The following is a 72,089-nucleotide window of genomic DNA, read 5'->3' as shown; positions in this document are numbered from 1 at the left end:
AGATTTTAATGGATGAGGAAGATGCGAAAAAGACAGCATTCATCACGCCATGGGAAACATACTTCTACTGGGTCATGCCTTTTAGTTTGAAAAACACCGGGACAACTTATATGAGGGTAATGACAACCATATTCCATGACATGATACACAGAGATATTGAGGTTTACGTGGATAATGTGATCATAAAGTCCAGGAAGTAGTCTGACCACGTCAAAGATTTGAGAAAGTTCTTCCAAAGGATCTGCAGGTACAATCTTAAACTCAATCTTGCAAAGTGCGCATTTGGTATTCCATCGGGGAAATTGCTGGGATTCATAGTCAGTAGGCGGGGCATCAAATTGGATCCGTCAAAGATCAAAGATATCCAGTAATTGCCACCGCCAAGGAACAAGAGCGAGTGATGAGTCTATTAGGGAGACTGAACTACATTAGCAGGTTTATTGCTCAGCTCACGACAACTTGTGAGCCTATTTTTAAGCTGCTAAAGAAGGATATTGCGGTCAAGTAGACTGATGAGTGTCAGGAAGCATTTGATAAGATAAAGGGGTATTTGTCAAACCCACCTGTGTTAGTCCCGCCGGAACCGGGAAGACATTTGATTCTTTATCTGACAGTCTTCGATAACTCATTTGGTTGTGTGATGGGTTAGCATGACATCACTGGTAGGAAAGAGCAAGCCATCTACTATCTCAGCAAGAAATTCACATCTTACGAGGTTAAGTATACCCCCTGAAAGGACATGTTGCGCCCTAACTTAGGTAGCATAGAAGTTGAAACATTATTTGTCATCCTTCACTACTTACCTCATCTCTCGCCTGGATCCTTTGAAATATATCTTTCAGAAGCCCATACCAATAGGAAGGCTCGCAAAGTGGCAGATCTTGCTCACAGAGTTTGACATCGTATGTGTGACTCGGACGGCGATGAAAGCCCAAGCTTTCGCAGATCATTTGGCCGAGAACCCGGTGGACGAAAAATATGAACCTTTGAAGACTTATTTCCCAGATGAAGAGGTAATGCACATCGACGAGGTCGAGAAGGAGGAAAAGCCCGATTGGAAACTCTTCTTTGATGGGGATGCTAACATGAAAGGCATTGGGATAGGAGCTGTACTCATTTCTGAAGCAGGGCATCAATAACTATCATGTTATGGCTCAGCTTCATTTCTATTGCACCAACAACATGGCTGAGTATGAGGCATCCATTTTGGGTTTAAGGCTAGCTATAGATATGGGAATCCAGGAAGTCTTGGTCTTGGAAAACTCGGACCTTCTAGTGCACCAGATTCAAGGATAATGGGAGACATGGGATCTAAAACTTATACCGTATCAACAATGTATGCATGATCTTTGTCAATGGTTTTGATCAATAGAATTCAGTCACATTCCACGGATGCATAATGAGGTCGCCGATGCTTTGGCTACTTTGGTATCGATATTACACCATCCGAACAAAGCTTATGTTGACCCTCTACACATTCAAGTTCATGATCAGCATGCCACTGTAATATGGTTGAAGAAGAACTTGATGGTGAACCATGGTTTCATGACATTAGGGAGTATATCAGGATTGGGGTGTATCCAGTACAAGCCATAAGTGATCAAAAGAGAACAATTCGTCGTTTGACAAGTAGATTTTTCTTCAACAAAGGAGTTTTGTACAAAAGAACTCTTGATCTTGGATTGTTAAGATGCATAGATGCTAGACAGGCCACAACTGTCATGATCAAAGTGCATTCCGGAGTCTGCGGACCGCATATGAGTGGGTATGTTCTGGCAAAGAAAATTCTCCGAGTAGGTTATTATTGGCTCACCATGGAGAGAGATTGTATTAGTTTACTGCGCAAGTGTCATCAATGCCAAGTACACGGAGATTTGATTCATTATCCGCCATCTGGATTGCACACAATATCCGTACCATAGCCCTTTGATGCTTGGGTTATGGATGTCATCGGACCAATTAAGCCAATAACATTCAATGGGCACAGGTTCATTCTGGTGGCCATTGACTATTTCACTAAGTGTGTCGAAGCTAAAACTTTCAAGTTTGTGACCAAGAAGGCAGTGGTCGATATTGTTCATTCAAATATCATTCGTCGGTTCGGGATCCCAAAGGTAATCATCACAGATAACGAGGCAAATCTTAATAGTCATTTGATGAAAGAAGTGTGTCAATAGTTTAAGATTACTCATCGCAATTCCACCCCATATCGCCCCAAGGCGAATGGAGCAGTCGAGGCAGCTAACAAGAACATAAAGATGATACTTCGGAAAATGGTGCAAGGTTCCAGGCAATGGCATGAGAAGTTTCCCTTTGCATTGTTGGGTTATCGCACTACTGTTCACACTTCAGTAGGTGCAACTCCTTATTTGTTTGTGTATGGCACAGAAGCGATGATACCCGCGGAGGTTGAAATTCCATCCCTTCGGATTGTTGTGGAAGCCGAAATTGATGATGATGAATGGGTCAAAACCCGTCTGGAGCAATTAAGTTTGATTGATGAGAAAAGATTGGCAGCAGTATATCATGGCCAGTTGTATCAAAAGAGAATGGCAAGACCATACAACAAGAAGGTGCGTCCCCGGAAATTTGAAGTGGGTCAACAAGTATTGAATGCATCCTTCCACATCATGCTGAAGCAAAACACAAGTTCACCCGAAATTGGCAGGGGTCCTTCATCGTAACGAGAGTGTTGTCCAATGGTGCTTTGTATTTAATAGATATAGAAGGCAAATGTGTAGATATGGCTATCAATTCTGATGCAGTCAAAAGATATTATGTATGATTTCTTTGGTTTAAATTGTGTTTGCTTGTACTTGGCATATTTTGAAGGTTGGAATGACGAAGACATTTTATTCTGCTATCTAAACACTTTATCCTTTGTTACCCCTTTGAGCCTTATTTATTTCCTTTCATACCCCTCTTTTGGAATCAGTTGCAAAATTCAGAAACACGAATGCCAAGGTAAGTAAAATAAGAAACGAGAAAAGACAGAAGAAAGAGAAGGAAAGAATGGAAAAGAATGAAAAGAAAGAAAAGAGAGAAGAGAAAAAGACGGAAAAGAAAGGAAAAGAGTGAAAAAGAAAAAAAGGGGAAAAAAGAAAAAGAAAAGAAAAAAAAGGAAAAAAAAGAGAGAGAGGAAAGTACAAAAACAAAGAAAATCCTATGACATGAACTACGTTTGACCTGATTCCTTTTAAGGATACGTAGGCAGCCTCACGGTTCGGTCCCATCAAATAAAAATTCAAAAGTCACCAAGCAAAAAAACGGGGGCAGAAAGTTGCGGTTGTTGTAAGAAATTTGATTCCAAGAGTTGTAATTTTGAACCCATTCAAGCTATTTTGAGCCTTTGTAATACCTTTTCTTTCTAACCCTATCCAAAAACCCACATTACGGTCCAAAGAAAGACCTTCCGATCAATCTCCAAGAGATGCCAAGTTAAACAAGTAGGGGTGATTCATGTCAGGGGCAACACTCCGTTCTGAGCAAGAAAAATAAAAAAATGAGAGAGTCTTATTGGTGAAAACCCTCACGGGCACCGTAAGGCAATGAGAAGTTGAGAGAAATTAAAATGAGAGAGTCTTATTGGTGAAAACCCTCATGGGCACCGTAAGGCGAAGGGAGTTGAGAGATGAACAAATGAGAGAGGTTTGTTGATGAAAACCCTTTAGGGTACCGTAGGCCGAACAAGGTCAGTGATTTGGCGAAGAAATTGGATTTTGGAGATCTCGGGGCATAAAGTATGACAACTGAAAGGCGATTAGTTGAATAGGCTAGGCTGATTAATCCGAAATGCATGTCATGATCATTGGTGCCAGCTGTTCCACTCAGATAAGTCTTTTTTCCTTTTCCCCTCTCAAATAGTCATCTAGTTTTGGATTTTTTTTATTCCTAACTCTCAAAGTCATTGCATTTCATTCTTTTGGGTTTATTTTTCTAAGGTTTTTCCAATGTCAGCCTTGTTTAAGCAAGTAAGAAGGAATTTCAAAGCTTACTACCAACTTCCAAAATCGCACAAAGCAAAGTGCAGCCAAAGCATGCCAGAGATAGCATGATGTAAAGTGGGAAATAAGGTGTCGGTGAAAGTTCCATTGGTCGAATGATTTAGTAATCTTATGGGAGATACATAGGTTCAGGTTGAAGGGTCAGAAATGTAAAACAATGGTTTCGGTGTAGAGCACTCGGGTCATCCAAGGTCCTGCGGTTGAGAGTCAGTCAGAAAGTCAAACGGTTCTTGGCCAATTCAAGGCAACCAGTCAAAGCAAAGCACGACAGCGGAGAGGCCACCTTCAGCAAGAATACCACAAACTAACCACCACATTTTAAACTGACAAGATTTTTCTTTGATTTGAAATTGGGGTAGAAAATTCCGTTTGTTTCGGAGAAACCCTCCGTAAAGAAAGCAAGTACCAGACAGGTTCGACCGTAAATCCTCAGGACCCTCCTGGACAATGGGACCTAGTTTGGAATTCAAAACATTCATGAGTAACAAGATCTATCATAAGCTTTACCTTGAGGAAATATAAGTTGGATTTGAAGTTTTCATTCTTAAGATAGGATTCAATTCAAAATTTTCTGGACCTTCCTGAATAATGGGACTTAGCTTTAAGACTTCCATTAGATAACAATATTTAGCGTAAGCTCTGCCGTAGGGAAATATAATTTAGCCTTAAAGTTATCACTCTTAAGATGAGATTTGTTTTTAATTTTCAGGACGCTCATGGATAATGGGATTTAGTTTTAAGAACTTCATAGATAACAAGATTTAGCGAAAGTCATAACTTTAGAAAATATAACTTAGCTTTAAAACTGACATTTAACTAGGAGTTTTCAGGACCCTCCTGGATAATGGGATCTAGCTTTCGAATTCTTAGAAATAATGGGTAACATGATTCGATTAACACTCACAAATGTGCCCAACTAACAAACTGGGGCAGAAATTTTCTTTGTTTTGTCTATTCTGTTGTAACCAAGCGCCCACATGGAGAGCAAGGGAAGACAACACGAGTTTCAAGAATGGAAAGTAGTTCAGGCCCAAGCAATCAAGCACCCACCTGGAGAAACAAGGGAAGACATTTCAAAGGAAAAGTAGTCGCAAAAGGAAGTAGTTCAAGTTCAGCAATCAGGCGCCCACCTGGAGAACAAAGGGAAAACAAGTCAAGTTTCGGAGGAAATGAAGATAATTCAAGTGTTGGTAATCAGGAGCCCACCTGGAGAACAAAGGGAAAAGAAATTCAAGTGTTGATAATCAGGAGCCCACCTGGAGAACAAAGGGAGAAGCAATTCAAGTGTTGGTAATCAAGAGCCCACCTGGAGAACAAAGGGAAAGCAATTCAAATGTTGGTAATCAGGAGCCCACCTGGAGAACAAAGGGAGAAGCAATTCAAGTGTTGGTAATTAGGAGCCCACCTGAAGAACAAAGGGAGAAGCAATTCAAATATTGGTAATCAAGAGCCCACCTGGAGAATAAAGGGAGATGCAATTCAAGTGTTAGTAATCAGGAGCCCACCTGGATAACAAAGGGAGAGCAATTCAAGTTCAGCAATCAGGCACCCACCTGGAGAACAAAGGGAAAACAAGTCAAGTTTCGGAGGAAAGGAAGATAATTCAAATGCTGGTAATCAGGAGCCCACCTGGAGAACAAAGGGAGAGCAATTCAAGTTCAGTAATCAGGCGCCCACCTGGAGAACAAAGGGAAAACAAGCCAAGTTTTGGAGGAAAGGAAGGTAATTCAAATGCTGGTAATTAGGAGCCCACCTGGAGAACGAAGGGAAAACAGCAATGTTCAAAGGAAGATGGTTCAAGTTCAGCAATCAGGCACCCGCCTAGAGAACAAAAGGAAAGCACGTCAGAATACAATTCAAGTCAGCAACAAAGGAATTTCACCTGGAGAGTACAAGTCAACAGAGCAACAGAAATTGGAAGATCAAGTTTGAGGATATAGATAGGATTCTTGTAATTCATAGATCATATTATAGTCTAGCTCCTTTTATTTTGTCCTGGTGTAATAAGGGGTTCAGCAAGCAGTAGCAGCAACAGTAAAATTACAGCTTCCTGGTAGTCCCGGCTACCGAAATTTTCCGAACTACTCTTACCTGATTCCTTCATAGCCAAGGCTATGTAGGCAACCTCGGAAGCAGCGTGCGGTCAAATCTTTCCAAAATGCTTCCCACGGAGTATTCAAACGGGAAAAATCGCTCGTATCCGCTCACTTTATCTTTGCAGGAAAACTCTTCGTGTTTTCGAGCAAAGAGGGGCAGTTGTAAGCACGTGATTTTTGTCATATATGAATTGCTCCCATAAATTCAAGAAAATAAATTTTTCCCACTATTTGCTAGTTTATAGATTTTTTTTTGTAGAATTTTATTAATTGTTTGTATTTTGTGCATTTAATTTCCATTTAAAAAATAAAAAAAATACCAAAATTAATATGCATTGCATTTAGGTTTGGGTTTTACACTTTTAGGATTAATTAGTTAATTATTCATTTTATTAAATTTGAAAATCACAAAAATTGGTTCACTTTTACATTAGCCTTTTAAATTGTAGATTAGTAATTTTTCTCTTTCAATCTAGGATTGATTAATTTTTATAAATATTATAGTTAGACAATTAGTTTAATGTTACTATTTAGATTAATTTGAGAATTTAATTTAGGATTTTTAATTAATAAAAAGAAAAAAAGGAAAAGATATTAAGGAGGAAAAGGGAGCCTATTATTAAAAAAAGAAAATTGGGCCAATTTCATTTTTCTAAAGCCCAAATCTCTCAATGCCCCACCCCCTCTTCACTTAAACCCGCCCCTCTCCATTCCACAACCCACGACCCGTTACCCACTCATTCCACTTATAACACAAAAACAAAGATAACCCTAAATCCAAAGACCCAAACGGCGGAAAACACTATTCTTCTTCTCCAAAGCCGAATCCATTCCCAAAACTAGCCAAATTTCAGGCGAGCGAAACCCAAACTCACACCTCGCGCTTCCCCTTCTCTCCTCCTACCATATTACAACCGTTTCTGACAGATTCCCTTTCCCTCACATGCTTCTTCGATTTATCTCAGATTTTTTCACTCTTTAGATGAAAATAAGGAAAAATGGGGAGCGTTAGATTGGATTTGAGCTAATCTACTCCCTCCATTTATCCCTCTTTCATCAGAAACGGGGTAAAAAATCAGTTTGGGAGAGGATTTTTTGTTTTGGGAATTTTCTTGAAGAGGAAGGAAGAAGGTTCGAGAAGATACGAAAGTCTATATAAGGTGAAGACCTTTTCTTGTGTAGGGGGATTGTTTTTTTGGGGAAAGAATTGGTCAGAGAGAATTTTCGAGAGAAAGTTTGATAAATATTAAGGTTCTTCTTAATCTTCTTTCATATTCTTTTTCAGTCCAGAAAACGCTAAACAAAAAAATGATTCTATTTCATTTTTGATTAATTGCTAACGTGAGATTTTAGGTTGGTTTAAGTGACAATTACAAAAAATATCGTTTCTTCATTTTTTTCATTTCGGTTCTGGTGGTCAAAATCACGGGAGTTGCTTGAGGTGCTCAAGTTCGAGTTTCGTCGTCGAGTTCATCTTGATCGAAGCTGTGGTTTCTCTGTTATCTGTTGGTGTAACTGTTGAAATCTCCTTGTCATTAGGATTTGTTTGTTCAGGTTCATCCCTTCCATCTCCTATTTACTTGTTGTTTATGGTGAATAGAATCCTTGAAAAAAGCTATTTAAAGTGAGATTACTGTTACACTTAGTTGCTTAACCTGATGGGCCAGTCCATGAGATTTTTAAGATAATGGAAAATCAGTTTTAACTTATTCTTGTCATGGTGTGGTTCATTTTAATTTGTTACGCATTCGTAAATCTGAGGCTATAAGTTCATTTCAAATTGTTTAGCCTCTACTGATTTGGCTATGAGTTCTTTGTTGTTTGCTGGTAATCGTTTTTAGACTTTTATGCATATTAGAAGATTCAAATGATCCATTCTGCATTGGATTGTTTTCGTTGGCTATTAGGCTTGTATTGACGCAAATAATTTTGTTGGCAGTAGTTGATTTTTTCATTGGATATTAAGTTTGGATGATTTGTTTTTAGTGTAATGGGCAGTAAGGAGATTCACAACTCCATCTCCATATCTTCATGACTTTGTTTCACCTCTGAGAATAACTACACTACTATACTTCATAAAACAATTTGTCACGTTGCGTTATTTGTGTTTTTCAAGAGCACAAAGGGCGAGTAAGGGTATTAACTAATAAAGTGTATGAAAATACACGCGCAATAAAGAAAGAGGAAATTGATTGTCTTATGAAACCTGCACTTGAAGAGTTGAATAATAGTTAGGCTAGAGGATTAACAGTGGTGGTGTACCGTTTTGCCAATTATTTTGGACTCCTGTTTCCAAATTCTCTCTGTTTTCGATAATCCTGGTATGACATTCTGTCTATTTCTGCTAAAACTGTAATTTGCTCGAATAAAATGTATACAAAACATAAAATATGATATAGTTGAGTTATATTATACAACGTAAGTCTTGGTTTTGTCTTTCCACCAAATTCTTAGTTAGTTGCTTACGAAGTCTTGGGAATATCGATTGAAATCAAAAAATGTAAACGGGCTGCTGAGATTCTAGTGTATTGATCGCAATTTGTGTTTGGAATATTTTGGTTGGCATATAGTATAAGTTATGGATATTTCGCTTGTCCTGCACCTAATGGTCCCTGATCATACACCTTTTGTCCCTGCTCAATGCTTTGCCCCAAATTTTAAAAAAGAGGTCCATGAAAGACTTGTTCTTGTGGCGGTAGGTTTTGGAACTGAGTAGTGTCTTTATAGTGAATTTTGACTTAGTTTAAATACGAATACCCGTAGTTCGCTTAAAATTGAGTACAAATCCCTTGAAATAGATTGAGGTGTGCCACCTAATTAAATCGCTCATGGCCCTCATATTTTAACTAGCCATTTAAAATGAATCTTGCAGTTTGCTTTAGGCACGTAATTAAACTATCATAACTACGGGTACGGTTTCCGTGACGTGGTTGTGGTACTTGTTTTAAATTAAATAAATAGGAATATCCTTAGTTTGCTTTCAAAGGTATATGTATAAACCTTTTCTTTAAAATAATTTGAGGTGCGCCATACATAAATAAAATTCATGACACATGGCCCTCACAAAGTTAGTTTAGAAAAATGCTTTGAACTTTCGTAGTTGTCATAGGCGCGTTAATTAATTGGTTGTCATGGCTACGGGTACGGTTCCCGTAACGTGGTCGTGACACTTAATTTCTAAAATCTGGGGGTACATTTATGTGACCCGGCCACAATTTAATCTTGTTGATGAAATAAACATGTTGTAGATCGTGGGTACGGTTCCCGTGACATGATCCGCAATATGTAACACTAATTTATTAAAAGTGGTTTAAAAAGAATAAAATGCACGTAGGTTTAAAACATGTAATTAATTAAATAAATAGGCCAATAATAATAGTTGAGCGACCGTGTTAAAACCACGGAACCCGGAAATGCCTAAAACCTTCTCCCGGGTTAACAGAATTCCTTACCCGGATTTCTGTGTTCGCGAACTGAAAAACAGAGTCAATCTTTCCTCGATTCGGGATTTTAAACCGGTGACTTGGGACACCATAACTTATCCCAAGTGGCGACTCTGAATTTATAAATAAATAATCTTATTTCGATTGTCTTAAATTGGGAAAAACTCCCTTTATACCCTTTGCAGGGGTAGTGAAAAAGGAGGTGTGACACCTGATTGAGAAGGTAAGGACTTTTTAGGTTAAAAATGAGAGATTACGTGTAGTGACTAACGACTCAACCTCGCAGGTCCAAGAGAAGATAGACCTAATTGACTAGCTCTGGGACGAGATGAACGAGCTACACTTCAGCCGAGACGCTAATGAGCAGGATATACTGTCTTGGAAAAGGAGGCTATAAAAGCGGAGATGGTGTCGGCCAAGGACCAGCTCTAGATGGCAAAGGATACGGCCAACAAATGATCTCGACTAAATGACGAACTTCGGGCACAACTGGATTTAGTTTTCTCGAAACGAGATGACCTTAGTCGGGAATACATTGCACTGAAGTCCAAGTTAGAGGCAACCTCGATTGATTCCACTGAGGTCGAAGAAATACGGGCCCAATACAAAACTGATATGGAGATAGTCGAGACTCGTTTAATAACGAAGGCCGAGTATGTAAAGTGGTTTCCCTGGAGGGAGACCCTCGAGGAGATTCATGCTTGTGAATTTGATCTATCGGCCGAGATCGAAAAGGCCAAGAGGCTTGAGGCCGAAGAAAAAGAAATTTATGATCCCGAAGGTTCTGGTGCCGAGTTGAGTTTCGGTGAAGATTAGGCGGAGATACCATAGCTCCTTTTTTGTTTCACTTTGTATATTTTCTTTTTTGTTTATTTAGAGGTCATTTTATTGTGCTTTTGATAGTATTTTTTGGAATATATACAAAAAATTCCTTCGAAAACATCGTGTCTTTTTATTTTTTAGCATTTATTTGCAATTATTTTATTTGTGGATCGTCCTTAATGCCTTAGCATGGAATTATACATAACATGGAGCATCCGTTCTCTAAAATCCGGAATGAGGCCCGATTTCAATAGTAACTCTGAGTTGTTCGTGGCTTCAAAAATTTCAATATAAATGAAGGCTTTTAAGACACTTGAGTGTTTTAGTCATACACGACGGTGTTTAGCCGGTGGTAACCCTTTGACAGGTTTTAATCGTACGTAAGGGCCTTGCTTTCTGAGTACGGACTCGGACGTCTCCGAGCCATTTTAGGTTGGCTGTAGCCTTTCATGTTCAGGCCCTGCCTAATAGGCTCAGTGCCTATGAGATTCGATAGCTTGAGCCATCTTATTTTTTATCGGATGACAATCTTTGAGTACGTAGCCTGTGGGCTCTAAGATTCAGGATCCGTTGTCCATTCTAAGTAATTCAATAGATGCATCGGCGGTGCAAAATGTGTAATGATAAAGTATAAGAAAAGCAAAAATATCTTTAATTGCTTCTTATGTAGAGTACATAATCGGAGGCGCATAAGCCTTGTGCCATTGCAAGAGTGGGCTACATGGGTACAGTTTGTTTGACTATTTGACCCTTACTGCGAATCCTAACTACCAAGCCTTGGCTTTTAATATTAAGTAATACCACCTTCTAAAGATCCTAACCTGGGGGTAATGGCCCCCGATATTTGAGGCCGAACTTGTGAGGGCTCGAATACTGTTGGTTAGGTGCAAGTGATCAGCAACTTCGGCTTTAGGTCGACCTTCTAAACTAAAGTAGCATGTTTTATTGTTGTCTCGTTAAAAACCTTGCCGTAAAATCAACTTCGGAAAAAAATCGGTTCAAGGAAAAATAGTACAACACGTGCTTTTAGACCTAGTAGTCACATCTGCCATCGGTCGAGTGCCTACATAAGTTAGTCCATGATATAACGAATTTAAAAAGGAAATCGTGCTCATACCTTAGCAGTAGTACACGTTCCAATCGTTCAGTAGGTGTACACCGTTTCCCGACTCGAGTTTATATGAAACTTTCCCGGTTATTCCGGCAACTCTATACAGTCCTTCCAAATTTGGGACTAGTGTCCCGTCGTTTGGGTTCTTGGTGTGTAGCGTTACTTTCCTTAACACCAAGTCCCCGACTTAAATGTCGAAGGTTAGATCTTCGGTTGTAGTACCTTCCTACTTGCTACTTTTGTGCAGCCAACCAAAATAGGGCGACTTCCCGCCTTTCATCCAATAAGTCCATACTCGTGGTCATTGCCTCACCATTTGACATTTCGGTAGCATATTGGAACCTGAGGCTCGATTCCCCCACCTGGACCGGAATCAAGGCTTATGAGTCGTAGACTAGAGAGAACGGGGTTGCTCCGGTACTCGACTTCGAGGTCTTTCGATATGCCCACAAGCCTTCAGGCGATATTTCCGTCCACTTTTCTTTCTAATGGGTCAATCTCTTTTTCAAGTTTTGGAGTATAGTTTTGTTCATCAATTCTGCTTGTCCGTTCCCACTAGGGTGGTAAGGTGTTGATAATATCTTTTTAATTTTATGGTCTTCGAAAAACTTACTTACCTTGCTACCGACAAATTATTTTCTGTTGTCCCAAATGATCTCGACCGGTATCCCAAATCGACATATTATGTGATCCCAGATAAAATCGATGAGCTCTTTCTCCCTGACCTTCTTGAACGCATGAGCTTCATCACACTTAGAAACGTAATCGATAATGAGTAATATGTACTGGGATTTACCGAGTTTTCAAGGTAGGGGACCGACGATGTTCATCCCCCATTTCATAAACATCCATGGCAACAGGACTAGGTGAAATTCCTCTCTCGGTTGATAAATCATTGGGGCGTGTCTATGTCACTCACCGCATTTCCATACGAAGTCTTTTGAATCTTTCTCCATTTTATTCTAGTAGTAACCGCCTCTGATTAACTTCCGAACTAGGGATTATACCCCCGAGTGGTTCCCACAAGTGCCCTCTGGACATCTCTAATAGCGTATTTAGTCTCTCTTGGGCCCAAACACCTGGCTAGTGGGCCAAAAAAGGATTTTTTGAACAATTTCCCCTCAGCTAAGCTGAACATGATAGCTTTAGTGCGTAGGGCCTTTGATTCCTTAGGATCCGATGGAAATTTTCCTGTCTTCAGGTAGTCTATGTTTTTGTTTCTCCAATCCCAAGTCAAACTTGTCAAGTTTACCTCAGCGTGACCTTCTTCTACCATCGAGTTAATCAATTGTACAAGGGCCCCCGAGTCACATTCATTGGAGTCAACAAATGACCCCAAGTTGGCCAGTGCATTGGCCTCACTATTTTGATCCCGATACACGTGCTATAGAGCCCATTCCTTGAATTGGTGTAAGGTCACCTGCAATATGTCCAAGTACCCCGCATTCGTTCCTTAGTTACTGTTAGAAACTAAGCGTCCACCAGACTGTATAGAGAACCGGGTTCTCGATATGTTTCCACTGAAAATACTAATGAACCAAACTGTATAGCGATCTGGTCTTATATCAGTTCCCACAGTGCTAACTACTGAACAAGTATGTAAATGAGACACAGGATAAGTTCCTATTGTATAGAGAACTAGATTCTCTATAAGTTCCCACTGTAAGCAATAGACTATAAAACTAGCCAGTATAAGGAATCAGGTTCTCTAATTGTTCCCACAGTAGCTCAGCGGTAAATAAAGAACACAAAAGATTTTTACGTGGAAAAATCCCAACTCAAGGAAATAAAAACCACGACATACACTTGTAGGCTTTCAATTTCACTAACTTGTAAACACTTATTACAAGCCACTTTGTAATAACTCTATTACAAAGGATTTAACTCAACTAACTTGTGGTACTCTCACCACAAGCCACTTTGTGACTCTCTAGTTACAAAGACTTTGACTAACTTGTGATACTCTCACCACAAGCCACTTTGTCACTCTCTAGTGACAAAGACTTTAATCACTCTAACTTGTAATAACACTTTTACAAGCTACTTTGTAATAACTCTATTACAAAGGCTTCACAACTCGACTAACTCTACCCAAGACACAAACTTAGAGGGTTTGTGATTTTGGATTTCCTAAAACACGGCTTCTAAGAAAGAAATATAGGAGTTACAATGAAGAACAATTAACAAAGACTCAACAAACTTAAGGACTTAAGATATCTTCAATCTCGAATCCGGTCCTTGAGGTTGCAGCAGCTTTGTTCTTGAGAGAGGTTGTTGCTAGCACTTGAGAGAATATTTCCTTTTCTGATTTTGCAAGTGCTAGAAGAATGTCTTGTGCCTTGCACCAGGTTTATACTACAAAAGACATCACCTTAGTGATGTCAAATCTTGGTTAGTACATGCCTCTTCTCAATGGGAAGTGACTGTTGCACTGTTGCGTGTACAGTTGCAGGCAGTCACTTTCTGCAGTTGCATTCCAGCTGTACAGTTGACTTATACTTCTATCAGGGGAACACCAAGGGATCAGGTCCCTAATCTGGTTCTTCTGAGTCTAAAGGAACACTGCCCAGATTATCTTGAGTCGATTAACTTGAATGATTGTACCAGGCATGCTTCAGGTCCTTCATCTGGTTCTCTCATGAAGTAAGTTATTTTACCTTCCTTGATTGTATTTCTATGTGTGTGACATCACTTACAATGATGTAAGCAAGGTAGGTAAAAATCCTTCCACAGAAAGTTGACTGTTGCACTGTTCCTGTTTAATAGTGTGTGCAGGCAGCAACTTTTCTGCTGGAGAGTTGACTTCATACAGTCTTTTTGGTGACTAGTAGGGACCTGTTTCCTCAGCTATTCCTTCCACTCTGAAGAGTTTAATTACATCCCACGCTGGATCCTAACCTGGAACTTTGTGATCTCAAGGTCTTGTAAATGTGTAACAGGTTCTTTATCTGGTTCTGGATGGTAAGTTTGTTAGATCATCAAAACATAGAGTAAAGTACTTATTCCCAAGGTACTTGTAACCTATCAATTTCCCCCTTTTTGATGACAACAAACGTAGAATTGATATTCCCCCTAAGAACCAGATCTCCATATTGTTCCCCCTACGAATCAGCCATATTCCCCATGAGAACCGAACCTAAGAAGCTGATCACAACTGGTTCCTCAAGACTGTTTGGCAAATCATCAAAACTCAAAGTTCCATAACTTATCAATTTCCCTTTTTTAATGAATGACAAACCTAGAATTATTCCCCCTGAGAATCAGATTCCTTACACGCATTGATCACGTCTGATCCATACCTAGTTCGTTGAGAACGTTTGTCATCATCAAAACATGACATAGTGTAACTTAGAGCAATTTCCCCCTTTTTGATGATGAAAAACCCAAAATTAATATTCCTCTTGAGAACCAGATTCCTCACATGTTTCACTGCGGATCAGACCTGTAATCAACATATTATCAGCAACATTCCCCCTGCGAAGCAGAGTTATCTTTCATGCACAACACAACATATCAATTCGATTTTGTTCCTCCCCCATGTTGACACCTCTATAACTTTCCCCTTTTGGCATCATCAAAAAGAATAACAGAAGAGACACAGCCAAAAAGAAGTTCAGCAACAATAACTCATGGCACTTGGGCAACATAACATAAACAATAACAAGAACAACAAGTGAATGTCATTGCACAAAATAGAGTGATTTCCCATAGTAGAGTGATTATAGTAAAAGCACAGTATTTCAACAATACATAATATGACAATTTAAACAACTGAAGTACCAATGTCATCAAATATAGGGATCAAATGAGGATAAGAATTCAAGGGAATTTGGAAGGAGTGAAAGACATGGATCACTGGGCAGGAGGAAAAGTAAGGGGCTAAGGCCTTGATGAGCTTGTCCATTTGTTCATTTACTCTCCTTTGATCAATGATCATCGGCTCTCTCAGTTCCTCCACCTGTTCCGTCAATATTTTATTCTCACCCTTCAACTTAGAATTCTATTCTACCAAGAGTCCTCAAGGACCAGGTTCTCAACCTATCTGAGTAGGCTGAACCATCAATCAGATCACCAAGAATCTCCCCAAGCTTCGTCTCATCAAGAATAGACTTAGTCCCATGCACATATAGCATCATAGAATCACGTAAAACATAGAAGTTTTTACTTCTTCTTTAGAAACATCGGGACTTGGAGGAACAAAGAGGTGATTCTATTTTTGGAACTCAACAATGCCAAGAAGTTCCTCCATTTTTTAGCAATATCAGAGTCAACACTCTGCCTTACAGTACTTTTGAGACTTTAACGTCTTCTCCCTCCAAACCTAATGGCTCAATCTTTTGCTTTTGTATGGAACCAGGTTCCTCACTTACACTACCCTTTCTATCCCTGAGCTGCCATGTCTCCTTCTTTCTCTTCTCAATTTGTTCACCCTTATTATCTGTTGCATCTTTCTCAGCCAACTTTCTTTTATCCATTTTTTAATTTATTTATTTATTTTCACAAATAGAGATTTTTCCACTTTATCCTCTCTTCCACAATTACCACATCAACAGGTTACACCACTTCATCATCAATCAGCCTGATTTTCTCAATCTTTTTTGCTGGATCAGAGGTTCATGTAAGCATAGAACCCAAAAGAAAAAAATCATCATTAGAATTAATATCCTAAGAAGGATTTTAGGGACCGGGTCCCTCATTCAGTTCCCCTCCTTTTTCAGCACATTCACCAATTCCTCCATCCTTCAAGGCTTCTACAAACCCAACAACAATTTCAGCCTCACGCTCTAGAATATTAGATCTACCCTGTTCCCATTCAGTTAAACCCTCATCAAAATCTACCAAAGACTTCTTGGGGGTTTGATTTAGATAGAGTTAGGATTTTGGAAGGTGACAGAGTTAGGTTCACTTTTGACATATTTGGGGAGAAGGATTCTTTTTTAGACAAGGTTGATTTTAGTTTTGAAGAAAAGAATCGATTTTAGTTGGGCGTAAGATAAATAAGTTCCTTTTTGGGGCAACGGGTCAATTCAGAAAAGGTATAACATTTTGGACTTCAAAAGTTAGGATGAGAGGCAGGAGAAAGACAGAAATAAATTAATGACATGACAATTCAGCAGCTTAAAAAGACATATAAGTATTGGAGAGAATACTAACTTGAGTCACAGGAACCAGGTTCCTTGACGGTTTTTGAAAATTTTGAGCAAAGACTCATAGAAGTGGAATGTCACTCTTACTTATTTTTGTCATGAAACTTCCATATGTGTATACCTGTAACAGTATAGATTTGAGTTAGATATCGCCGAAAAACACTTTTTAGCATTGTACCTTTCCTTTTTAACATAGTCAATCATCGAGGGACCAGGTCCTTAGTTTAGTTTTATCAACCCCAACTCCAGACGATTTCTTTCAAAATGTTTCCTACTCAGCGCCTTGGTGAAGATGTCTGCTACCTGGTCCTCCGTCTTCCAGAACTTCATACAAATCATAACCTTTTCAACATTATCCCTCAAAAGGTGATGTGCACGTCAATGCACTTTATCCTCTTATGTTGTACTGGGTTCAAGCTATAAATGCATCAAAATCTTCAAGATATTGCTTGATCTATAATATTTAACCACAACAAGAAGCAGCAACCTCATACTCAGCTTCAGCAATAGAAAGAGTCACACAGTTTGTTTCTTTGTACCCCATGAGATCAAGCATGAACCCCGAAAATATGTTGTTTTAGATGTGCTTTTTCTATCCAGCAGATATTCAACATAATCAATATCAGCATATCCTATTAATTCAAGGTTATCTCCTAAGGGATAGTAGAGAACTAGGTCCTGCATCCCTTTGAGACATCCTAGAGTTCTCTTGGCGGCTTTCAGATGAGATTCCTTTAGATTGGATTGAAACTCAGCACAAAGACCCACACTAAAAACAGTTTTGGTCTGCTACAGAAGTGACCCTATGATACCTCTATACATGGTCTGATTTATAGGGGAAACATGTTCATCCATCTTGGACAAGTAGCTGTGGCGATGGGAGTGTTAATGATTTTTGATGTCTTTATGTCAAATCTCTTCAGCAGCTTCTTGATGTACTTCTGTTGTCTTATCATTAGAATACATGTTCAGGATGTACATGACGTTCAAAATCTGGAGGTAGCTTTGATATAGACTTCTTTCTTGAGAAACCTATTCAGGAAGGCACTCTTCACATCCATTTGGAATAGAGTGAATTCCATATGTGAAGCAAAGGCAATGAGGAACCTAGTAGCTTCCATAAGAGCTACTGGGGAAAAAGTCTCATCATAATCGATCCCTTCCTACTGATTGTATCCTTGGACAGCAAGCCTTGCTTTGTTCCTTGTAGTATTTCCATGTTCATTCAGCTTATTCCTGAATACCCACATGGTCCCTATGATGGTTCTATCTAAGGGTTTAGGTACTAGGTGTCATACCTTGTTTCTTTCAAATTGATGTAGTTCCTCTTGCATTGCAACGGATTTCCCTACACTCTTTGTTCTGTTACTTGTGGAGTGCCTTGCACTGCATCTCCAAATCCTTCTTCAGTGGTAGTAATTGAAGTACCAGGTTCCTCTTGAGAAGTGGAAGAGGATGTTGCATTGTCTTCATCTGACTCATAATATCAGCCTTGCCATTTGAAACATCATATATTTCCCTTAGCACATGCATCACACACTTTGTGCTTCTTGAAATTTGAATTTGGCAGATCACGAACCAGGTCCTTCTTAACTAATTTGTTCGGCAACGTGAAACTTGCATGACCCAGCCTTTTGTGCCATAGCTCAGCATTATTAGTACTTAGATAGCTAAGATCCCCTTGTCACAGAGTTGGGAAATACCCAGCAAGCTATACTTCAACCTCTTCACGAAGTACGTATTTTCAATAGAGTGGGAAAAAGACTTCCCAATCCTTCCAACTCCCAGAATATATTCCTTCTTTCCATTTTCAACGGATACACTCCCTCCTTGCAGGTCCTTCAGTGAAAGGAAATCATTCGTACTTCCAGTTATGAGCTTCGAGCAGTCGCTATCCATGTACCACTGTTGACTACTCCCTTTCATTGTTCCCTGCACACTAAATCAATGATTAGACTTAGGGACTCAAGCTCGGATCAAACTTCTTTTTGCCCATGCAGGCAACACATATTTTCTTTTCAGGAAACCAGGTTTCCTCGTCAGTACGCCTCTTTTCAACAAATTTGTAAAGACTGAATTTTAACTTTAAAAGAGTCCTTGTAATGACCAGTTTGACCACAGTGAGTGCACAACCTATTATCAGCCACAGTTACATACTTCCTATGGGGATTATAGGAGGTTTTAGCCTTTTAGAACCTGATGCCTTGCCTGTTTCCACCATTACTCATGTACATAGACGTTATTACATCAGAGGACCGGGTCCATTTGAGTGACTTATCAAGATTATTTTTAACCCTTTTTAAATCCTCCTGAAGTTGCCTATTCTTTTTAAGCTCATCAACAAGATTTGTTTTAACTTTCTTAAGCTCACTCTCAAGCTCAAGTTGAGCCTTACTAGCCACTTCCTCTCCCTCAGTGTTGTCCATCCATTTTTTTGTTTGTTTTTTCAGCAAGTTATGTTCTCTAGTTACTTCTTCCACTTGTTCCCTTAAATCTACAATGGAAACTACCATATCATCCCTTTCTTGCTCAATAGCTGCAATTTTCTCTACTAGAGTATTTTTTTCTTTGGTAAGGTTCTCTATGGTTTCCTTTAAGTCAACAACCACTACCATCAAATCATCTCTAGATTGTTCAGCATCTCCTAGCTTTATGATTTAGGCATCTTTATCATTAACAAAACTATAATGTGTATCAATTAAAACATTTGCAATTGCCATCAATTTCTTCGAAGAGTAGGACTTTAGATTTCTCTGAACATCCCTAAAATTTACCTCATCATTGTCATCCTCTTCATCCTCATCAGATTGAGCTATCAATGCAAACAATGAATCATATTACTTTGCTTCATTTTCCACTATCATCATGGAGCTCCTTCCTACATCTGGTTCCTCTTCTGATTCACTGGAGGAGTCTCTCCATGTAGCAAGAGCTTGCTTCACAACATGGTCAGCTGCACTTTTTCGGCTAAAATCGTTTGTCAGGAACCGGGTTCCTTTTTGCTACTTTGTCAGAGTTGTGTTTGTAATGCTCTTATTTCAGAAGTGGGAAGTCTTTGATGAAATGCCCTGGTTTTCCGTACTTGTGGCAATAGTCATTTCCTTTGAAATTCCTACTGGAACTTCCTTTCTTTGTGATCTCACCATTTTTACGACCCATCTTCTAAAATCTTTGTGGTCTATTGGTTGATTGACTTTCCTCGAAGTTTAGTGGAGCGGCCATGTAGATCCTTTCTAGGTGTTAGCCTAATAGGAGGAACCCGTTCTGATACTAATCGATAGTTTATATGAGTCCACCAAACTATAGAGTACCAGGTCCTCTATGAGTTTCCACTGAGAATACTAATAGAACAGTAAGTAAATAAAATAAGGAGTTTTACGTAGAAAAATCCCTACCTACTGAACAAGTATATAAATGAGACACAGGATAAGTTCCTATTGTATAGAAAACCAGATCTTTATAAGTTCCCACTATAAGCAACAGACTGTAAAACCAGCCAGTATAGGGAATCAGGTTCTCTAATTATTCCCATAGTAGCTCGGCAGTAAATAAAGAACACGGAAGATTTTACGTGGAAAAATCCCAACTCAATGGAACAAAAACCACGACCTACACTTGTAGGCTTTCAACTTCACTAACTTGTAAACACATATTACAAGCCACTTTGTCATTCTCTAGTGATAAAGACTTTAATCACTCTAACTTGTAATAATACTATTACAAGCCACTTTGTAATAACTCTATTACAAAGGCTTCACAACTCGACTAACTCTATCCAAGACACAATCTTAGAGGGTTTGTGATTTTGGGTTTCCTAAAACACAACTTCTAAGAAAGCAAGATAGGAGTTACAATGAAGAACAATTAACAAAGACTCAACAAACCTAAGGACTTAAGATATCTTCAATCTTGGATCCGGTCCTTGAGGTTGCAGCAGCTTTGTTCCTGAGAGAGGTTGTTGCTAGCACTTGAGAGAATATTTCCTTTTCTGATTTTGCAAGTGTTGGGAAGAATGTCTTGTGACTTGCACCAGTTTATACTACAAAAGACATCACCAAATCTTGGTTAGTACATGCCTCTTCTTAATGGGAAGTGTCTGCTGCACTATTACGTGTATAGTTGCAAACAATCACTTTCTGCAGTTGCTTTCTAGCTGTACAGTTGACTTATACTTATGTCAGGGGAACACCAAGGGACCAGGTCCCTAATCTAGTTCTTGTGGATCTAAAGGCACACTCCCTAGATTATCTTGAGTCGATTAACTTGAATGATTGTACCGGGCATGCTTCAGGTCCTTCATCTGGTTCTCTCATGAAGTAAGTTATTTTACCTTCCTTGATTGTATTTATACGTGTGTGACGTCACTTACAATGATGTAAGCAAGGTAGGTAAAAGGCCTTCCACAGAAAGTTGACTGCTGCATTGTTCCTGTACAATAGCATGTGCAGGCAGCAACTTTCCTGTTGGAGAGTTGACTTCATACAGTCTTCTCGGGAACTGGTAGGGACCTGTTCCCTCAGCTGTTCCTTCCACTCTGAAGAGTTGAATTATATCCCATGCTGGATCTCAACCTTGAACTTTGTGATCTCAAGGTCTTGTAAATGTGTAACAGGTTCCTTATCTAGTTCTGGATGGTAAGTTTGTTAGATCATCAAAACATAAAGTAAAGTATTTATGCCCAAGGTACTTGTAACCTATCAAGTTACTTTAAACGCTCTATTAACTTAATTTACGATAAGAAGGGAGTCAGATTTAATCACATCGTTCCCAGGCTCTTAGCTAGTTTTAGATCTGCAATCATCGCCTCACACTCAGCTTCATTGTTAGTCAATTTAACAGTCCTAATAGACTGCCTAATTATATTAGCTATAGGTCGTTTTAATACGATACGGAGTGCAGACCCCTTCGCATTGGAGGCATCGTCCGCGAATAGGGTCCAGATCCCTGAGGTAATACCCGAAGTTAGTAACAACTCCTTTTCAACCTAAGGTATCAGAGCCAACGTGAAGTCGGCCACAGAGTCCGCCAAAATCTGAGATTTTATGCAATCTATGGTTTATACTTGATATCATACCTGCTAATTTCTACAGCCCATTTGGCCAGTTGCCCCGAGAACTCGGTCTTATGCATGACTTTCCTCAGTGAGTAAGAGGTCACAACGTATATGGGGTGGCATTGAAAGTATGGTTTTTAACTTCCTAGAAGTGCTTAGTAGGGCGAGCGCTAATTTTTCGAGGTGAGGATACCTTATTTCGGTATCGCCTAGGGTTCTACTAACATAATAAATAGAAAATTATGTACCTTCTTCTTCCCGAACTAGGACACCTCTTATCGCCACCTCAGAAACTGCCAAGTAGAGGTACAGTTATTCATTTGCCTTTGAAGTGTGCAGCAAAGGGGGGCTCGATAGGTATTGCTTGAGTTCTTCCAAAGCTTGTTGGCATTCCAGAGTCCAAAAGAAGTTGTTCTTATTTTTCAATAGTGAGAAGAACCGGTGACTCTTATCTAACGATCTAGAGATGAACCGGCACAATGCAACTATCCGCTCGGTTAGTCTTTTCAATGCCTTGATGTTGTCCACTACGGTGATGTCCTCTATGGCCTTTATTTTGTCCGGATTGATCTCTATTCCCCGATTGGACACTATGAATTCGAGAAACTTGCCCGAGCTAACCCCAAATGCCCACTTCGCTGGGTTTATCTTCATGTTGTACTTTCTCAATATGTCGAAGGTTTCCTGCCCATTTTTATAAATAGGCATCTACTTGCAGGGACTTAACCAATATATCGTCAATATAAACTTATATTGATTTCCCTATTTGTTCTTTGAATATCCGGTTGACTAGGCATTGGTACGTGGCATTGGCTTTTTTTAATCTACATGGCATTACATTATAGAGTATGTGCCAAACTTGGTTCTGAAAGAAGTCTTTTCTTGATCACCCGAGTCCATCCGAATTTGGTTGTACCCGGAATAGGCATCGAGAAAACTAAGTATCTCGTGTCCGGCCTTACGTCGGTCATTCGATCGATGTTAGGCAAAGGGAAAGAATCATTTAGACACGCCTTGTTTAGATCCTTATATTCTACACAATTCTACGTTTATTTCCTTTTTAGGCATGACTACTACATTTGTTAAACAATTTGGGTATTTAACTTTTCAGATATAATCTATTTCAGAAGTTTAGATACCTCACCATTGATGAATGTGTGTTTGATATCGGATTGTGCCTTCTCTTCTGCTCAACCAGATGGAACTTCGGATCCAACCTCAAATTATGAGTGGTTACCTCCGATGGAATCCCTGTCATGTCTAGATGGTACAAGGCAAAACAATCGGCGTTAGTTTTAAAAAAATCAATTAGTTTTTTCCTAAGCTCGGGGGTTAACCTCGTGCCCAGGTATACCTTTCAATATGGTAAGTGTTCGATCAATATAACTTCCTTCAACTCCTCGATCGTTGATTTGGTGGCATCAGTGTCACCAAGAGCTATGAAAGTTCTTGAGACGATGCAATTATCCTCGTCATCTGCTATGTTCTCTTTCTATTTTTCGGGCTTGGTTGAGGCCAATATCATTAATTACTATTTACTTTCTTCTTTTTTGGTGAGTACCACGCTTTTCGATGTTAAAATCGCGAGCACCGAGATTATTTCATTGACATCAAACATTTCCTTTGTGGGTGAGTGTTCTCCATAGACCATTTTGACTCTTCCCGGAGTGGGAAATTTCAGCCTGGTGTAAGGTCGAAGGCACCGCGGGTGAGTGTTCTCCGCCAATACAATTTGATCATGTAACCCCAGTTGCTCTACGACCCTCGATCTGATGATATTGGTTGAGCTACCCGGCTCAGTCAACACACGTGTAACCCAAGATTTATTGATAATCATATATATTACTAGTGCATTGTTGTGAGGTTGTACGATGCCCTCGATGTCTTCGTCACTGAATGAGATGGCTCCTTCCGGGAAGTAATCTCGGGTGCATTTTTCTCCTGTGAAAGAAACTTTGGTGCATTTTATCATTGGCCCTTGGGGGACATCAGTTCCCACAATGATCATGTTGATTACGTGCTAAGGCTCCTCTTGTTCGGCCTATTTTTTGGCGTCCCTATTTCTGAAATGGTTTTTGGCTCGCTCGCTTAGCAATTCTTGAATGTACCCATTGTTGAATAATCGAGCAACTTCTTCCCTTAACTGTCGGCAATCTTCGGTCCTATGACCGTGAGTACCGTGGTACTTACACATCAAAATAGGATCTCTCTGGAAAGGGTCGGACTACAACAGTCGAGGCTACTTAGTCTCTTTGATATGCCCTATGGCTGACACTATGCTTACAGCTTCCACGTTGAAATTATACTCTAATAATCTTGGTGCCTCCTAACTCCCGAGTGACCTGGCAAACCTGCTCTTGCTCATCAGGCCCCAGCCACTAGGTCCTCGATCATTTCTCTTTCCGTTCCTTACTAGGTGGTGCCCGAGTCTGTTTCCCTTCCGATCTGTGTTGTAGGGCTGATATCGATCTTGGACCGGCCTCAACTCTTGATAAATGGTTCTTTTAGACCTGTAATTGGTTTTGAATGGGGTAAACAGATCTTGTATTGGTCCCGAGTTGGTCGTCTTTGACCTTAATCTTCGATTGATATCTGTTGTGGGTGTCTGCCCAGGTGACCGCTGGGTATTCCACCAAGTTTTACTTTAGTTGTTGAGAGGCCATAAATCTTCGGGGGTTGAACCCTTGAGTAAATTCCTGAACGGCCCAATCATTCGCAACTGGCGGCAGATCCATCCATTCCATCCAGAACCTCGACACTAACTCCATGAGCATCTCGTTGTCCCTTCGTTTGACCTTGAAAAGGTCACACTTCTTGGTCTCAACTTTGATGGCTTTGGCATGGGCCTTGATGAAAGAATCTGCAAGTATAGAAAACAAGTCGATAGAATTCGGAGGCAATTTGTGATACCATATCATTGCTCTCTTGGACAAGGTTTCCCCGAATATTTTCAGCAACACCGACTCGATTTTGTTGTCTTCCAAGTCATTCCCTTTGATCGCGCATGTATAGGATGTTACATGCTCATTTGGATCCATGGTCCCATTATACTTGGGAATATCGGGCATTCAAAACCTCTTTGGGATTGGCTGTGGTGCCGCGCTCGGGGGGAAAAGGCTTTTGAACAAACTTTTTGGAGTCCGGTCTCTTCAATATCTTAGACGCTCCTAGGATCTGATCGACCCTAGAGTTATACGTTTCCACCTTCTTGATGTTGGCCTCAATCATTTTCTCACCTAACTCCACCCATTTTGTCAATCACCTCGGAAGTTTCCTCGGGCCTGAATTCACCCGGTTTCGCGGCAACTTGTTCATCCCTCCAAGTACTTTCCCGGGACTGCTCAGGTTCAACCCTGTTAGGGGTGTGGCTTTGGTTCTGCAACTGCGCTATCGCTAATTGTTGAGCCTGCAACATTTCGAAAATCAAGCGCAGGCTCACCCCATCACCTTCACCTTCGGGCGCCTCTCGTAGTTAGCCGGAGTCCCCTACGAATGTTGTTTTGGGGATTAGTCGGTAGTTGATGTTGATGGCCACCTGCGAGTTAACATCGACCAGGTCGGTGGCTAGGACACCATCGGCATCGATAGGAGGTACATCATTTCTAGGCATCATCTTATTATTTTCACCATGGTGGCCTGAGTCAGTCCCTATCGATAGGAGGTACATCATTCCCTATTTTTTCCTTATATCAAATAGGGAAAACTATCCAAAGTGTCAGTCCATAAATAATTTCAACCAAAACTAGTCCAAAATAAAATATCTACGAGAAATAGCCCAAATGTCATTTTGTAACACAAGTCTATTTTGCTAAAACACAAACCAAACTTTTTGAGGCACTAAACTTGAGCAATATTGTAATATTTTAATTCCTTTAAGTTGAAGTTCAGAGAATCGAGCACTTTAATGAAATCACTATTAAATGTTAGTTTGTTTGATTGGGTCAAATGATTAAACTGAAAACTTCATGGACAACTATTGAAGCTCTCTAAAGCTTGAATTCAAAAATTTGGCTTTTAAAATTAGACTTATTTCAGGTGGGGTGCTATTGGAATAGATTTGGTACATCTTAAGTAGTGTAAATCTCAATTTCAGGACTATTTTGGTGGAGATTTTAGGTGGTTTGAATTGAACTTTAAGCCAAATACGAAGTACACAAGATGAACATGAAAGAAAATGATATGTATATCTCACTGTGTATCTCCCATGTATCTTTTGTGTCACTTGTGTATCAAATATATATCTCTTATATATCCATGTATATATGTGCATGAGATATATGTTTGATTCATATGCAGAGAAATTTCGTAGAGAAATTTTAAACTCGATTTCAACTACGAATTTTGACTTAAAACTAGTCCAAATCACCTATAATCTTTCTCAAATTTTGTATATTGACTCATCTATATGTTTTTAATGAATTTCAATTATGCCCATTAAAAAAAGTCCTTTTTTGCTTAGGCTTTTGGAAAGTCGTATTTTTTGTTCTTTGTGTTTCCTCACCTTGTTGCTACCTCATCTATACAATTTCCTTTCCGTCTTGCATCTAATGATGTTGGTCACGCTTAAAAATATGGAAAAAGATCTTTACGTGTGATTCTCGGCAGCAAAAAATCCTTATTTGTATGGGATTTTCAATTTTGTATGTGTTTTACTAGTTTTGCTAAGTCTGTGATTAATGATTAAAAGTTGATAAATTTGGGCTTATTTTGGATATTTCCGTAAGATTCTCTACTAAATAAGGAACTGTACTACAGTGTCATATTGAATAGTAATATTAATAAGCAAACTATTGTTGTAAAGTCCTGCATGTCACTTTGTTAATTAACATGATTAGAGAGCCATATGCACGCCTTCATCTTCGTTCAATCCTCTAACTAACTTCAAAAATCTCCTCCTAATTGATCCGAACATCTCTCACTGACTTTTCGTCCTCCTAATTTTGCTGCTTCACCTGAAAATTAATCACAATGATCACCAGAAACTGAAAACAACCTCAATTACTCATGTTAATTAATTAAAACTCCATAATAATTAATAATGACTTCTGCTTCCTCTCAACGTAGCCATCGCAAATCCATCACTTGGTTCTTCTTTTTTTTATTAATCATTTATCTTCTTTACTCTTCAAAGCTCATTCTTAATAAAGATGATTCTTCAGATTGTGTTAATACTTCCTCTTCCTCTAACATTTCAACCACTGAAGCTTTTTCCACGAACTCATCTTCACTCACTTTTCAAGAACGACAAGAAAGAACCAAAGAATATGTTCGAGCAAAGGAGCCAGAAACTGAGCTCAAACATATTGTATTTGGAATAGCTGCATCATCAAATTTATGGGATAAAAGGAAAGAGTATATAAAATTATGGTGGAGACCAGGTGAAACAAGAGGTGTTGTTTGGTTAGATAAAAATGTGAAAACTAACAGAAATGAAGCTCTTCCTGATATTAAGATTTCAGGTAGCATTTTTTTTTCTTTTGGAAATTGACATTACTTTTTTTTTTTACACCATTTTAAACGTGTTACAACAGTAAAGTTGTCTCTGTGTGATCTATACGTGTTCAAGCCGTAGAAGCTGCCACTAATACTTGCATTAGATAGGTTGTCTACATCACATGATCTTGCATGAACACAGAATGTCTTGTGCACTGGGCTGCCCATTTGAAATGTGTTACAAGAAATAAGGAAATACTAAGTGTAGAGGTAGAGGCGGATCTAGGGTTTGAATTTGATGAGTTTAATTGTTGTTGTTGAATAGAAGTATTGATCGTCAAGGTATGATTTTTTTTCTTTGTTTTCCGATTTCAGGTGACACATGAAAATTTCTATACACGAATCGACAAGGGAAAAGATCAGCATTGAGGATTTCCAGGGTAGTTTCAGAGACACTAAGGTTGGGTTTGAAAGATGTGAGATGGTTTGTAATGGGAGATGATGACACAGTTTTTATTGTAGAAAATGTGGTTAGAGTTTTATCAAAGTATGATCATAACCAATATTATTACATTGGTAGCTCTTCAGAAAGTCATGTCCAGAATATATTTTTCTCATATGCTATGGCTTATGGGGGTGGTGGATTTGCTATTAGTTATCCATTGGCAAAAGAGTTAGAAAAAATGCAAGATCGTTGTATTCAGAAATATCCTGGATTATATGGTAGTGATGATAGAATTCAAGCTTGTATGGCTGAACTTGGAGTACCCCTTACCAAAGAACGTGGATTTCATCAGGTAAACTTCAAACCAAACCTCTTTGCTTATGCTTTTACCATTGATCTTGATATATACCCCTAAGAGTACGGCCGTTCCTCGGACCCTACATGAATACGGGATGCTTTGTGCATCAGATTGCCCTTTTTTTACTCTTGTTTTAGTGGATATGTAAAAGTTCGGTTACTTTAAAATGACATAAGAGTTTTGTGACTTCACTGTTATAGTGGGTAAAATTCAGCGCCCATGCATGATTTTAACACTTGACCCCTCGATCGTAAACTCCCAATTAAAAGTTCTTATACCTTTTGATTGTATATTGAATTTTAACTTTTTATGTACACTAAACATTGGCTGAAATTGATATCTTTTTGTTTGTGCTAGTATAGTATGATGTGTATGGGAACTTACTAGGCCTATTGGGAGCACATCCAGTATCACCATTAGTATCACTTCACCATCTTGATGTGGTTGATCCAATATTCCCAGGAATGAGCAGAGTTTCCGGCCTCCAACGCCTATTTGAATCTGCAAAACTCGACTCAGCTAGCCTAATGCAACAGTCAATCTGCTACGACAAAGAAAGATATTGGTCAATCTCAGTATCATGGGGCTATGTGGTTCAGATCATTAGGGGTAATATTTCCCCTAGAGAACTTGAAATGCCCACAAGAACATTTCTCAATTGGTACAGAAGAGCTGATTATACTGCTTATGCATTCAACACTAGGCCTGTTGCAAAGCATCCTTGCCAGAAGCCTTTTGTGTATTACATGAACACAGCTAAATATGATCGAACGAGGAAGCAAATAGTTGGGATTTATTATCGACATAGAGAGCCTTCACCTTATTGCAGATGGAAAGTTGAGTCACCTGAGAATATCAACAACATTGTTCTGTTGAAAAGACCAGATAGCAACCGATGGCAGAAGGTACATTTTAGGCACTTCTACGTTAACCTTTTCTTTCTTAACGCTCTTTGCGCTGGTGTCTGGACCAGTTTGTCTGCACCTCGACTGTTCCACATTCTTTATAATACTCGTTATAGTGCCTTTGTCTGAGTGGATTTTCATTTTTCTGCTGCAGTCTCCAAGGAGGGAGTGTTGTGGTGTTCTACCATCAAACAACTCGAAAACAAATTTGTACATGTGGGTAGGCAGTTGCAGAGATGGTGAAATCAGTGAATTGTAGCTGTTGGAGAAAGAGGCTTTAGTTCTGTTGGCCAACTCCAATTTTCTAGTTTATCTTTAGTCTTATTTTTAGGCCATAAGCTCTGGACTGGAAAGGAAGAGACTATTCTGCATCAACAGAGAAGATTCAGAAATTTGCAGCTCAATGATACCAGAAAGTATGGACATAGAAGCTACAGAAACATTGGAAGTAAAATGAATTTGCAGTACCTGAATTTTTCAATTTTTTTCCTGTGTAAACGTGACACGAATTTGACCCTTGTAGCTTTTTTTACAAGTCAAATTTGTTACCAACCGCATGAGAAGTTATAAATAGGACTTTCAATCTCCGGGAATACTAATCTAAGTATGTTCAGCAAAATGGTGTTGAAATTCTTGAAACCTAAATCATTCAGACTAGAACATAAATTTCTTCGTCGTTTTTGTTGCCTTTTTTTTAAAGAGTTTGAGTCATATATATATTGTTGGTATACAAAAACTTACACTATCAGGTCACCCAAAGGATATCTATAGATAAGTCTCCTTAAAATATCTATTGTAATCTTAAAAATAAGATAGGCTAACTGATACAACAGGTAAAGGTGAAATGATGATGTAAAAATTTCTTACATTGATAGTGTATATAACTTAAACCCTTCTTTTAATTAGGTATCCGAGACCGACTAATCCAGTATATAATCATATATGTCCATTATTGACTGATAATAGTGCAGTGATTGGTAGATACTTAGGAAAGCCGATAACCCCAGTTTCAGCCAGCAACTGTTGCGTCTCAATCGAATGCATAGCAGGAACTCTTCCAATATTATCTTTCTTCATTTTTGTATTTTGTCCTTTTTTTTTCAGGGTAAGTCAACAGCATCAGAATCTAAAGAAATTCACACAGTTAAACAGCATCAATTTTCTTACTGAGGCAGAACACCATATGGCAACAAAGGGATCATTTGGAAGTCCAAAGATAACTTTTTTATTGCAACCGTTCTAATATACAAACTTATCGTTCCATGGTTATCGGAGGTACATATGGATAAATTACATTCCTAGAAATGATAGATAGTCTTCTAAGTGCACTTGAAGTGTCACAACTTCACCAAAGAATTAATCATAGATCAAGCTTACAATAAACAATGAAAATTTAATACACGTGAGTCTACTTAGCGAACTGGCAGGATGCTGTTCAGTACAGTAATGAGTACACTCTGTAATGTCTTCGAGGCAGTAAACAAGGAAGCCCACTGCTATGAAATGGAGGAGACATCGTCTGCATGGAGTTATCTGGTAGACATTGATAGTATGGATAAGAATATGGACGTTGAGAGATTCAATGTCAAGGTATACAAACCAACATGATCATAGGGCTAAAGAAACCAAAGAAAACATTCTTATTAATGTTAGATAAGTAGTTTGTCAACAGAGGGAATTCTTTCCCCAGAAAATTATGAGAAACATATCCAGATCAGAAACTAATATGTGAATCAAGGACATGATAAACCAATTCATTATTCCAGAAAAAAACACATACATGAAGTATATGTGTAAAATATAAACCGCAATGTGAGGTCAACAGGTCAAGTACAATTCAGCATGAAAACGTAATCTACAGTTATGAGTTCAAATATTTTCAAGTGACTTCGGAATGCTTACTGATAGCCAAAACTGTGTCCTAATCACGAAATGGAGTGAGATCAATTTTGAATTGCTGCTTCCCCTTGCTAACTCTCTGTAAGAAATGTGATATTAGGAAAAGAAAAGAAGAATTGTGAAGTTCTAAGGAGAAAAGGACACAGAAATATGCAAGGAATGACGCAAAGCATAAGCTAAATGGGAAACATATACCATTAAGTAACAGTCTTTCTTCGCATTTACTAACATCTATTTGTTGTTTAATGCAGTAACATGTTCTCTGTAGAATCTAGAAGTTGAAATAAAGGCAGTTTTTACTCAGGCTGTCATGTTACTTATCCAGCTTGGAACAGATCAAAGACAGAACGTAGCTCAATGCCAAAAGAAACACAAATGATATTACACTTCCACATCAAGACCAAGGGCAAATGTAATAGCTGAACAAAAGAACATTCATAATGATAATGATGTTTAAGACTTAATTCAGGCTCTTTATCTAGGGAGGAAGAAGTAAATAAACAGTAACTATTCAATCAAACAGCTGCAAATATATCTTCCCACGGTTGATCAGTTATATCTGACAATAAACTTTAGGAAACGAATAAAAATTTCAGTAACCTTTTAATGTAATTTTTTACCTAAAGCTGACACCTCAATTATCATGTTTTGCCCCACAATTAAGTTCATGTATCGGCTTTAAATTGTACGCAACAATAAAATTATGGATGAAAATCATGAAATATACATCTTATTTTTGTCAAATTTTATCCACATATTAGAAATAAATAAAATAGCTCAAATCAGATCCAAGATGACGGATCATGCTGGTTCACAGTAAAATTCCCATCAAGATCTAATCATACAGCAATAAAAAATGTAGAATAACTCTTTGTGAAAGCCAATGACAGATCTTTATGCACCCTACACTAATGTCACGTGTCTTGGATATACCAAAGAACCTTAATGATATCCTTCTATCTTCTATATGTGCTAATTGAAAAATTAGCTACATTCACTTATGCAACAAAAGGAGGTCTAATAAACAATTCATGCTAAAGAGAAATTAAGTAACTTACACCAATCGTGACAAGCTCTTCTAGTAGTTCCTCCAGATGGCGCAGAGGCTATGTCAATACGAAGATGAAAACGTTGATCAATTAACAGCTAAAATCAGAATTACACTGTAAATAAAGTTTCATTTTAGAGAACAGGACATCTCAAAAGTCTCAACAGTATATATTGTTTGTTTGCCTGTAACTCACCCACTGTGTTGGACCGTCAACTGGAGCATTCAGGGGATCATTGTGCACCTAACAAAAAAATTTCTCTGGTTCAGTTGAGCAGAAAACTAAAGCAAGTTTTGATAAACATCAAGAAGTTCAGGAATCACTAGAAAGGCTTAAAGTTTCCCTTTTAAAGGAATTCACAGCAAAAGTAATTCACTTCATTTTCATTCCAACTCTCAAATTCCTTTTACCCTTGTCCTCTTAAAAAAGGAGTACACATAGTTGTTTTAAACAAGGGGCATATACAGAAAGCAAATCACAAACTTTACGAATCACACAGATGCCCTTTATACCTCCATAAAAATTCCATCTACTCCCACAGCAACAGCTGTCCTGGCAATACAAGGAATTAATTCGCGAAGACCGCCACTGGCAACACCACCACCTTCCAGCTGTGCAAGAATCAGAACTTCAAGTCATTGACACAGAATAAAATTTTAACATTTGATCCTAAGGAATGGTATGATTATGCAATTTAACTCATGATCTTAGAACATTGATTTGGTTTCTTGATACCATTAAAGTAAATTATTAACAATTGATTCTGAAGCTTGAAAGGTTCAAGCAGCACAAAGTAAAGACAATGACATAAAAGAAAGAAGAGAAGAAAGGCAATCAAGGGGTCAAATCTGTACACAGAGGAGTCTAACATGATGTGGACGAAGGGGTTTCTGCTATTGAAACCTAAAGCTTCAAATTATATAAATGCAAAGGGTCATAGTAGTTGTCTCAGACTTAGACTTCGGTAGACCTAAATGTTTCCAAACTTGCAACCGAAGAGCCAGCAAACAATTCTCAGGTTTACTAGTAAAACTAAAAACACCCATCTGCGCTTGAACATTAGTGCAAGTCCCCATTTTGGAGTGGAGGAAGTATTTTAATTTTTTTTGGATAAAGGTGGAAGAACAGAAAAATATATCAAATATGCAAGGTATGCTACAAAATGACGAACCATGTAATATGCAATATGCAGTCAATCACCCTTTTTGGCTGTGAAACTGTTTTTCCCAAGAGTTTTTTAATGACGAAAAGAAAACAAGTGGGTATACCCTGAACAGAAGAACAGACACTGCAAAATTGATTCGACTATATCTCATTTGGCCCACAGATGCTATAGCATTGAATACAAGCTTGAAGCAAAAACAGGTTCACCTCAATTAACAGAATTAGTATGTAATGAATAGATTCCTCCACAAAATGTGTATATACAGAAGTAGAGAATCGTACACTACTACATAATTCTCTAAAAGAGCACTCAGGCGTTAATGCTAACTGAGACATCATATGTGCTACAAAATCACACATATTTTTAATTTCACTAAATTGTACAAGGGAGGTTTCTACTTCGTTAAACACTCTTCTATTCCATTCTTTCCATTTGTCGGCATGAGCATTAGAGGAGCTTTACATGCTCTTCTTTCCTGCCTCTTCCTTCTGAGTTTCAATATTTCATATGGTTACTAGATTTACCCATTTGACTCCAAAAATAGACTAACCAAACACCATAGCCTATGGTGTTTGGTTCAAACAATGTGTAACGCTCCTTATATTAATAAAAGTTTCGAGACATGCTAATTATATAATTAAATTATTATTTTTTTTTCTTGCCTATAGTGAAAATATATATATGTTGTGTATGCATGTATACACACACACTTAAATAATTGGATATACAATTAGAAAAATATTAATAATTTTAATATTATTATTTATTAAAAGTGGGTATCATTAATTATTAGTTAAGTTAAAAAAGACTTAAAATTGGGCTTAAAGCCCATAGAATAGGTTGGACGTAAGATAAGGAAAAAGGCTTAAAGCCTGGCACGAAAAGGGGGCAAAGGAAGTGGGTTTCAAAGAAATACAAAGCAACAATTCAATAATTAGAGTAAGGGCAGAGACGAAGCAATAAGTTCCAGCGACCATTCACGCAGACAATCCAATTTCTAGGGTTCTTTACAATTCATTAATTCTTGCACTCAGGTATATAAAATTTCTTATTGTCAATTACCCTACAGTAGTAATAGGTAAGAATTGAATAGTTAATTCCCTTCTTTCTCTGTATCAACAGTAAATCCCATCTTAAGGTGTGAAACTTTGAAATTAATTAAAATACACTGGTTGTTGTAGAATCAATTGTTTGACGGGTATAAATTGGACTGGGGTCTACGTATTGGCTCAAGGAGTATTGAGGTGAGTTGATATAACCCTTTACTAAAGTGGTTTAACTCACAAAAGCACGCACACAAGGTGTTTGATGAATTGCATAAAAGAGTTAATATATACTTAATGGGAGTAGTAAGTACCTATTAGCTTAGAATTATTTTCTAGCTAAAGTTTAGATGATTATTTGGATCTATGTGCATAAATTTCAGATTTTTATGTTATTCTTATATGCCATTTTCATGTTGAAAACTCATGAAGGATCAAGAACCTTTATAAATACTTTTGAATGTTTATTTCATTCTTATGGCATGCCTTACATTTAAGGATACCAGCAAATGATGGAATTAGATTGGATGAGACTGAAGAAGGAGATATAACTGCTTATGCCTTAGCGCAATCCTCCCTTATTGTGCATGTTAAGGCTAAGCAAGACGAAGATCCGTACTTATTGAAGTTAAAAGAAGGAGTCAGAAATAAAAAAAAAATCGCTGCCTTCACTCTAGGAAGTGACGGAGTTTTGAAGTTGAATGATCGGTTATGTGTGCCTGATGTAGATGGTCATAGGAAGGCCATAATGGAAGAAGCTCACAGTTCGAGATACTCTATCCATCCAGGTGCTACCAAAATGTATCTAGACTTGAAAGAGTTGTATTGGTGGAAAGGCATGAAGAAACAAGTAGCAGATCATGTGGCTAAATGTTTGAATTGCCAGCAAGTCAAAGCCGAGCATCAGAGGCCGGGTGGCCTAGCTCAAGATATAGAGATACCACAGTGGAAGTGGGAGATGATTAATATGGATTTCGTAGTAGGTCTACCTTGCACGTACCGTAAGCATGATTCAATTTGGGTTATTGTAGACCGACTAAGTCCGCGCATTTCCTACCAATAAAGACAACAGATTCCGCAGAGCAGTATGCACAGTTGTACAACAAAGAAATAGTCCGATTGCATGGTACTCCAGTTTCAATCATATCGGACAGAGGCCCTCAGTTTACGGCGCATTTTTGGCAGGCATTTCAGAAAAGATTAGGTACCAAGGTCAATTTAAGCATTGCTTTCCATCCATAGACCGATGGCCAGGCAGAAAGAACCATTCAGACTCTCGAAGATATGTTGCGTGCGTGTGTTATAGATTTTGGAGGTAATTGGGATGATCACTTGCCACTTATAGAATTTGCTTACAATAACAGCTATCAGGCCAACATTGGTATGGCTCCTTATGAAGCGTTGTATGGGCGGAGATGTAGGTCTCCAGTGGGTTGGTTTGAACCAGCAGAGGTGCCGTTGATTGGTCCAGAGTTTGTTTGTGAGGCCTTGGAGAAAGTTTAGCTAATTAGAGAAAGACTTAAAGCGGCTCAGAGTCGTCAAAAGTTTTATTCTGACAAGAGGCATCGTGAGTTAGAATTCATGGTTGGTGATAAGGTGTTTTTGAAAGTTTCACCAATGAAAGGAGTTATGAGGTTTGGTAAGAAAGGGAAACTTAGCCCTAGATTTATCAGACCTTATGAAATTCTAGAAAAGAAAGGAAACGTGGTTTATAAGCTAGCGCTAACCGTTGAGTTGTCCCCTGTTCATCCTGTCTTTCATGTGTCTATGCTTAGAAAGTACATTCATGATGAGTCGCATATAATACATGCCGATACCATAGAAATTAAAGAAGGTTTGACTTATGAAGAGGTACCTATAGAAATTCTCGATAGACAAGTAAGGAAGTTGAGGACAAAAGATATAGCATCGGTAAAAGTTTTGTGGAGTAATCATGATTCAAAAGAAGCTACGTGGGAGGTCGAGGAAGAGATGAGGAAGAAGTATCCTTATTTATTTGAGTAACAAGGTATGTGAACCTAGGTTTGGCTTGACATTTATATTACATTTATTAAATACAAGTTAGCAAGTGTTTATGTCCTTCCTAGATTATATTTAGTTGTTGTAGTGATTTAGTTTACGTTAGAGTATATTTAATTCATTAAAGTGATTTACTTTTGCTAAAGTGTTGTGCTTTAGATAATTGTTAGTTATTGTGGTACCTCCTTGCCGGAGTGTGAGTAATTAATTTATGAGTTGTGTATGGTGCCTATGAATGGCCTGTTACGGTATATTTGGTTGTTGTTGGTGTAGTTGTGGTATTTGTGATAGGGATATTTTTTTTGGATAGTCCAATTTACAAGGGAAACTCTGCCGAAATTTTTGAAAATTTTAGGGAGTTAGCCAAAATGTTGAGTCTCTTGGAAAAGTGAGTAGTGCTAAGAAAACTTAAGAGGTTCAAGGACCTAAGAAATGATTGTTAGCTTAAGAATAAGGCCCTAGTAACATTCGAGGACGAATGTTTTTAAGGAGGGAAGATTGTAACGCTCCTTATATTAATAAAAGTTTCGAGACACGCTAATTATATAATTAAATTATTATTATTTTTTTTCTTGCCTATAGTGAATGTATGTAATTTTCTTGCCTATAGTGAATATATATATATATATATATGTGTGTGTGTGTGTATGTATGTATACACACACTTAAATAATTGGATATACAATTAGAAAAATATTAATAATTTTAATATTATTACTTATTAAAAGTGGGTATCATTAATTATTAGTTAAGTTAAAAAAAGAAAGGTAAAAGACTTAAAATTGGTCTTAAAGCCCATAGAATAGGTTGGTCGTAAGATAAGGAAAAAGGCTTAAAGCCTGGCACGAAAAGGGGGCAAAGGAAGTGGGTTTCAAAGAAATACAAAGCAACAATTCAATAATTAGAGTAAGGGCAGAGACGAAGCAATAAGTTCCAGCGACCATTCACGCAGACAATCCAATTTCTAGGGTTCTTTACAATTCATTAATTCTTGCACTCAGGTATATAAAATTTCTTATTGTCAATTACCCTACAGTAGTAATAGGTAAAAATTGAATAGTTAATTCCCTTCTTTCTCTGTATCAACAGTACATCCCATGTTTAGGTGTGAAACTTTGAAATTAATTAAAATGCACTGGTTGTTGTAGAATCAATTGTTTGACGGGTATAAATTGGACTGGGGTCTACGTATTGGCTCAAGGAGTATTGAGGTGAGTTGATATAACCCTTTACTAAAGTGGTTTAACTCACAAAGCACGCACACAAGGTGTTTGATGAATTGCATAAAATAGTTAATATATACTTAATGGGAGTAGTAAGTACCTATTAGCTTAGAATTATTTTCTAGCTAAAGTTTAGATTATTATTTGGATCTATGTGCATAAATTTCAGATTTTTATGTTATTCTTATATGCCATTTTCATGTTGAAAACTCATGAAGGATCAAGAACCTTTATAAATACTTTTGAATGTTTATTTCATTTTTATGTCATGCCTTACATTTAAGGATACCAGTATGAGTATGTATAAAAGATTTAGACTTGAAAAGTTACAAGAAGATGTTTTAGAAAGAAAAGATTTTTGGGGAGTATCCTTTATTCTGAGAAGGGGTCATCGTCCAGGCCTAGGGTCCTGACCAAGGCGTTGACTTCCTGAAACTACTTGTGCCAAAGTAGGGAGCACACGAGCCGAGGATCTCGTTGCTGAAAATTTACTTAGTCATGCTAAGGTAAGAGACATGAGCGCTGAGAACCATGAAGCGAGTGGCACCTCGTGGATTGGGCCTATTCGATTAGGTTGGGATCGAACCCGTGCCGATCATACGGTGACTAAGACAAAATTAAGTCAGGATAGTTGGAACTCCCAAAGTATAAAGTGAAGTATATTTTTTATGAGTAAGAAAAAGAAAAGAATTTCTTTTAGAATATTCATGAACTGCTATTATGCAATTATTTTAGAATTATTCTTATAAGCTTTATGTTTTACATGCATTTAGAACCTTTGCTCATAATGTATATGTTATTAAAGTTTCGTCCCCTGTTGTTGAGACTCACTAAGTACAATGGATGATACTGACGTTCTCTTTTGGGAACCTACATTGGTCTGTGGTACAACGTAGGGACCGGATTTGCAGGCGAGCAAGCTACGAGTTAGGACTTCCTTCTCTTCTAGTGTTATTGGTGAGCTCCGTTTTTGTTCGTGGAGTATTCCTTAGAGTCATCTTTATTTAGTTATTTCTTTGTTACTTAGAGAACTGGCCAGGAAATCTCATGTCCTGAGTAGTGCGTCAGTTTATCAGTAGAGGCTTTATAGACATAGTCGTTGGGTTAAGATTCAGATATTTTTGATAATAACTTAGCAACATTTTATTGGTTACTACGAATAAAGTTTTGAAGTTGGCTTATTTTAGATATTTAAATCATTTAAAAGTATTTGGTTACAGTAGTGCCTTGTGGCATATAAAGTTTGAGATTATAATAGATTTGATAAGCAGAGATGGTCCGCTCGGTCATGTTTAGTGATCGAGTGCCGGTCCCGGCTTGTTCAAAAAATGGGTCGTGATAAACTTGGTATCAGAGCCTCAGGTTTATGGAGTCCTAGGGGTCTATGAAGCCGTGTTAGTAGAGTCTCGTTTATGTGTATGAAGCGCGCCATACTTATACACAAGAGGCTACAAGCATTTAGGAAAAGTCACTTTTTTTTCATACTTTAGATCGTGCAGTAGAGTCTACCTCTAAGGAATTATCTAATTTATTCGTTTCTCCAAAACTCGCAGAAATGGCTCGTACTCGCAACTCTGACACCGACACTCAGGATGCTGCTCAAGAAACTATCGCTACTATTGTGGCTCAAGGTAGAACTAAGAGGGCTTCGACTCAGAAAAGGAGGGGAAATCCACAAAGGGAGTCCAAGTACCCCGGGTTGAACGAGAAGAAGGGGTGGAGCATGATGATCCAGTACCTCAGGATCCAGTACCGCCCCCAACAGCAGCTCCGGCTCAGGCAACTATATCTCCCGAGGTGGGTCAGATGTTTATTGTCAACAGTGCTATGGAGATGTTTAAAGCCTTTATGGCCAACCAGAACGAGAGAAGAGATGAAATTTCACCTCAATCAAATAGACAGAGCAATTCTGAGTCCTCAAGAGTGAATGAATTTTTAAAGTTGAGTCCTCCAGTGTTCCATGGTTCTATAGTTGATGAAGATCCGATGTTGTGGCTGGAGGGTGTCAAGAAAGCCCTCCGAGTGATGAAAGCATTTGATGATGAAGCTATGGAGCTAGCTGCTTACCAGCTTAGAGATGTGGCCGGCGCTTGGTTTGAGATGTGGGAAAAGTAAAGAGATGAAGATGATGGTCCGCCTACTTGGGAAGAATTTGAAGAGGCCTTCATGGCTAACTTTATCCCAGAAGAGGATAGAGAAGCTAAGGCTACAGAGTTCGAACAGCTCAAGCAAGGGAATAAAAGTGTGCAAGAGTACTACATGGAATTCATAAGGTTAGCTAAGCATGCTCCTCACATGGTGAAGACTGAAAAAGCAAAGATTTGCAGGTTTGTTGGCGGTTTAGCTTACCACATTAAGGATACGACATCAGCTGCAGCAGTAGGGATGGAAGCCTTCTCCTCTGTTGTGGGATTTGCCAAGCACTTAGAGAAAGACAGACAACTAAGGAGAGAAGAAAAAGAGCATAACAAGAAAGCCCGGACAACGGGCAAGTTTAATGGTACATCCAGCGGAGGTGGAAGGGATTCCTCTAATAAGGAGTCATTAGCACCAGCTCAGTCCAGTCATCAGTCAGGTGGTGAGCCTTCCTTCAGACGTACTCAGAGTTATGGAAATCAGTCTCGCTAGAATCAGAATTTTAGGACATCATCCTCACATAGCCAGAGTCATGCTGAGCAACATTCACACCAGCAAAGTCTTTGTGGAACATGTAAGCGGCAACATTCAGATCAGTGCAAGCTCGAGTTTCATGGTTGCTACCATTGTGGAGACATTGGTCATATAAAGGCCAACTGCCCAAAGTTGCGACGTAATTTCAGTGGTGGATCAACTCGTCCTTCTAGTTCCTCAGCTACTGCAGTTGCACCCCCTCCGGCTCGTGGTTCTCATAATCAGACCGGGCATGGAGCAGGCAGAGGTGCAGACCGAATTACTCAAGGAGGGGGACAATCCCGTTTGTTTGCTACACTTGATCGTCAGAGTGCAGAAGCATCTGCAGAAGTTATTACAGGTATACTTTTAGTCTCCTCACATAATGCTTATGCCATAATGGATCCAGGTTCAACGTTTTCATATGTGACTCTATACTTTGCAATTAACCTCGGACTAGAACCTGAACAACTTAGTGAGCCGTTCCTAGTATCTACTCCAGTTGGCGAGTCAGTGAAAGTCACCAGAGTCTATAGAGGTTGTATAGTTTCGGTCCAAGGTCGCAACACCAAAGCCGATCTCATAGAGTTAGAAATGGTGGATTTTGATGTGATCATGGGCATGGACTGGTTGTCTTCCTGCTATGCGATGTTAGATTGTCATGCCAAGATAGTCAGGTTCCAATTTCCAAATGAAGAAGTCTTAGAGTGGAAGGGTAGTTCAGCATCGCTTGTAGGTAAGTTTATTTCTTATCTTAAGGCACAGCGAATGATCGGTAAGGGGTGTCTCGCCTATTTGGCTCACATCATTAATCCAGAATCAGAACCACCAACTCTTCAGTTTGTGCCAGTTGTTAGAGAATTTCCAGAAGTTTTCCCAGATGACCTTCCCGGACTTCCTCCCGAAAGAATCATAGACTTCGCCATTGATCTCATGCCAGGCACTCAGCCCATATCTATACCTCCTTATAAGATGGCTCCAGCAGAACTTAATGAGTTGAGAGAACAGTTGAAAGACCTTCTTGACAAGGGTTTCATCAGACCGAGTGTTTCACCGTGGGGTGCCTCGGTCCTGTTTGTCAAGAAGAAAGATGGGTCTCTCAGAATGTGTGTCGACTATCGGCAGTTGAATAAAGTTACCATTAAGAACAAGTACTCACTGCCAAGAATTGATGATTTATTTGATCAACTTCAGGGTGCAAAGTACTTTTCAAAAATAGACTTGAGGTCGGGGTACCACTAGTTGAGAATCAGAGAAGAAGATATATCTAAAACAGCCTTTAGGACTCGCTACGGGCACTATGAATTTTTAGTAATGTCCTTCGAGTTGACAAACGCTCCAGCTGCATTCATGGACCTCATGAACAGAGTTTTCAAGCCATTCCTGGATACCTTTATTATTGTGTTTATAGATGATATTTTGCTGTACTCTAAGAGCAAGGAAGATCATGCAAAACACCTCAGAATAGCCTTGCAGACCTTGAAGGAGAATGAGCTTTATGCCAAATTTTCAAAATGTGAGTTCTGGTTGCAGTCAGTGGCATTCTTAGGCCACGTGGTATCTAGTGAAGGAATAAAAGTAGACCCTCAGAAGACAGAAGCAGTCAAGAACTGGCCTAGGCCAACAACGCCAACCGAAATCAGGAGTTTTTTGGGGTTAGCTGGCTACTATAGACGGTTTGTGGAGGGGTTTTCCTCACTTGCAGCTCCGTTAACTAAGTTAACTCAGAAAGCAGTTAAGTTCCAATGGTCAGACGCTTGTGAGCAGAGTTTTCAAGAGTTAAAGAAGAGGTTGACCACTGCACCTGTGTTAACCTTGCCGACAGGTTCGGGTGGGTTCACAGTGTATTGTGATGCCTCCAGAGTGGGCCTTGATTGTGTTCTTATGCAAAATGTAAAAGTTATTGCTTATGCTTCCAGGCAGTTAAGAAGTCATGAAAAGAACTACCTCACACACGACTTGGAGCTTGCAGCAGTGGTGTTTACATTAAAAATATGGCGACGCTACCTTTATGGCGAGCATTCTGAAGTGTAAAATCACAAAAGCCTCCAGTACATTTTCATGCAAAAAGAACTAAATTTGAGACAGAGAAGGTGGCTCGAGCTATTGAAAAATTATGACATCAATATCCTTTATCACCCGGACAAAGCTAATGTGGTAGCAGATGCACTTAGTAGGAAGTCAATGGGTGTCTTAGCCCATCTTGCAGTACAAAGGCGATCTTTGGGTCAAGAAATTCAAAAACTAGCAAATGATGGAATTAGATTGGATGAGACCAAAGAAGGAGATATAACTGCTTATGCCTTGGCGCAATCCTCCCTTGTTGCGCATGTTAAGGCTAAGCAAGACGAAGATCTGTACTTATTAAAGTAAAAAGAAGGAGTCAAAAATAAAGAAATCACTGCCTTCACTCTAGGAAGTAACGGAGTTTTGAAGTTGAATGATCGGTTATGTGTGCCTGATGTAGATGGTCTTAGGAAGGCCATAATGGAAGAAGCTCACAGTTCGAGATACTCTATCCATCCAGGTGCTACCAAAATGTATCTAGACTTGAAAGAGTTGTATTGGTGGAAAGGCATGAAGAAACAAGTAGCAGATCATGTGGCTAAATGTTTGAATTGCCAGCAAGTCAAAGCCGAGCATCAGAGGCCGGGTGGCCTAGCTCAAGATATAGAGATACCACAGTGGAAGTGGGAGATGATTAATATGGATTTCGTAGTAGGTCTACCTCGCACGTACCGTAAACATGATTCAATTTGGGTTATTGTAGACCGACTGGCAAAGTCCGCGCATTTCCTACCAGTAAAGACGACAGATTTCGCAGAGCAGTATGCGCAGTTGTACATCAAAGAAATAGTCCGATTGCATGGTACTCCAGTTTCAATCATATCCGACAAAGGCGCTCAGTTTACGGCGCATTTTTGGCAGGCATTTCAGAAAAGATTAGGTACCAAGGTCAATTTACGCATTGCTTTCCATCCACAGACCGATGGCCAGGCAGAAAGAACCATTCAGACTCTCGAAGATATGTTGCGTGCGTGTGTTATAGATTTTGGAGGTAATTGGGATGATCACTTGCCACTTATAGAATTTGCTTACAATAACAGCTATCAGGCCAGCATTGGTATGGCTCCTTATGAAGCGTTGTATGGGCGGAGATGTAGGTCTCCAATGGGTTGGTTTGAACCAGCAGAGGTGTCGTTGATTGGTCCAGAGTTTGTTTGTGAGGCCTTGGAGAAAGTTCAGCTAATTAAAGAAAGACTTAAAGCGGCTCAGAGTCGTCAAAAGTCTTATTCTGACAAGAGGCATCGTGAGTTAGAGTTCATGGTTGGTGATAAGGTGTTTTTGAAAGTTTCACCAATGAAAGGAGTTATGAGGTTTGGTAAGAAAGGGAAACTTAGCCCTAGATTTATCGGACCTTGTGAAATTCTAGAAAAGAAAGGAAACGTGGCTTATAAGCTAACGCTACCCGTTGAGTTGTCCTCTGTTCATCCTGTCTTTCATGTGTCTATGCTTAGAAAGTACATTCATGATAAGTCGCATATAATACCTGCCGATACCATAGAAATTAAAGAAGGTTTGACTTATGAAGAGGTACCTATAGAAATTCTCGATAGACAAGTAAGTTGAGGACAAAAGATATAGTATCGGTAAAAGTTTTGTGGAGTAATCATGATTCAAAAGAAGCTACGTGGGAGGTCGAGGAAGAGATGAGGAAGAAGTATCCTTATTTATTTGAGTAACAAGGTATGTGAACCTAGGTTTGGCTTGACATTTATATTTCATTTATTAAATACAAGTTAGCAAGTGTTTATGTCCTTCCTAGATTATATTTAGTTGTTGTAGTGATTTAGTTTACGTCAGAGTATATTTAATTCATTAAAGTGATTTACTTTTGCTAAAGTGTTGAGCTTTAGATAATTGTTAGTTATTGTGGTACCTCCTTGCCGGAGTGTGAGTAATTAATTTATGGGTTGTGTATGGTGCCTATGAATGGCCTGTTATGGTATATTTGATGGTTGTTGGTGTAGTTGTGGTATTTGTGACAGGGATATTTTTTTTGGATAGTCCAATTTACAAGGGAAACTCTGCCGAAATTTTTGAAAATTTAGGGAGTTAGCCAAAATGTTGAGTCTCTTGGAAAAGTGAGTAGTTCTAAGAAAACTTAAGAGGTTCAAGGACCTAAGAATTGATTGTTAGCTTAAGAATAAGGCCCTAGCAACATTCGAGGGTGAATGTTTTTAAGGAGGGAAGATTGTAACACTCCTCAAATCTATAAAAGTTTCAAGACACGCTAAATATAGAATTTAATTTTGTTTTTCTTAAATTATACTTCTATTACGAATTTAAACCCTTGTGATTGACTTTTGAGTATGTATACACACACTTAAATAATTGGATATACAATTAGAAAAATATTAATAATTTTAATATTATTACTTATTAAAAGTGGGTATCATTAATTATTAGTTAAGTTAAAAAAAAAGTTAAAGACTTAAAATTGGGCTTAAAGCCCATAGAATAGGTTGGACGTAAGATGAGGAAAAAGGCTTAAAGCCTGGCACGAAAAGGGGGCAAAGGAAGTGGGTTTCAAAGAAATACAAAGCAACAATTCAATAATTAGACTAAGGGCAGAGACGAAGCAATAAGTTCCAGTGACCATTCACGCAGACAATCCAATTTCGAGGGTTCTTTACAATTCATTAATTCTTGCACTCAGGTATATAAAATTTCTTATTGTCAATTACCCTACAGTAGTAATAGGTAAGAATTGAATAGTTAATTCCCTTCTTTCTATATATCAATAGTAAATCCATGTTTAGGTGTGAAACTTTGAAATTAATTAAAATGCACTGGTTGTTGTAGAATCAATTATTTGACGGGTATAAATTGGACTGGGGTCTACATATTGGCTCAAGGAGTATTGAGGTGAGTTGATATAACCCTTTACTAAAGTGGTTTAACTCACAAAAGCATGCACACAAGGTGTTTGATGAATTGCATAAAAGAGTTAATATATACTTAATGGGAGTAGTAAGTACCTATTAGCTTAGAATTATTTTCTAGCTAAAGTTTAGATGATTATTTGGATCTATGTGCATAAATTTCAGATTTTTATGTTATTCTTATATGCTATTTTCATGTTGAAAACTCATGAAGGATCAAGAACCTTTATAAATACTTTTGTATGTTTATTTCATTCTTATGTCATGCCTTACATTTAAGGATACCAGTATGAGTATGTATAAAAGATTTAGACTTGAAAAGTCACAAGAAGTTTTAGAAAGAAAAGATTTTTGGGAAGTATCCTTTATTCTGAGAAGGGGTCATTGTCCAGGCCTAGGGTCCTGACCAAGGCGTTGACTTCCTGAAACTACTTGTGCCAAGTAGGGAGCACACGAGTCGAGGGTCTCGTTGTTGAGAATTTACTTAGGCATGCTAAGGTAAGAGACATGAGCACTGAGAACCATGAAGCGAGTGGCACCTCGTGGATTGGGCCTATTCGATCAGGTTGGGATCGAACCCGTGCCGATCACACGGTGACTAAGACAAAATTAAGTCAGGATAGTTGGAACTCCCAAAGTATAAAGTGAAGTATTTTTTTATGAGCAAGAAAAAGAAAAGAATTTCTTTTAGAATATTCATGAACTGCTATTATGCAATTATTTTAGAATTATTCTTATAAGCTTTATGTTTTACATGCATTTAGAACCTTTGCTCATAATGTATATGTTATTAAAGTTTCGCTCCCTGTTGTTGAGACTCACTGAGTACAATGGATGGTACTGACGTTCTCTTTTGGGAACCTACGTTGGTCTGCGGTACAACGTAGGGACCAGATTTGCAGGCTACGAGTTAGGACTTCCTTCTCTTCCAGTGCTATTGGTGAGCTCCGTTTTTGTTTGTGGAGTATTCCTTAGAGTCATCTTTATTTAGTTATTTCTTTGTTACTTAGAGAACTGGCCAGGAAATCTCATGTCCTGAGCAGTGCGTCAATTTATAAGTTGAGGCTTCATAGACATAGTCGTTGGGTTAAGATTCAGATATTTTTGATAATAACTTAGCAGCATTTTATTGGTTACTACGAATAAAGTTTTGATGTTGGCTTATTTTAGATATTTAAATCATTTAAAAGTATTTGGTTACAGTAGTGTCTTATGGCATATAAAATTTGAGATTATAATAGATTTGATAAGCAGAGATGGTCCGCTCGGTCATGTTTAGTGATCGAGTGCCGGTCCCGGCTTGTTCAAAAAATGGGTCGTGACACAATGGTTCTCATCCTCTCCTACTTTCATGCACATCAAACTCCAACTAATGCTGATTGTCCTTTTCAAACTCCCAACTATAAGGGTTGTCGTGTAGATAAAAATGACATATCTCTCAATGCTCATGGACTCATTGATCATGGAGAAAAGTTCCTATTCTCATTTTCTAGCAAAACCGCTAACATGGCATCCTCATGCACTTTCCAGTCTAGCAGATTTCTCTTCACACAATGGTGTACATCCTCTCCTACTTTCATGCACATCAAACACCAACTAATGCTGATTGTCCTTTTCAAATTCCCTATTATAAGGGTTGTCGTGTAGATAAAAATGACATATCTCTCACTGCTCATGGACTCATTGATCAGGGAGAAAAGTTCCTATTCTTATTTTCTAGCAAAACCACTAACATGGCATCCTCATACACTTTCCAGTCTAGCATATTTCTCTTAACGCTTAGGTTGCTGTGCTATAAGCTGACAAGAGTTTATTTAAAATGATCGGAAACAGCTTCATATTTGTGATGCTGACTATATATATGTAAAAATTGTAGGTACTCTCTAAGTGAAAGGGCAAAAGAACAATGAACCTTTTTGCCTGCAGGCTGTTGTAATGAATGAGTTATATCAGCCACCTGACAAACAAGAATTTATATGAGAAAAGTACATCAAAAAGCAAATATCAAGGCATAAAGTAGAGAGTCAATATAAGTGGATTTCGTCAGTTAAATTATCAGGGAAAATAATAACAAATACACTCATAAATAAGATTCTTACAACAGGGCAATTGGCCTCCCTCATCCACTCGAAGTTCCGGGGATCCACAATCAAGTCATCTGCAGAATAGATAATATATGCAAGATGTTAAGTACCTGCTGCAACTCATCTCCTTACCCGAGTTTGGAACAAAATATGTTTTGTGAAGGTCATAAGTGGAGTAATATACACTCCCTCGTTCCCACCCCAGGACCATTTTGCATCTGTCCTCGTACACACCCTTCATGAAACACATACTTCATCTCTCCTACAGTTTCCAGTTTATAACGGTATACAGTTTCCATTTCTAGCGTTGACCATTAAAAAAACAGCGCAGAAAATTAGTCATAATGTACTTGTATAGCTTCAACTGTTTTCAATCCAGCTTAGATAAAAAACACCGAAAATAACTGTTTGGAGACTTGCTTCCATCCAAATAGACAAAAAAACTAAACAAATTTTTTGCTTTTAATAAATAGGAACATACTAAAGAAAGCTTACTATAGCCAAACATTGTTCCTCTCTCACACACCATGACATTTTGATTTCCAGCCAATCTCACTTTTTCAGCAGAATTTTCCATCACCTGAGAACATTGTAGCATAAATTGAAAATGGATAGAATATACACATGATTGCGCTCAAGATCCTAGTTTATCACGGTTTTGACGGGAGCAAGTGAAAAGAGACCTAGGAAAAAAACAGAAAAGAGGAAGTTACTTACTGAAGGAGCACAAAACTGGCCCTTCTTAATGTTGATAATTTTTCCAGTCTTGGCAGCTGCGACAAGTAGGTCGGTCTGTCATTAAATGCCAAAAAGCAGATCAATATGGCTCAGCAATGTATTGAAATCTGGGACTGAAAAAGCCACAACTTCAGAAACTAAATCAGAGATATCTTTCTGAAAATGAAGATTATGTCTGGAGACCAACCTGCCGACATAAGAAAGCAGGAATCTGAATTATATCTGCAACCCGGCCAACTGCTTCACACTGGCAAAACAGTGTTAGATGCAGTTCATATTGGAAGGGAAACTACTTCTGGACCACCAATGTTCAATGATGAGGTGATATAAAAAATGGATAAATGAATTAAAAATGACATTGATCATAATACATGGATGACAGAACTTCTAATGTTTTTGCATCCTATGTGCTCTGACAAATAAAGAGTCGTTAGAACCAATAACACAGTATGTTTTATGAAATCTTCTCATCCATTTATTAAGAAGGGGAGAAAAACCTAGAGCTAATACCTGCCAACCATAGCACATGAGACATCGTAACATTTTTAGAAAATCTGGAAATGAGGAATATGATACAAGACAGTACTTTTGAGAAAGGGAAAAACCATAAGTTGGTCAATAAGTTCAAAGGAAGAAAAATGGATGAGAAGCAAGAATGATGTACTATATATTTACAGAAGTAAACAAATTTCCTAAGCCAATATTGAATTGCATCATCAATTTTCCAGATCAAAGAGTAAAGCTGACAGAAAGTCTAATTATAAATGGCTGAGTGCCTCTGAAAATAGGCAAACAAACTTTACCTGAATAGATTCATGAACATCAGTAACAATAGGTACATCATATGTTGCTTTAACCTTTTCAAGGATCTGCAAGAAAGGGGAAAATGATAGGTTATTTTTCAGAAGCGCTTCTGCAACAGCAAATGTCATACAAGATCTGGAATAGACATATTAATAATCCAATTTGTGATGTCCTTCTAGAAATTAGAGTGCTTAATTTTCGAGCAGAGTTATGGAATTTTATACCTTCAAGCCTTCGGCCAAGCCAGGACCGCGAAATGATTTAGAGGAAGTGCGATTAGCCTTGTCGAAGCTCGACTTGAACACAAACTTCAATCCAAGTCTATAATTAAAAAAATTGACAACTCATTCAATTACTATTTTATATAAAGGACCTCATATTGGAACATATAATTAAGCAACATGCCCTAGTGTTAAACTAGATAAATGCACAAAATTAAAAATCCACCGAGAAGAAGTTAATACACTCCAAAATTATACGTGACACTGAGAGACAAGAGAGAGTTACTTACTTAGAAGTGGTATCCTTCAAGTGCTTGGCCATGTAAAGAATGTGATCCTCTGATTCAATCACATTGGGACCTGCTAGTAAGAAAAATGGCTCTGCTGTCTGCATTTTTTTTTATTTTTTTTTTGGATTTCCGTTAGCAATTAACCAGTCAGTGTTAAGGAAGAAATCGGAAGGAACAACAAGTAATATGCAGAAAACGAACATTTTTTTAGGAAGATCGGGAAAATAAACGTTGAAATTTCAGACCTTGAGCTGGTTGAAGAGCAGGGTTGAGGAATCCATTTTTGCTGCAAATTTCGGAAAGTAAGCAGTTTGAAGCAAGAGTTCGCCGGAGTGATTTCCGAATGTGAAAGCAAGTAGTTAGTCAGAATTGCCAGATCCAGCTTGCTAGAAGGAATTTGGGCCCGTCAATTTGAAGTCCTAAATGCACAATTGGGCCCATAATTCTTTTTTTCTTTATTTTTTTAAACATTTTTTTTTGTCAAGAATTTTCATCAAGCAGTACAGTTTAGAGCCTAATTACTATACATAATTATGGTTTGCCTAATTATCATTCGTAGCTATTGTTCAATTGTTACCAATTTGTATCATTTGTATTGAGACGCGCAACGAATATGGCCTAACATGTATAAACTGTATTCGTTCGCGCAATAAAAAGAATACAACCAATGCGAAATACAGGCAAATAGAATGCTCTCATCGAGAGTCGAACTCAAAATCTTTGCTTATTAAGTGGGTGCTCTAATTGCTTTCTTCTTCCCGTTTAAAGCAATTAATCTCTTGTTTTAGTACGACAGGTAGATTTGCTATAGAATTTAAATATAGCTATGAATGGTAATTTTTTGAAAGTATAGCTACAAATAATAACTATAATGTATATGTTTGTTGTGTCGCGTATTTTTTCCATAATGAATCCACAACCTTTAATGGGACCAACAATTTTTGATACTTGTTTAGGGGTCAATCGAGTCATTAGTTATATAAAAATTGTAATTGTTAGGGCCTAGGGGCAATCTTCATTGCACCAGAGCCATAGATTGTGATAGTATCATATTATGATAATCTATTACCGCGCGTTATAGTTTGTGAGAGTATCATATGAGTATAATTAATAATTTTCTCTGTTTTATTTTATACGATATTATCGATTAGTCAGAAAGTTTAGAATATTAGTTTTACATACATTATAGGAGTACTACTGATGATTAAAAAAAGCTTAAATTTTAAAATAATACTGTAGTTGAAAAGTTAGTTGGAAAGAAAAAACAACACATCAAAGTCCAACAGTTGACTGTTTAATACTATATTTGAATTTTTGAAAATTATAAATGTTGCAAAGAGCTTGAACAATGTCAAAGTTCACCAGCTAGAATAAATTTGCTCAAGTATATAACACATAAAAACATAACTATAACTATGCTATTAAAGGAGAAGATGCAATAGTGAGATGTTGAAACAATAAACTTTCTCATTTCTGCATGTATTCATCATAACAGAGATCCATTTACTGACCCAAAAACTATGATTAAAAACAAAACAGTAATCCAGTTTCTCAGTATATTCTCTTCATCAAAATGTTAAGCTAGAACATTATATCCCATAAGTTCTCAAATCTCAAACCCAAAAAAATATGAAAAACAGAACAGATATGTCGAGCATTAATTTCTCAATAGGAAATGCTCTAGTTGAATTAGAACTCCTCCAACCATCAATAAAACCTCCACCTCCTTCAGGAAATAATAATGGCTTTGGCTTTGGCTTTGGCTTTGGCTTTGGCTTTGGTGGGATAGGTGCAACAGTTTCAGTAGGCACAGTATTGTTCTCTGGAGGAGAGAACACAGGATCAGCACCGTAAACGGAATATTCAAGAACTTTATTAACACCATGTACTGTAAAAGCAGAATTTACGTAAACATCTGGGTACGTGATTTGAGAGCCATCGACAGTAAAATTGGTTAAAGAATTGTTTGTAATGACGATGAATTTGGAAGGTAAGAGAGTTGGGAGGCGAGTGTTGGATTTGAACTGTTGGAGATCGGCGAAAGAGAGGCGTTGTGGGACTATATGATAGGCAATGAGAAATGGGTCTAAGTTGATATTTTGATCGCCAGGTGTTTGATGATTTGACATGGCGTCGTTGCCTGGGATGAAAAAAGTGGCGGAGAGTGGAAGAGATGATAAGTCTGTGGAGGAAAGCAAATTTGCCCACCCAGCAAAATCCCCTGCTCCTATTAATGCTTCCACTATGTTGTTTAGTTGCTGTTCTTGAATTTGGTGCTGTGTGAGCGGCGGTGGCGGTGGTGGTGGTGGAAATGTGGTGGTGGTGGGTTGTTGATATGGCGGCGGCGTTGTTGGTATCTCAGTTGCTTCATTGTTGACCTTTAAGCTCGATCTTTTCAGTGCTTCAGCTGGAGATTTGTACTCTGTTTTTTCTGGTAATGATTTCAGAATTGCAAGATCGAAATGGGTATCATTCAGATACAGAGGAATGCTGTTGGGTGCAATGGTTCTTCCATTTCTGATCATCATTCTCACTGTAAAAGCAGCATAAATTTATAAAGATAACAGCAAATCTTTTCAAGAATAATGAACAGAAAACACAAGTAAAAGAACCTACATATTTTTTCAGTATACAAATACATGTAGAAAACTACTAGCGTCTAAATCTCAAGAAAATAATAAAAGAAGAGCAAAAAACTGAAATTCTTAACCAGAATGAACAGTGAATAAAACACAAGATCATTTTGAGTACAAAAATGCCTATATTGCTACCACTATATCACAAAACAGAAACGCCACTAGTGTCAACTCAAGAAATCCAAAAAAAAGTAGAGCTAAAAAATGGAAAAAATTCAACCAGAATGAACAGAGAAGATCATGTAATGTGAGAAAACACAAGTGGATTCCAAAAAGAAGCAGTAACAAGTAAAGCCCCATTTGCTTGAAAATCAAAAAGATTCATAAAAGAAGAACCAGAAACTGAAATACGAGAAGGAGCATGCACATAGGAACAGAGAAGATATATTCAACTATAATGAACAGAGCAAACACGAAAAATTTTCAAAAAGAAGAAGCAGAAACTGAATTGGGTGAAAGAACGCACCAATATTGGAGATGAAGCAAAGGTAGAGGAAAAGAACCAAGACAAAGATGGGGATAAAATCAAACAGCCTTAGAGCTCTAACCCTTCTCTGCCTGTGAGGATTATGCATCTGAAAGTTGAAGAAATTGTCCACCATTTTCGTTATCTCTTTTTTTCTTCAGAAAGCCAAAGAGAGAAAGTTCTTGAATCTTGAGCTCTTGGTATCGCTGAAGGATAATGAAATGTTGGGGGGTTTTGTTATATATACAAGACGATGAATTCAGTTAGTTAACAAGTCGGTTCTGTTGGAAATGGCGGGAGACCTTGTTTGTGCCTTGCACGTGCCAAGTTTGTTAAAAGAAAAAATCATTACAACATTTGATATTTTCTACATTTCCATTATAATGGGATTATACAAACTCCTAAGTGATTCTAGTAACCCAAATTCGAGTTGAATTTGGAAGCCAGGTGATTCTTTACAAAATCCCATAAAATTTATGATTGTTTCACTTTGAGAATATTTTTGGAACACACACATAATTCCATGATTTTATTTGGGAAAGTTTAAAAAATATAAACGTTTAAATTTACGTGGAATATAGTAAAATGCTACATTGACTATAGAGAAATGAACTAATCCAGTGAAAATTACAAATACGTCTATGGAAATATTGGAAACTAGGTTTGTGAATCGACTTATTCCTCTTGAATTTGGATAATCAACTTTATATGTGCTTAATTTAAACTTACTTCTGATTAATTAATATATACTCGAGTCAATTATTCATATGGTCACTCAACTTTGTCAAATTATCTCCTAAAGTCACTTTTCTTTCGTTTGTAACAATAAAGTCATTGAACTATGCCTATTGCACTCAGAAGATCACTCAACTAGATTTTTCAAATTTTGGATTGCCAAATACCTATTTTACCGTCTAAATTATAAATATTTATCTTCTTTTATTTTTTTAACTTTTCAATATTATGATTTTTTCTTTTTAATTTATATTATGGACTTACCTATAGAATAAATAAATATTATTTATAAATTAAAAAATAAAAAGTATTCAAGCATCTATAATCTATAATGTTGGAATAACAAAATAATGAGCATAGTAAAATTAATTAGAATAATTTGTTCGTAATAATAATTTTAGTATTAACAACAAAAATTTAAAAATTTATTTACACAATTCAGAACGAAAGAAAATAAAGGTTGTAAAATATATATTCCATGCATGTAATATAAAAATAATTATTTAAATAAAAGTATTTTTATAATATACATATATATTCTTGAAAATTATGCTCAATTATATTATATATATTCCATGCACGATTTAACATAGTATATTTTACCCTATGCAGATAGTCCCCCTACTTTCCGGTGACATAACTTTATGTCATCGGAAAGTTGATAGAAACATAATAATATAATTGAGCATAATTTTCAAGAATATATAATGTATATTATAAAAATATCTTTATTTAAATAATTATTTTGGTATTACGTGCATGGAATATATATTTTACAACCTTTATTTTCTTTCATTCTGAATTGTGTAAATAAATTTTTGAAGTTTTGTTGTTAATACTAAAATTATTATTATTAACAAATTATTCTAATTAACTTTTTTTTTACTAAGCTCGTTATTTTGTTATTCCAGCATTATACATGCTTAAGTACTTTTTGTTTTTAAAATTTATAAATAATATTTATTTATTCTATAGATAAGTCCATAATATAAATTAAAAAGAGAAAATCATAATATTAAAAAGTTTAAAAAAATAAAAAGAAGATAAATGTTTATAATTTAAAGGGTAAAATAAGTATTTGGCATCCAAAATTTGAAAAATCTAGTTGAGTGATCTTCTGAGTGCAATAGACATAGTTTAGTGACTTTGTTGTTACAAACGAAAGTAAAGTGACTTTAGGAGATAATATGGGATAGTTGAGTGACCATTTGAGTAATGGACTTTATATACTCTCACCTCAATTTGTCACTTGAATGTAGCAAACTGATAATATGTTAAATCCTGTCTCTAATTTGGATAATTAACTTCTTTTAAATTTGGTTAATCAACTTTACATGCATGCCCTATGATACTTAGTTATGGTTAATTAATAGTACATACTATCAAGTATCACCATAACACCAAGTTTGAGGAAGTTCTTCCCAAGTAAACACACCCTAAATCTTTTACTAGCATATTATACCAAAATAAAATTGACTCTTGTCACGATCCGATTTAGGATCGTGACGGGCGCTTAGGAGCAAGTGCTCCCAAGTAAGTCTCATTTATATTTTACAGAAAATCGGACAGAGTTTTTCCTGTTTTTGGATTATCTCAAAAATTTCCTGTCTCAAATCAACAACCAAACATCCTAATATTATACCAAACAATTGACAACTTATCAATTTACGAAAACAAGTCTCTACCATTACTAACCAACCTACTAACAACCAGAAATACTAATTATGTCCAACTTTGATACTAAAGAACGATACTCAACATAAAACTATAATAACAAAATAATACTCATGTCACTAAAATATTGACTATGGAGCAACTCTAAGAGTTCAAAGAAATACCATAACAATAAATAAAATCTCCGTCCACGCGAACAAGTGCGAGGTTCACTAAGAACTGTCAGCATGTGCGCTCTAATTAACGAAATCCTCGCCCGCTCAACTGATGTCTCTATAAAAAAAATTAGCGGGGAATGAGCTCTGTGAGTAATAACACTTAATCACAATCATTTTTATTGGGGACAAGTCAGAAACATGCTAGTATCTCAAACAGAAAATAACATAAAAATGCCCTTTCAGAAACAATAAATAATTTTCAGTCTCATCACGTTTTTCTTGTAGTATAATATAATTAACAATTCAGTAATAAGCTCGGTAACCACTGTATAATATCAGTATTCACATTTTAGCTCTGTGGACTTTTTTGCAAGAAGTCATATATAATGGTAGTCCCTACTCGAGGAAAATCGGTAACGGTATGTTAGTTCTACCTTCCCACTAGCGAGGGCTATAACTGTACTTTGTAATCAGTAAATACAAGGTGCACCAGGTCTAACGAACCCGCCGTTAGCTACGGGATCCTTCAATGTCTACTCCCATTTATACTTGTCTCTGTAATCCGTATATACTCGTAGAAACTATTTTAAAACAATATAGGGCATTTCGGTTCTTATCAAATCATATAATTTCCTTTCGATAACAGTAAATTCAAGTAACGGTAAAACATACCAAGTGATAACGAAAATATTTAAAACCACGGTATTCATCTTAAATAACTATTTCGGTGTCATATCGAGTAAAAGACTTGTCACACATGCAACTCAAAATAATCGGTAACATATTCATATTAAAAATCATGTGTAAATCATGCAAGTTATGAAAACACAAATCGCGGTAAGATTACTACTCACAGTACTCGTGTCGAGATACCAAATGCTTCACCTCGAGCAATTCGTACAAATTCCTCCAATCAATCTATAATTACATAATATCGATCTCATGTTAATTTTCTTGTTTATGCTAATTCATAACTAATTTAGAATACCCAATCATCGGGGTTCATGTTTGAGTCTAAATTTGTGGATTTATATTTACTCATAAAACTAGTCCAAAATCTATAAATTTCAAACTATTTAATATACTTTATTTCACCAAAATTAGACCTATCAGTACTTAAACCAAACCTTTATAGCCTTACTGTCCATAGTAATTTGTTATTTATTTATAAAAAACTGATATGGAATTTTTTTTTACTACATGAAATCGCGTAGGTGTAGTGAAATAATTAAACTGAGAAAAAGAAGGTTAACCTCTTCTGCCGAAGGATTCAATTCCAACCCTCAGTTCTTCTTAAAGCCTTTGTCCAAAGCTTTCTTCTTCTTCCTCTCTTTTCTTCTTTTCTCTTTCTTTCCTTCTCTGCTTTTTTTTTTTGTTTCGTTTCTGAAGCTCCTGTTTCGTCCCCTTCCCCTAACCCTTTTAAAAGTTGGGCAGAGGTTGTTTGTTATAGGCTTCGGCCCTTTTGTTTAAATTCCTTATCCTCTTTTTTATTTGTTTTATTTTTATTAGTTAGTTTCTTATTATAATAATTATTATTTTGTTAATGATCAATACACCCTTATTAAAAAAATATAGGGCATTACATCCTACCCATCTTGTGAAATTTGGTCCCCGAATATTACTCAAGTACGTACCTGTAGACTGAAATAAATGGGGGTACTTGACTCTCATAACATCTTCTATTTCCCAAGTAGCTTCTTCAACTATATGATTTCGCCATAAGGCTTTTACGAACTCAATTTTCTTTTACCGTAGCTTTCTTACTTGCCTATCAACAATTGTCATCGGCTCCTCCTCATAAGACATCCTCTCATCAAACGGTATAGTTGGTGCTTCAAGCACCTGAGATGAGTCTGATATACATTTTCTTAGCATTGAGACATGAAACATTGGATGAATAAAGAACAACTCAGGAGGAAGTGCCAAACAATAAGCCACAGCTCCCACTTGGTCTAGTATATCATACGGTCCTATAAACCTGGGGCTCAGCTTGCCTCTTTTCCCAAACCGCATCACACCTTTCATAGGAGAGACTCGTAGGAACACTTTGTCCCCAATTGTGAACACTAAATCTCTTCTTCTCTTATCGGCATAAGACTTTTGTCTACTTTGAGCTGCAAGCAATCTCTGTCTGATCAACTGGACCTTGTCCATAGCTTCTTGTACTAGGTCGGGTCCCAATAAGTTAATCTCACCAGCTTCAAACCATCCGATAGGAGAACGACATCTTCTACCATACATTACTTTGTATGGTGCCATTTGAATACTAGACTGGAAGCTATTATTGTAAGCAAATTCAGCTAACGGTAGATAAGAGTCCCAACTACCTCCAAACTCAAGAATGCAAGCTCTCAACATATTCTCCAAGATCTGTATAGTACGTTCAGACTGCCCGTCTGCATGTCGATGAAATGCAGTGCTAAGATCTACTCGTGTACCCAATGCTTCTCGAAAAGATTTCCAAAAGCGTGAAGTGAACTGTGATCCTCTATCAGAGATGATGGATACTAGAACTCCGTGAAGTCGGAGAATTTCGTTCATAAATATCTTTGCATACCTCACTCCACCATATGTAGTCTTCACTGGCAAAAAGTGTGCTGATTTCGTCAGTCGATACACAATCACCCATACTGAGTCATAAACTCTAAGGGTTCGTGGTAGCCCGGTGATGAAGTACATAGTAATTCTTTCCCATTTCCACTCTGGAATCTCAATTTGTTGTAGTAGTCCTGCGGGTCGCTGATGCTCAGCCTTGACCTCCTGACAAGTCAAACAACTAGAAACAAAGTTAGCAACATCTTTCTTCATACCTTCCCACCAATAAAATTGCTTCAGGTCATGATACATTTTTGTGGATCCAGGATGTATAATGTATTTAGTGTTGTGAGCTTCTTTAAGAATGGCATGTCTCAACCCATATACGTTTGCTACACATAGCCTGTCACCCATTTGAAGGACTCCATCACTTTCAACAATTATATCCTTGCTTTTACCAGCTAAGGCCTCATCTCTGTATTTGCATAATCGTTCATCCTCATATTGGGTGGCCTTAATGCGCTCAACTAATGAAGACTTGGCCTGAGCACAAGCCAACAATGCCTCTGAATCTCTGATATTAAATCTGATACCTGTATCTTCTAGTCTCTGAATATCTTTGGCCAAAAGTCTCTTTGCGGGAGCTATGTGTGCCAAACTCCCCATAGATTTTATGCTCAATGCCACCACATTAGCTTTTCCAAGATGATACAAAATAGAACAATCATAGTCTTTAAGTAGTTCCATCCAACGACGCTACCGAAGATTTAGATCTCTCTGCTGAAAGGTATACTTCAGACTTTTATGGTCAGTATAAATCTCATAAGTTCTGCCATATAGGTAATGCCTCCAAATTTTTAGAGCAAATACCACTGCAGCCATCTCCAGATCATGTGTTGGATAGTTTTGCTCGTGCTTTTTCAATTGTCTCAAAGCATAAGCTACAACAAGACCATTTTGCATGAGAACACATCTTAATCCCACCCTCAAGGCGTCACAGAATACTGTAAATCCTCCAGAACCTGATGGTAAGGCTAATATTGGTGCAGTTGTCAAACATGTTTTGAGTTTTTGAAAGATCTGCTCACATTCCTCCGTCCACTGAAACTTTGCATTTTTTTGTGTTAGCTTGGTTAGCGGCGTTGCTATTCTGGAGAAATCTTGCACAAAACGCCTGTAATAGCCTGCTAAGCCTAAAAAGCTACGAATCTCTGTAGGAGAAGTAGGTCTAGGCCATTTCTGCACAGCTTCGGTCTTCTTAGGATCTACCATAATTCCATCTTTGGATACAACATGCCTAAAAAATGCTACCGAGTCTAGCCAGAATTCACACTTTGAGAACTTAGCATAAAGTCGATGTTCTCGCAATGTCTGTAACACAGTCCTGAGATGATTCTTATGTTCTCCTTGACTACAAGAATATATCAGGATATCATCAATAAATACTATTACAAATCTATCTAGAAACGACTTGAACACCCTATTCATTAAATCCATGAATGCAGCTAGAGCATTTGTTAGTCCAAAAGGCATCACAAGAAACTCGTAGTGCCCGTATTGAGTTCTGAAAGCAGTCTTAGAAATATCTTTATCTTTGATTCTAAGTTGATGATAACCAGAACAGAGGTCAATCTTTGAAAAGTGGGCAGCTCCTTGTAACTGATCAAACATTGTCATCTATACGAGGCAAAGGATATTTATTGTGTATTGTTATCTTGTTCAACTATCTGTAGTCAATGCACATTCTCAGGGATCCGTCTTTATTCTTTACGAACAGTACTGGTGCACCCCATGGCGATACACTAGGTCTAATAAAACCCTTATCTAACAAATCTTGTAATTGTTGCTTTAGATCCCTCAACTTTGTTGGTGCCATTCGATATGGGTTGTGTGTCAGGTAGCAAATCAATACCAAAGTCTATTTCTCGTACTGGAGGCAATCCTGGTAAATCCTCAGGAAATACATCAGAAAACTCTCTCACTATGGTACATTTTCTATGCTAACTGTTTCCTTTCTTGTGTCATTTACAATAGCTAAGAGACCCAAGCAACCTTTTTTCAAAAGTCGTTGAGCCTTCATAAAAGATACTCCCTCTGTTTCATATTAGATGAGGTACTTTCCTTTTTAGTCTGTTCCAAAACAAATGACACATTTCTAAATTTAGAAATATAATTCAACTTTAAACTCTTCATTTTACTCATTTACCCTTAATGAGAAACTTTTATAGCCACACAAAATGTCATGGCCCCACAAACCTTTTACCCTTTAAGCTTTTAAGACAACAAGTTTCAAAATTCTTCTTCTTTTTTTCTTAAACTCCATGCCGAGTCAAACTACCTCATCTAATATGAAACGGAGGGAGTGTAATTTTGCAAGTCTCTGGAACCTGACTCCCTCTTAGAATAAAACTGGGTTCATTTTGTATCTCAAACTTAACTATCTTTGCATGACAATCGACTATAGCATAGCAAGAAGATAACCAATCCATTCCCATCAGCATGTCAAAGTTAATCATATCCAGTACAATAAGGTCATCTAGAGTATCTCTACCCTCAACCCGAATCAGACAAGCATGATACACATATTCAGCTAATAGAGACTCTCCAACAGGAGTAGAAACTAGAAAAAGGATCATTCAATAGCTTAGGCTGTCTACTAAACCTCAAAGCAAAGTACGTGGACACATAGGAGTGAGTAGATCCCGGATCAATCAATGCAAGCGCATCAAATGAACAGACAGAAAGAATACTTGTAACCACAACATTCGAGGCCTCAGCATCCTGTCTAGTAAATGAAAAAACTCTCGCCTGACCTCTACCAACATTCCCTTGTCCTTGATTCACAGTAGCACGGTCTCCAACACCTCGACCTTTATTTCTTGTACCTGTAGCACCTGAAGTATTACGAGTAGTCTGAGTCGGTGCAGCTGACTAAATAGAAACCTGGTTGAAATTTCTCGGAAGCTGATGGCAATCCCTCAAGTGATGTCCCAACTGGCCATACTGAAAGCACTCTCTAGTTAAAACACGACATTTGCCCAAACGTGATCTACCACAGGTCTGGCAGACTGTAGTAGTGACATATATCTGCCCAGAATTACGATGTCCAGAAGATGATGGTCCCTATTACCTTGTCTGTAATGTGGCCTGTATGTGGACTATGAAGACATGTGTGTCCCTATATAAGAACCTTGTTGTTGTTGTTGTTGTTGTTGTTGTTGTTGTCCTTGATTTCCTTCTCTTCTATTTTCACTAAAACCGCCACTGAAAGCCCCTCATGTCTTGGCTTTCTTACGTAAATCACTAGTTGCACGCTCATCACGTCCCTTGTTTTCAATCTTTCTAGCAAGGTCGACTACATTACAGTAGGATAAAGTCTTCATTTGTGGTGCTACTACAGTGTATAGACGACCAACCAACCCATCAACAAACCTCTGAACTCGAGCTTCTTTGGTAGGCACTAAGTAAGGAGTATATATAGCCAGCTTACAAAACATAGTGTTATATTTTGACACATCCATATCTGGAGTCTGAACCAATCTCTCAAAGTCTCTAGAATATTTTTGCATCAGTCTGTCTGGAAGAAAATGACTCTTGAACAACTTAGTGAACTCGTCCCATGTCAGTGGTGCTGCTCCTGTTGGCCTTCCTAGCAATACAGTTGCATACCATGTGTTGGCCATATCCTCTAGTTTGTATATTGCGAGCTCCACGTCTCTCTCACTAGAACATCCAAGAGCACATAATGCCTTGAGTGTCCCATCCAAGAAACTTTGAGAATCTACTGAATTATCGGAACCTGTGAATTTTGGTGATTTTAATTTCAGAACTCTTGTAGGGATACTTCCTTATTCACGAAAGTCCGAGTCTGTGCAGGTGCTTGTGTGTATAAAGTAGCCTGATGAGCTAAACTTCCACCCTGAGCAGGCACCAATGTCTCTAAAACATTCAATAACCTTGCATCTGCGTCTACAGGTAAGGCAACAGTAGGTACAACAGTTGGCACTGGTGGTGGAGCGTCCTGAACTCTCTGCCCTTGCACTTGATCTGGCATAACAGCTTGGGGTTGAGGAGCAACCTGTCTTCTAGTTTGATGGACCCCAACTTGACCGCCACCCCGGGTAGTACCACGTCCAGCAGATGAGGGTATGTGTGTCCTAGCCATCTGCGAAAGAAATACTCCAAAGTCAATCTCAAGTTATCTCAACGCACGATCAAAGAATGAAAGAAGAGAAAACATTCCTAGATGTTCAGTAGCCTCAAGATCATAAGTATGTGCGCCTATATACCCATGAACAAGACTCTACTAAACATTGCTCCATGACTCGGGATTTAAAGCTTAAGCTTTGATACCAACTTTGTCACGATCCAATTTAGGATCGTGACCAGCGCTTAGGAGCAAGTGCTCCCAAGTAAGACTCATCGGTATTTTACAGAAAATCGGATAGAGTTTCCCCTGTTTTTGGACTATCCCAAAACTTTCTTGTCTCAAATCAACAACCAAACATCCTAATATCATACCAAACAATTGACAACTTATCAATTTACCAAAATAAGTCTCCACCATTACTAATCAACCCACTAATAACCAGAAATACTAATTATCTCCAACTTTGATACTAATAAACGATACTCAACATAAAACTATAATAACAAAATAATACTCATGCCACTAAAATATTAACTATGGAGCAACTCTAAGAGTTCAAAGAAAGACCATAACAATAAATAAAATCTCCGTCCACACGAACAAGTGCGAGGCTCACTAAGAACTATCAGCCTGTGCGCTCTAATTAACGAAATCCTCGCCCGCATCAACTGCTGTCTCTATAAAAAAAATTAGCGGGGAATGAGTCGTTAGCTCAGTGAGTAATAACACTAAATCACAATCGTTTTTATTGGGGACAAGTCAGAAACATGCTAGTATCTCAAACAGAAATTAACATAAAAATGCCCTTTTAGAAACAATAAATTTTCAGTCTCATCACATTTTTCTTGTAGTATAATATAATTAACAATTCAGTAATAAGCTCGGTAACCACTGTATAATATCAGTATTCACATTTTGGGAGGTTTCAATGAACGGATCATGTAATCGGTATAACTGTGGACTTCTTTGCAAAAAGTCATATATAACGGTAGTCCCTACTCGAGGAAAATCGGTAACGGTATGGTAGTTCTACCTTCCCACTAGCGAGAGCTATAATGGTAATCAATAATTACAAGGTGCACCAGGTCTAACGAATCCGCCATTAGCTACGGAATCCTTCAATGTCTACTCCCATTTATACTTGTCTCTGTAATCCGTATATACTCGTAGAAATTATTTTAAAACAATATAAGGCATTTCAGTTCTTATCAAATAATATAATTTCTTTTAGATAACAATAAATTCAAGTAACGGTAAAACAGATCTAGTGACAACGAAAATATTTAAAACCACGATATTCATCTTAAATAACTATTTCGATATCATATCGAATAAAAGACTTGTCCAACATGCAACTCAAAATAATCGTTAACACATTCATATTAAAAATTATGTGTAAATCATGCAAGTTATGAAAACACAAATCGCGGTAAGATTACTACTCACAGTACTCAATGCCGAGATACCAAATGTTTCACCTCGAGCAATTCGTACAAATTCCTCCAATCAATCTATAATTACATAATATCGATCTCATATTAATTTCCTTGTTTAGGCTAATTTATAATTAATTTAGAATACTCAATCATCGGGGTTCATGTTTGAGTCTTAATTTGTGGATTTATATTTACTCATAAAACTAGTCCAAAATTCATAAATTTCAAACTATTTAGTATACTTTATTTCTCCAAAATTAGACCTATCAGTACTTAAACCAAATCTTTATAGCCTTACTGTCCATAATAATTAATTATTTATTTATAAAAAACTGATATGGAAATTCTTTTGTACTACATAAAATCGCGTAGGTATAGTGAAATAATTCAACTGATAAGAAGAAGGTTAACCTTTTGAGCCGAAGGATTCAATTCCAACCCCTAGTTCTTCTTAAAGCCTTTGTCCAAAGCTTTCTTCTTCTTTCTCTCTTTTCTTCTTTTTCTCTTTCTTTCCTTCTCTGTTTTTCTTTTTAATTTCGTTTTTAAAGCTCCTGCTTTGTCCCCTTCCCCTAACCCTTTTAAAAGTTGGGCAGAAGTTGTTTGTTATGGGCTTCGGCCCTTTTGTTTTAAATTCCTTATCCTTTTTTTATTTTATTAGTTAGTTTCTTATTATAATTATTCTATTATTTGGCTAATGATCAATACACCCTTATTAAAAAAAAGTATAAGGTATTATAACACTTTAGTTATTTTATCTTTTTGGGGCGAGTTTGCATATTGTACCGTATGTCAATAATGAATATTGGTAAAAATTGACTGTAACTCTGCATGCGAATCTTTCTTATTGCTGTTAAACATAGACTAAACTTTACTTGAAATTTAAAAACTAAAGATGGAGACTAACAAAGAAAACAAAAAGACAAATTAACAGATGATCTTGACTACCATTAGACAGCAATATTAAAGTGACCTTGAATTCTCATTTCAATTAGAGCAATAGCAAAGACTCTGTTTTCATTCACTTGTATCAATTGTTCTAGTACAAACAATGAGGCTCAGAGTACAAATCCACAAATTTGATTTCTCAATTTGATAGTCTTCAATCAACCCCTAAACTCATTATTTAGTTAAAATTCATATCGAAATACCTAATAGTAAAACTTTTCTAACCACTACAGCATATAACACTGAAAACAAAGTACTTATAACACTTCCAATCAATTTTCCTCAATTAATTTCACCATTAATTTTCCTGAAAAAGCAGCTAGCTTCAGTACTGTAAACTTTAGACCTTGGTGGTGGATTTCTCTGAGGATATCCACAGATAGTAATATTGTTGGTCAGCTGCGTCACAGGTTGTGGTAGTGGAGGCGAGACTGCGGCCAATGTAAAGAAATTAAACTCAGACAAATTATTGCCCCTGCGAAAAGGCGGTGGTGTTGCTGGATTTGATGCTAAAGAGACAAGGTGAAGTTCATCAGTTTGATTCAGATACTCAATCGGATGCATTTTTCTTGCAAGTCTTCCTCCATTATTAGGCAGTGGCTTCACATGAGTTCTCACTGTTTAACCACAATAGTAGTAAGTTAATATAAACAAACTCCTTTTCACAAAGAAATGAACAGAAAAGAAAAACACAGAGTATAAAGGAACGTCTAATCATCATTTTTTCTGCAGTAATTATTTAAGAATTGAAAGATCAGAATAATGCAAACCCCATAATTATTTCAGAGACTAAAGATTGTAGATTTTTTCAACAAGAATGAACAGAGATGATTATGGTGATGCAAGTAAAAACAAAACCCTCTTTAGATCTTAAGAAGAATGAAAGCAAAAACAGGATGCATAATAATCTTAACCCAAAAGAAGAAGAATATATACCAGTAGTGAAGAACCGCCAGAAAAGGAGGATCCAGGAGATGATCCCAACGAAAATAAGAATCCAGTTGATTATCCTTATAACTCTCCCCGGCATTCTGCGCTGGAGACGGTTAATTAGCAATCTGATCAATATGAACACGGCGATTGATATGAACATGATGATCTCTTCTGCAGAAACCCTAGCTATGAGAGGAGTTTCTTCACTTCTTCTTTTTTTCTGTAAATTTTGGGATCTGCTGAGACTGACTGTTATGTGAGGACTAACATCCATCTTATATAGCTAAATTAGTTAAAAGTCGGTTAATTTGCTGAAATTGGCGCCAATTCGTTTTATCTTTCTATTAGACTCGGTTAAGTCTTTGAAAAGTTGGAATGAGAATCAATTTGCAAAATATGTTCTATCATAGAACTCGATAAATACTTGGAGTAATACACATTTTGAGTAAATTTGTGAATAAAACTTTCTCATAATTCCACGTAATAATTCTTGTGAACAAGTTGTAGAAATGGATACTACGTTTATAACGAGAGTTTTACCCAAGTTTTTACCAAAAAAATAATTAATAATTTATGAAACTTTTTTTGAGTACATTTTAATAAATAAATAAAAACAGAAATAATATGCTAATCGACAACATATACACGCATACCATTTCACTTTTTTCTTCCTTTCCTATATGAAATTTGCATATAGTGTTATATGCATTCACTTATGCGGAACTTTGCCAATCTAGAAACCTTTCGGAAGTTGTTCTCCTTCACCCACTATGCGACAAATTTTTTCTCTATTTTTCCTACATTTGACATCGTTATTTGAAAGATATAATGGTCGGATAAAAACCTTAATACTGATTCAAGAAGTTACTCGAATCGAAAAGTAGCTCAACAAGTTTGAGTAATATTCATCAATCTTATAATAAAGGAGTTGGATATTTACTCCATATAAGTTATGATAGTAGGGTATTAATATTTAATACAGTGCTAAATTTGGAATGTCATCTATAGAACAGAACAATTGAGCAATGCTAAAATGACCATGAATACTCATTTTAACCAGACCAATAGCAAGACTCTATTTTTATTCACTTATATCAATATTTTGAGTACAAAGAATCTGATAATTCAGTGCAAATCCACAAATATGATTTCGGTTTGATACTCTTCAATCAACCCCTACACTCATTATAGATAGTAAACCCTTTCTAACTTGTAGCATAACTGTTAACTGAGCTAGATTGAGCTAGTTACAGCAGCAATTCATACATGCAGTGAATCATCGTCAATGAAACAGTGAAATCAAGGAGAGAAAGGAAGAGAGATGTTTCTAGGCAATTTCAGTTTTTCTGTTATGATACAAGAAAGAGATCCGTGTGATCTCTTTTATCTCTAATTACAAGTTCCGTAGTTTCTCTTATTTACAAACTACTCCCTTCTAGTTTCTTGTAGGTTCCTTTAGCCCCTTCTCTTTAATAATAACACTGAAAACAAAAAGTAATACTATCAAACAATTTTGCTCAAATTTCACCCTTCATTTCCTGAACCAGATCGATTGCCAAGCTGCAGCTAGCTTCATTATCAGCTCTAGACCGCGATATATCAATGATGTTTTTCAGCCGCTGTTTTTGGAGTTGGTTCTGCAGTCAGTGGCGGCCCAAGGGTAAAGCCGCTAAAGTGTATATATTATTTTGTTTTTAAAAAGTTATTTAGTGTTTTAAATGAGAAAGTACAATTTTTTTTCATATCAAAAAAGAAAAGAAAAGAAAAAGAAAAAAGATTGAACGGTTGAGCATGAATTGAGAAAAAGAATAGTGTTTTCGAGAATCACTCTATGGATCATAAATTGAGAAAGAGTTCGATTATTCATAAAGATTGAAACTTTAATACAATCCCAAAAAGAACCCTTGATAATTTTTTTACAAACAATAAATTAAAAATCATAAATTAGAAAGTATATCTCAAGAGAGATTAAATGAATTTGATATATTACAAATAAAAAAAAAATTATTAGAATAAAACGATTTTAAAAATTATTAACTGCGCATATAAAAAAGCTAGAAAAATAAACTTCAAACAAAATTATATATAAGTACTTTTTTTTCTAACAAAAAGCGTAAGGCCTCTCATTGAAATTTTGCTTTAGGCCACAATGTTTATTGAGCCGCCTCTGTCTGCAGTTGTGGGGGGAAATGTGGTCTCAATGGCACCGTATTTTTGATGATAGTGAGATATTCAGAGCCTGGTATCGCTATTGATGATAATACTAACGAGACAAGGTGAAGTTCAGTTTGATTCAGAAACTCCGACCTCTCAATTGCATGGGCGAAGCTACCGTCATGTAAGGGTGGTCAATTCGTTAGAAAATTACACTGTATATATAGATAAAATATTAGATTTTAGAGGTATATAACATGTATTAAACACCCTCTATTGGAATTTTTTTTTTTTACTTTTTTCAAGTTTGAACACTCTTGAAAAAATTCCTGACTTCGCCACTGCTCAATGGATAGATATTTCGAGCAAGTCCTCCTCCATTATTACGCAGTGGCTTCACAGGAGTTTTAACATTCTCTATAGTATTCGGTAATGTTTTCAGGATTGAAAGATTAAAACGGGTATCATTTGCAGTCAATGGAATGTCGTTGAAGGAAATTTTTGCACCATTTTGGATCCACAGTATCACTGTTTAATCATTTAGTGACATTGGGTACCATATATGAACTCCTTTTTTGTAAGTGTAACAATCATAAATATTCGAATTACCACAGAAGTAAAAGGAAAAAGATCATCATAACAAAAACAAAAACACCATTGAACTCTGTTTTTTACGGTAATGATTTCAGAAGTGAAAGATTAAAAAAATGGATAGTAAAATGGTTCAGATTGACATATCAATGACCACTATTCAAACCCCATTATTATTTCAGAGAGTAAAGATTTTAAATTTTTCAAGAAGAATGAACAAATAAGGTTATGTTTATGCAAGAAATTAAAACACAAGTAAAAGACCATCTTTTTTTATTAAGCTATCAGAAACTATTGACACCAAAATTCATGTCTGAAACTCAAGAAAAAGAAAAGAGAAAATCATCATAATGAAAGCCAAAAACATAATTAGAGGATTCCTTTTAAGTTCTTTTCTTTTTTCTCTAAGCTTGACTGTTATATGAGGACTAAGATCGATCTTATATAGTTAAATTAGTTAAAAGTCGGTTTAATTTGTTGAAATTGGCGCCAACTTTTTCTTCTTCTTTTTGGGGTGCTCTGCCATGTGTCATTCTTTCTATTAGACTCGGTTAAGTCTTTGAAAAATTGGAATGAAAATCAATTTGCAAACCGGGTGGAAAATAAAATACAATTATATGTGAGTAATTGTAATAATGGGAAAGCAGAAGACGTAGTGCTACACTTTTTGAGTAAATATGTGAATGTATGTAAAAAATTATTAGTAATTCCATGCAAGTTTTCTTGAACAAGTTATAAAAAGGGGGACAAAATTTACCAGTTATGAAGGAATACTACTCAGATTTTAATAAATGTAAAAAATAGAAATAAATATACTGCAGTTATACGCACTAAGCGCTCAATTACTTTTTGGATAAGAAGAAGAATACTGACTGAAATATATCTTCTTTTTGCTATTGGACTGGACAATATAGTAAGACTCAGTTTAATTCCAGATTACAACAACTAGGACAAAAACACAGATTATTTCTCAGCAACTCTCCACACAGATTCCGCAATTGTGATTCATTTCAAAATTCAGCCAACCCAACAGTACTTATTGCTAAAAATCATTCTAACTATAGTTTGTAAAACACTTAAAACTAAATTTCAACCGTTATTATTGCTCATTGGCTCTGCTGCTGGTTCATTAATATTGTACACTTTCTGAATCTTGATCAACTCTTTCGCGCCTTCACTCTCAATTACTTTTTGTCTCTGAGGAATATTTGATGTAAAAGGCGCAGAAGCAGTTGCAGTTGCAGTTGCCATAGCCAGAATAGTAAGATCAACGTTGGTAGTTTCATTCAACAACTCTGGCACAACTTCAATCTTGTCAATTTCCTTGATTCTTCCATCCCTTATTTCCAACATCACTGTAATTGCAACACAATCATTAAACAATTATACGGGAAATTTATATATCAAGAATTAATTTTGGGGATTATTAATGTTGTACCTGGATAAGAGAACCACCAAAGAATGAGCAAACAGAGCAAGACAGCAAGAGGAATGAGATGAATCCATTTTCCAGAAAACCAGTTGGGAATAGAAATGTTGCGAGAGGCAGAATTAGGCCTGTTGTAGAGTGGAAGAATATCAGTGGCAACCTCCATTATTTTCCTTGTTCTCTGCATTGCAACAAGAGAGAGAGAGAGAGAGAGAGAGAGAGAGAGAGAGAGAGAGAGAGAGAGAGAGAGAGAGATTTTTGGGTTTAAGGAGAAAACGAATGAGAGGGTTAAGAGTGAAACTTGATTGAGTATATGTTAGCAGCAGTTGGTTAAGTTTGTTGGTTGAGGCGGGAGAATTTCCCACATGTTTCTTATACTACGTTTTAATATTGGTAAAGGAAAAAAGAGAAATAAAAGAAAGAGGGTGGAAAGAAAACAGAAAACAAAATGAAAAGAAACAATTACGACTAGTATGAGTTTTTAAAAATACTGCTACTCAGAGTTGATCAAATCTTGTTGGTGCAGAGAGCAGTTACAAAATATTCAACTGCTTGCCAAAGTTGAGTTTTTTAAATTTAATTGTTTCATATTGTTCTTTTTATTAATAAAATTTTGGAAATTTCAATAATAGCTTGGCTATTACAGAAAAATTATAGTTTAGTTGTATCAATAGGAATCTCATACATAATAAGTGAGGGTTCATTTCTCATTGCCATCTTCTGTTACTAATCCCCCAGCATAATAAAGGAAAATTTTGAAAGGAAAAAATAAAAATATCAGACCAGACTCTCCGCCTAATTTACTATATTGATTGGTTTCTATAAGAATATAACTAAAATAACTAGAATGACAAAAATAACCCTGTCTAGCAAATAATCCTTTTGTTTTTTTACTTTTAAAAGTAGGTTGGGTAAAATGTAAGATTCGGAAAGCACATGCTTGCACCTTATCTCGTTCTCTTTTACTTAGAGCTGCTACGACGCACTAGCTAAATAATTGGTAATATGAATAGGTATTAAAACCTGCGCAAGTCTCTCTAACCAAAAATTCCGAGTTCGACCATGGATATAAAATCGACTTTCACAGGAACCATTTTACCGAAAAAAACTTTGATAAAGAACGTTTTACCTTAAAAATAAAAAAAATTGGTGGAAATTTAAATTAATCTAACACTAAAACGAGTATCAAATGGGAACCAAAACAAAAGAAAACTAAGTCTTCCACTAGCTCTAATAAAGGATGTGCCTTTTGCTTTAGCTTACAAACGAACCACTTCTTGTAGCTGTTACTTCATATATATTTCTTTCTTTTTTTTCTTTCTATTTTTGCAGCACTTTGATCTAAAATAGAGGAGAAGCCCAGATGCTCTGGTAAGGAGGTGTGAGCGGCTGGTTGTGGAGGTTAAGAGAAGAGGTGGACGACAGTTTGAGAAGTATTGGAGAGAGGTGATTAAGTAGGACATGGAGAGACTTCAAATTTCCGAGGACATGGCACTTGGTAGGAAGATGTGGAAGTCGAGTATTAGGGTTGTAGGTTAGGAGATAGCTGAGTCTTGCCTTACTTCGTACTTTTGTAAGACTAGTCTGGTAGGGTTTTTGACTAAGATAACTAATGACAATGTTGTGTCTTACTATTTCACTTTTCAGTGCCGAACCTATTTACTAGCTATCGCTTTTATTTTGCATCTTTCTTCTGAATTTCATGTTGTTCCTATTTTTCCTATGATTTTTGTGGTGATACTGATATTGTCTCCTTTTGTCTTCTTGGGCCGAGAATTTTTCGAAAACAACCTCTCTACTCTTTCATGATAGGGTAAGATCTGCGTACACACTACCTTACTGGGTCTCCCACGTGGGATTTTACTGGGTCGTTGTTGTTGTTTGATCTAAAACAGTAAAGGAGAAGCTTTAAACTTTTGAAGCAACAAAATAAGATTGACCATAAGCCAGGCAAACTGATTCATTAACTAAGTTAAATTTCAAACAATTGGATGCTTGCTTCTTGCTAATGAAGCATCTACTCCTTTTCCTAACTTTTATCTTTTCTTTCTTTGCTACATATTTCAATCATATATATTCCATCTACACACTAGTGTTTACATTTACTCCAGAGAAGCAAGACAATGCCAAAGGACAACACTTTGGTTTATATTACGTTAGATTTTGAACTGCACCTGTTATCATGTGACACAAAAATTGATAACAAGGCATGTTGGTGTATGTAGTAGCCAATTTGGTTCTTAAATTTTAGTCCTCTAAGCTATGTTCCGTCATTGTCCATCGACAGTAACGGGTTTCTTATCTTCATCTATCGATCTTGATCTTTGAGAATTTTTTCGCGACCCTTGAACAGGAGGCTGTGTTTCGGGGTCATACTTTTGAGAGGCAAGGTAGTTGAGAGCAGTGACAATATCGGCTATGAGTGGCCGCATATTAGGTTGCTCCTGGACACACATTGCAGCAATTGCAAGTGCTTGGTATAAACCCCTCACTGGATAATGACCTTCTAGTACTGGATCTGCCATCTGGTGGAATTTCTTCCGATCTTTGAAGAGTGGTCGCGCCTGCACAAGATGAGTTAATCATGTTAAAGTACTTCAGCAGATTCAGCTTTCCAAAATTGAAATCCACTGCAAGTCAATCATTTCTGCTCTCATGTATACGAGTGCTCAAGCGAATAGGTAAAGTTTGTTTCAGCAAATAATTGTTAGTTGTTTTCACTTTTCTCCAATGGAAACAAATATAAATATATATGAAAAAAAAGGGCAGTCCGGTACACTAAGCTCCCGCTATGCGCGGGGTCCGGAAAAGGGCCGGACCACAAGGGCCTATTGTAAGTAACCTTAAACAGTATCTCTGCAAGAGGCTGTTTCCACAGCTCGAGCCCGTGACCTCCCGGTCACATGGAGGCAACTTTACCGTAATATCCGAAGTTTCTTAACACAATGAACAGAGAAATTTCTTAAAAAGTCAAAGAGTGGTGCTCAACTTGAGTTTGCTTTATTGACGGTAAATTTCAGAGTATAATTTTGTGCAGACATCATCTTTACTTACCTAAAAGTAATACAGATGGTAGTTACGTAAACCTTATTATCACTAATAAAAGTATGAACTAACACGGCAAACATGTATAATCAGAGGGCTTCATCTGATATATCAGGCACAGCCGCTGAATAGATGCTTCAACAATACAGAGGCAAGAATACCAGCCATATATACCCGATTACCATGCCCCAAAAGCTAGTGGTGATGTGTAGAACATATTTCTGTATTATATTTCTTACATTTTTACTTGATGAA

General features: G+C 37.2%; 3 protein-coding genes and 1 pseudogene across 5 annotated transcripts in view; 1 reads left to right on the top strand and 3 right to left on the bottom strand.

Moving 5' to 3' along the window:
- Nucleotides 1-26,485: 26,485 nt before the first annotated feature.
- On the top strand, nucleotides 26,486-29,503 carry LOC107822780 (uncharacterized; annotated as a pseudogene).
- A 515-nt stretch (nucleotides 29,504-30,018) lies between these two features.
- LOC107822777 (2-dehydro-3-deoxyphosphooctonate aldolase 1) lies at nucleotides 30,019-49,345 on the bottom strand. Its single transcript, XM_016649345.2, has 14 exons — nucleotides 49,193-49,345; nucleotides 48,948-49,045; nucleotides 48,661-48,757; nucleotides 48,436-48,501; nucleotides 47,820-47,879; nucleotides 47,612-47,686; nucleotides 47,390-47,474; nucleotides 46,910-46,968; nucleotides 46,723-46,767; nucleotides 32,278-32,376; nucleotides 31,961-32,008; nucleotides 31,775-31,822; nucleotides 30,720-30,795; nucleotides 30,019-30,350 (listed from the first exon to the last, which is right to left on the bottom strand). The coding sequence occupies exons 1-13, from the start codon at nucleotides 49,226-49,228 to the stop codon at nucleotides 30,739-30,741; spliced, it is 873 nt and encodes a 290-aa protein (XP_016504831.1). The 5' UTR covers nucleotides 49,229-49,345; the 3' UTR covers nucleotides 30,019-30,350; nucleotides 30,720-30,738.
- A 1,087-nt stretch (nucleotides 49,346-50,432) lies between these two features.
- Nucleotides 50,433-52,243, bottom strand: LOC107822781 (uncharacterized). The gene is made up of 2 exons (XM_016649347.2): nucleotides 52,050-52,243; nucleotides 50,433-51,480 (listed from the first exon to the last, which is right to left on the bottom strand). Exons 1-2 carry the CDS (start codon nucleotides 52,183-52,185, stop codon nucleotides 50,561-50,563), a joined length of 1,056 nt encoding a protein of 351 aa, XP_016504833.2. The 5' UTR covers nucleotides 52,186-52,243; the 3' UTR covers nucleotides 50,433-50,560.
- An 18,481-nt stretch (nucleotides 52,244-70,724) lies between these two features.
- Nucleotides 70,725-72,089, bottom strand: part of LOC107822778 (putative serine/threonine-protein kinase PBL7) — a 4,482-nt gene continuing 3,117 nt past the window's right edge. For 2 of the 3 annotated variants that reach the window (XR_012702327.1, XR_012702328.1), the window contains exon 6: nucleotides 71,215-71,353. Coding sequence is in view for 1 of the 3 variants with exons in the window: in XM_016649346.2 (XP_016504832.1) it covers nucleotides 71,060-71,353 (294 nt within the window). In the remaining 2 variants the exon portion in view is untranslated. Of the gene's footprint in view, nucleotides 71,354-72,089 lie in introns of all 3 variants that reach the window. The other variant, XM_016649346.2, reaches the window with a different exon arrangement.

This window comes from Nicotiana tabacum, chromosome 18, assembly GCF_000715075.1.
Source record: "Nicotiana tabacum cultivar K326 chromosome 18, ASM71507v2, whole genome shotgun sequence".
Classification (NCBI taxonomy): domain Eukaryota; kingdom Viridiplantae; phylum Streptophyta; class Magnoliopsida; order Solanales; family Solanaceae; genus Nicotiana; species Nicotiana tabacum.
The sequence above is the reverse complement of the archived record's forward strand: the minus strand, read 5'-3'. Positions and strand labels throughout refer to the sequence as shown.

What these genes read in the sequence shown, in the direction of transcription:
- LOC107822777 (XM_016649345.2), bottom strand. Translation starts at nt 49,228, where the DNA reads ATGGATTCCTCAACCCTGCTCTTCAACCAGCTCAAG. An exon ending in TTGAAGGATACCACTTCTAA is followed by an intron (nt 48,758 to 48,947) that starts GTAAGTAACTCT and finishes TTTTAATTATAG; the next exon opens with ACTTGGATTGAAGTTTGTGT. An exon ending in AACAGCCTGCAGGCAAAAAG is followed by an intron (nt 32,377 to 46,722) that starts GTTCATTGTTCT and finishes ATTCTTGCACAG; the next exon opens with CTGGAAGGTGGTGGTGTTGC.
- LOC107822781 (XM_016649347.2), bottom strand. Translation starts at nt 52,185, where the DNA reads ATGGTGGACAATTTCTTCAACTTTCAGATGCATAATCCTCACAGGCAG. An exon ending in TTGCTTCATCTCCAATATTG is followed by an intron (nt 51,481 to 52,049) that starts GTGCGTTCTTTC and finishes CTGCTTTTACAG; the next exon opens with TGAGAATGATGATCAGAAAT.